The sequence below is a fragment of the Artemia franciscana genome, unplaced genomic scaffold (genome assembly GCF_032884065.1).
Source record: "Artemia franciscana unplaced genomic scaffold, ASM3288406v1 Scaffold_1803, whole genome shotgun sequence".
In the NCBI taxonomy this organism is placed as follows: domain Eukaryota; kingdom Metazoa; phylum Arthropoda; class Branchiopoda; order Anostraca; family Artemiidae; genus Artemia; species Artemia franciscana.
This window is the reverse complement of record NW_027062963.1, coordinates 1-59,590: the sequence shown is the minus strand read 5'-3', so window position 1 is coordinate 59,590 and position 59,590 is coordinate 1. Positions and strand designations below refer to the sequence as shown.

Sequence of the window (59,590 nt, the reverse complement as noted above, 5' to 3'; positions counted from 1 at the left end):
TAAAAAAAACGTTCCGAAAAAGAAGTCATTCAATGAAAAATAAAGAGCTATATTAAACTTGAGACCAGCAGAAATACATTATCTATAACAATTGAAACTCAGAAGGACCAGAAGCTACTATTAAAGAATAAACGAAACCCAAAACGAGTAGAAATTAAATAAACGATTATAGCAAACAAACATTGAACAGGTGCTAATATAAATGAATAAATAAATCTTAAAACGAGTAAAACTTAAATTGGATATTCAAATCAAAGTTAAAACAAAATAAATCACTACAAACAAGAATTTGGCTATTGTCCCCTTTACTAACTATAAAAGTCTAAAGCCTACTGCGTCATTTGTGTTTTATTGAGAACTATATTTGTCCTGAATAGTCCTTGGAAAGAACAAATAAAATTAAACTGAATATTTGATATATAATAATATTAATTGCTGAAAGCTCAGGCGTTCAAGATTTTATTTCACTGTAATTTTGAGTTTTATTTTCAATGCCGTAATGACATGACCAAATATTTATAATATAATTCGTTTTCATTAAAGCGCCAATTACGTAATGGGCTTTAGACTTTTTCAGCTAGGGAAGGAAACAGCAACCAAACTCTTGTTTGTAATGATTTTTGTTTGTTTTAACTTTGATTAGAATTTCAAATTTAAGTTTGCTCGTTTTAAAATGTGTGTATTCATTTATATTAGTATCTGTTGTATGTTTGTTTCCTATGATTGTTTATTTGATTTCTGTTTGTTTTTGGATTTCATTTATTCTGTAATAGTAATTTCTTGCCAATTGAATTTTGATGATTATAGATAATTTATTTATGCTGGTCTTAAGTTTAACATTGCTCTTTACTTCTTTTCGCATTTTTTTAAAAATATTTCTGTTCGTTTTTGATATGATAAACGTTTTCGTTAACATAAAATATGATTTTTTTTTTAAATCAAAGTTTCGATGTGCAACATTTCTATAAAAACTTCCGTGAAAGTAGTTACAACTATCCTTAGAAAGTAGATGCAGTAGCAGTTGCAAGCAGTCGCAGTCATAGTTACAAGTTGTCGCAGTTGGAAGTCGTCACAGTTATAGTCAAAACCTGTCTCATTTTCAGCCGCAATAATAGTAGTAGTAGCAGTGGCCATGAAAGTTTCAAGTTAGTACCTCTACCTGCTCCTAAGATATTGCAGATATGCATTTTTGATAACTTGGATATATATATATATATATATATATATATATATATATATATATATATATATATATATATATATATATATATATATATATATATATATATATATATATATATATATATGTATATATATATATATATATATATATATATATATATATATATATATATATATATGTATATATATATATTATTTAGCTAAACATTCCCTCAACATTACCCAAAGTTTTGCCTCAATATCCTTAGCCTTTTTGAACACCAAAGATCAAACATTCCCTCCTTTCCTAATGATTAATCCTACATGCAAAAAATTGACAAATTGGATAACTTACATTCCTTGGCTTCAGGGTATGTGGGAGCATGATATCTCCAGAGGCTTAGCTATTAGATGTTGTGGATATTTCGAATAAAATGGCTTTTTAAGATCTCTATAAGTGTTTAGAGTAAATTCTAAAAGGTTAAGCGGGGGGAGGAACGTCTGCCCTTCGTTCTTTTTCAACATGGGTCTCAACATGTCTGGGGGGTCTACCCCTTCCCCGCCCCAATAGCTCTTCATCTTTCCCTGAAATTTTATACTTAATACACTCAGCCGTTCCTTGGATATTGAGGATACGTCCTTTGGAACTCAGCACGCACATATTGTGTTTTATTGTGTTTGGCATCCCTCTCCAAAGTTGCGGGATGCCGTCATCCGCATAGGCATAGTTATCGAGCTTTTGACTATTTTGAACAAGATGTCCATTTCAAATTTTGATCGAATATTTTTAGAGGGAGGAATACTAAAAGGCATGAGAGGTCCTCCATCCACTTTTAAACATTCCCCTTAACATACCCTGAAAGTTTCAACTCAATACCTTCAGCAGTTCTTAAAATATTGCAGGTCCTCCTTTTTGATAAACTGGATGCGCATAGTGCCTTTTGATTTAGGATAATATATCCCTCAACACTCACTAAAATTTCATCTTAATACTCTTTTAGGATACACCCAGAATCAAGTTATTTTCCCTTTTATTAATGATAAATCCCATGTAAACAATGGGTAAACTGCATAATTTACTTTACTTAATTAATCTACTTACTTTACTTAATGCTTTAGGCTATGGGAGCATGGCGTCCTGTAAAGTATAGCTATTAGACCTTTTGACTAGTTTGAACAAAATGACAATTCAAAATATTCCATCGGTGTTGAGCAGAGGGGGCACCTAAAAAAGCAAGGAGGAGGGCTGGTTGCCCTAAAATCTTTCCTCAACATCTACTCGACATACCTTGAAATTTTCAACTGAATACCCTCAATTGTTCTTTAGCTATTGCTGCAGCTCCCTTTTCACAACCTGCAAGCAAATAGAGCGTTTTGACTGTTTTCGGTATCCCTCTCAACATTACCTGAAAATTATACGCTTTTAAAGTTATAAGATTTTTCTTGGAGACTGAACATCAAATATACCCTTTTTTCCAGTAAAATCCTTATTTGTTAACAATTGGTAAATTGCACAACTGATAGCCCTTGCCTGGAGGCTGGGGATGGGGGGTTTGTCAACCTTGGAGGCATAATTTGACCTTTGAACTATTTAGAAAAAATGACCTGATAAATTTGTTGTAAAAAGGGCGTGGGGGCCGGGTTTCCCTTCGATCACTTTTGACTCTTAACAAGGGCACTAAAATTTTTGATTTCCAACCAGTTTATATAACCGCTCCTTTCATAAGCACCTTATATGTTAACTATAAGCAACTTGCATAACTTACAGCTGATTCCCTTTGGGGGGGGGGGAAGGGGTATGTTTCAAACCTAAAAACAGAGTTATTTGGCATTTGGACTATTCTGAATAAAGTGGTTATCTCAAAATTTCGTTCGGATGCATTTGGGGAAAAAGCGTGTAGGTGGGGGGGTACTATTTGTTTTCTATCACTTTTGAATTTTTTAAAAAAATATAACTTTCAATTTCCAATAGAACGAGCACCCTCCTAAGTTTATACGATCATCCTTTCCATAAAAACCTTAAAAGTTAATAATGAATAGCTTGCACAGCTTACAGACCTTGCCCCGGGGGCTGGGGAGATTAGCAAACCCAAAACCATAGTTATCTGACCTTTGGATGATTTTGAATAAAACAAACATCTCAAAATTTTGATTGTAAGTATTTGGGGGAAAAGGGCGTGAGGGCTGTTTACCCTCCCATCACCTTTGACTCTTATTAAGGAAACTAGCGAAAGAGCCTCATATAAAGTTTACACGACCACCCCTTCCATAAAGACCATATATAATAACAATGGGCAACTTTTATAATTCACAGTCTTTGCCCTGAGGGTCTTGGGGCGTTTCGTAAGCGCTGGAGGCATAGTTATTTGATCTGTTGACTCTTTTCAATGAATTTGAAATCTCAATATTTTTGATCAGACGAATTTGGTGAAAAGAAAGTATGAGGGAAGGGCTAGTTGCCATCCTATTCCGTTTGTCTCTTAAAAGGGCACTAGGACTTCTGAGTTCCAATCGAATGAGCTCTTTCCGAAGTTTAAACGACCACTCTTAACAATGAAGCCTCATGCCTCTTTACTATAGGCAGGTTAGGTTGCCTCTAATTAAAAACATTTAAAATTCATTAATTCTGAAGTTACAAATCAAAAGTTGTTGGCATGGGAAAGTCTACGAAATACTAGGAAAAAAGGGTGACACACCCATCGGGGATCAGAATGAAATTTATATTATCAAATTCAGTGTGCCCAAGAGCCCTATATCGGAGGTGCTAAATTTATATTTGCAAAGAGAAAATTTTCAAATTTCCACGATGAAGCTTTGTCACGGTTATGTGCTTATTTGTTTGTTATTGTTTTCCTTCTTTTTTTTCTTTTTTTTTCGTTGTGAGACTGTACCTAACCAGCAGTCAAAAAACCTTAAGAGAGGATTCGATCGAATGGAAACTTAAAGATCTTGTACATTTTTTAAGTAACAAAAGGGATGCCACAGCAAGGTGCCGATTTCGGCTATTTTTTTCCCCCAAACCAACGAATTGGTCTGACTAGGTTGAAAGTGTTATCGAACAAAAATTCTGACACGATCAATCGGCTTAGAACAATTAGCCAAAATTTTTATAAATAGATTCACATTTTCACTAGCAGCGTTGCCATGCGGTATCGAATTTTTTCTTAAACACATGTTTATAGTCCACGCAAAATGATTGGGTATGATAGAGCATGTAAACTTTGTTGTGCCGCAGCTACTGGGAGAACGTCACCCCTTTTTTGGAGGGATTTGTGATTGAAGCCTCAAAAATGGTATTGGACGGCCAAATGATAAATTTTTTATGTTGATCCTTCAGAACATCTTTGAGGGAGCATGCTTCTAAAATCATTTCACTAGGAAGCATATATTCCGAATGAGCACATCCATGAATACATAAAAATAATAAAATAGATTCTGAGGGGAATCTCTCTTGTTGCAATTCATAATAAAATAAAAGATCACTTTCATATAATCTCCTGCACAAAGACGAAAGAGTCGAGGGCCATCCTTCAGCAGCAATATCTGTCCAATGCCCCCTCCCCCTTAAAAACACTATGCATAACGGCCTTAAAAATTGTTTTGGTATTTCAGATCCCAGTCTCACGAAAAAGGATTTTAATAATGCATATTTTACAGCTCTGATTTTCATTTTCAAAGCAATGTTATTTGTTTTTTACTACAATCTCCGTGGTTCCATAAACATGTTGAAATACTTCATTTTACATTCAACATTTTGATAAATTCGTTACATCTTCGTTTGAATGCTTCAAGCGAGAAATTTATATTACCTGGTCTTGGAGGCTATTCCAAATGGCGACAGATTATAAGGTGAAGCTCATTTCTAGGTATTCTTGACGGGGGGGCGTACAACGTTCAAGGCATTCATGTTAGGATGCGTTTCTAGTGAATTGCTCTAAAATGCTTTACTCTTTCAGAAATCAGCTTTGGTAACTCCTCTGATGGAAGGGGATGCAGGTATTTGTAAAAGACCTACATGTTTGCCATGTCCAAGCAATCTTGGATCAATTGCAAGAGTTTGGCATGCAGGTTTCCAGGAGTTGCTCTGTAGCCTGCTCGATTTTGAGCTAGTTGGAGAGGGACGATATTGCTTTTTGGAGAATCAACATAAAGAGGGTATGCATATTCCTTGTATGATTTGACGTGAACAGAGACAAGATGGACTCGTTGCGAAGGAGGTGTTTCCATCTTAGCATAGCTTCCTGGGGCTGGTCCAGCCCATGTGAGATCTGAAGAAAAGTAGACTCCAAGAGGGCGTAGTGTATCTAATCTTTTTATTACCACTCCTTTGAAGATTAAATAATAATAAAAACAAGTTTTTTAACTGAAAGTAAGGAGCGACATTGAAACTTAAAACGAACAGAAACTACTCCGTATATGAAAGGGGCTTTTCCTCCTCAACGTCTCGCTCTTTACGCTAAAGTTTGACTCTTTCTCTCAATCCTACTATATAAAACAGTAAGTAACTTTAGCGTAAAGAGCGGGACCTTGAGGAGGGAACAACCCCTTTCATGCACGGAGTAATTTCTGTTCGTTTTAAATTTTAATGTCGCTCCTTACTTTCAGTTAAAAAACTTGTTTTATTTTATTTCTGAAGGCTTTTGAATTAATGTATGTTTGATTTTGGCTCTCCGCAAATGAATAATTAAAACAAAATTTGCGTATTAATTTGTTATTTTGCTAAATGGCTTTCTCTTAGTTATGATCAGACGATTTTGAGCAAAAGGGTGGGAGAGGAGGCGTAGTTGCTCTCCCATTTTTTTGGTTACTTAAAAAGGCAACTAGAATTTTTAATTTTTAACAGACGTTTTTATTAGTAAAAAATATACGTAACTTACAAATTAACTTACGTAAAGAACTTCTATATTCGTATATTTTTATTATGTAAACGGGAGGGTGTTTTATTATGTAAATCAGAGGGTCACAAAAGCTGTAAAATAAATAGTTGAAATTACTAAAAATACTTTAGCGTAAAGAGCGAGGTATTTAGGAAGAGATTGACCCCCCATATGCATGATAATCTCTGTTCGTTTTAAGTTTTAATGCTGGTCCTTACTTTCAGTGGAAAAAAGTTTTTCAAATTTTTTTTCATTGTTTTTTTTAAACAGTGCTAGAAAATCCTACGCCCCCTTCATGGAATTTCTCTTCTCCCATGACAGATTCCTCCAAGGGAAGATCCTCCGAAGTTGCCCTCTCCCAACAACCCCCCTCCCCAACCAAAAAATATCCTGATAAGGTCTGTCCACTTCCAAATAACCATTACCGTATGTAAACGCTGGTCAAAGTTTGTAACTTGCAGCCCCTCCCCCGGGAAGTGTGGGGGATTGGGTCAGCCCCAAAGACATAGTTATTACGGTTTTCGACTATGCCAAGCAAAATGGCTATCTCAAAATTTTGATCCGTTGATTTGGGGGAAAAATGAGCAGGGGAGGGGGCCTAGGTGCCCTCCAATGTTTTTGGTCACTTAAAAAGGGCACTAGAACTTTCAATTTCCGTAAGAATGAGCCCTCTTGCGATATTCTAGGACCACTTGGTCTATACGATCAACCCTGGGAAAAAAACAAATAAAAACGCACCTGTGATCGGTCTTCTGGCACAAAATACTAAGTTCTACATTTTTGTAGATAGGAGCATGAAACTTCTATAGTAGGGTTCTCTGATACGCTGAATTCAATGGTGATATTTTCGTTAAGATCCTATACCTTTTAGGGGGTGTTTCTCCCTATTTTCCAAAACAAGGCAAATTTTCTCAGGCTCGTAACTTTTGATGAGTAAAGATGAAATTTAATAAAACTTATATATTTAAAATCAGCATAAAAAATTAATTCTTTTGATGCATCTATTTGTATCAAAATTCCGTTTTTTAGAGTTTTGTTTACTATTGAGCCGGGTCGCTCCTTACTACAGTTCGTTACCACGAACTGTTTGATAAAGTCAGGACGAGTCTTCATATTTTATGACTTTGAAATGAGAGGCCCTTTGTTTTTGATGCCTTAAAGGTGTTAAGCCACGTATCCGTCCGCGTCTCAATTTTTTCCAAGGCAGCCTGAAGCTTTTTATGGGGGTTTACTAGGATCTTTTTCCTTTGCTATGGAGATCATTGTCGTCTTGTTATCATCAATATGGTGAGATTGTATCGCAAGGTTATCCCCTACGGCCCTAGGTCGCTTACAAACACCAGGAAAATTTGGCAAAAGAATAATTTCCTGAGTTTCCTTCAATAATACTGGGCTTATTTTTGAAATGAAACTGTCTTTTTTCTAAAATGAACTCGTAATGAGAATTTACAAAGGAAGCCAGCAAGCCCGTCAGATAGCCAACTATCAACTTCATAGCTTTATCTTAAATGGAAGGCCCCCTGTGCTATACGCTGTCAAAAGATTTTGAGATGTCAAAGGAGGAAGGCAAATGTCACACCTCTGCAATGGTTGCTCGCTCACTCCTGATACTGCGCAATGTGAACTTCTAACGTAGATCAATTTCTACAGAATAAAGAGGTGTTCCCACAGCCCTTCTCCTTCTGTTCAGAAAGTACATATATGCTACCTTTTTCGTTAGACTCAAAATACTTATATGATAGAAGGAGAGCTTTCACCTTACAGTACTAATACTCCTGGTTTAGTCCAAATATGTTTTTCAAAACGGAGGGAGGCTAGGAGTAAATGTCCATGCTGCTGACCTCACACTAAAAACTGGATAATCTAAGCACAGAAACAATTTTTTTGAGATTTTTGCCACCTCCCTTTTCATACCCATATAGATCCACTGAAAGTCCCCCCCCCCTTAAAGTTGTCAAACAACTTTGGTCCTCAGTTGTATAGATTAGGAGTAAGCGTTTGATTATGTTGATAGAAGAGCTTTAGCAAATACATTAAAGTGATTAGTGCTATATACGAGAATAACATTGCTGTGGTTAAGGTAGGGAAAGAGGTTAGTAGCAGATTTTGTATTAAATCAGGAGTTAAGCAGGGTTGTGTTCTATCCCCTTTTATATGGATCATTTAGATGGACTTTGTCTTAAGGAGCACAGGAAACACAATGGGAGAACACGGAATCAAATGAGGAGGATAAACTCTCCTGTACACAGATTATGCTAATGATTGAAGCATCCTAGATGAAAGTGTGATCAAAATGAATGAGCTTTTAGAGGTTTTGCGAGTTCAGGGTGCTAGAATAGTTTGAAAATTAATGGTAAGAAGACTAAGTCACTAAAGCTAGGAATAAGAGAAGGTGAAATGGCGACATGGGGTAACGAAAAGATTGATCAGGTGGGCAGCTTCACTTACCTTGGTAGTAATATTTGTAAAGACGGTGGGAGCAGTAAAGATATTAAAAGCAGAATAGCCAAGGCCCAGGTGTTTTTTTCACAGTTAAAAAAAGTTTGGAAGAATAGGACGATAAGTCTGCAAACCCAGATTAGAATATTAAGGTACGGTGACGAAAGTGGCCAAATATGGCTCTGAAGCCAGGGCGCTCCGAAAATTTCAGAGAAATTACCACGGATTGTCCTGGGTACCCGGCTGACTGACCATATTTCAAACAGTATGCTGTCGGAAAAATGTGGTTCAACCTCACTTTCTAGCGCAATAATGAAAGAAAGGTTGAGATGGCTAGGGCACGTTCTGCGGAAGGATGGCAGATTGCCGAAGATCATCCTTGTTGGCCAAACGTGTGGGGTAAGACGGAAAGCAATTCTTCCTCGTCTAGGCTGGTGGGGTGTCATAAAGAAAGATTAAAAGGAAATTAGAACTTCCTGGGATGGTATAAAGAGGAAGGCTTTGAATAGATTGAATGGAGGAGGAGCTTGCGAAGCTGTGTTGGCCACAGGCGGCTTGGTGCAGTGGTGAGTTGTTAGTAGTAGTAATAGTAGTAGCATATACCTGCTGATAGAAACATGTTCATGAATTAATGAAGCCTCGATGGGAACTTAACTCGATGGGAACAATTGAGTCTACCTCTGGAACTTTTTTAGATGCATTTCTTGGCAATCAATTACTACAAACCCAGTTAAAACTGGTTTGTCACCGTTCCATCTTTTCGATGCTAATGATGATGCAGTTTCAATTTGATCGGTAGCTTCCCTCCGAAGCTCTTAAGCTATAATCTAGGGTACGTAATACATAAAACATTCGGGAGCAAGTAATAATGGAAAAAACGGTAGGGACTAAGAAATTGTAAAGAAAATTAATCGATTTTTTCTAAGATATCTGGGAGATTGGGTGTCAGCTTTTGGTTTTCTAGTTTTTTTTAAATTTTTAATCAAGCTCTACAAGATATGGCAACATCGCAACATATAATGTTGCTACACAAGGTACTGCTTAATGGATGCTACTATAATGTATTAATGGTTGCTACTATAATGGATGAGATAGTGTGATCTTTTTGGGTATCTTTGGAATCATTTTGGGAAGGTACATAATACAGAAATATTCGGGAGTATGTAATGATGGGAAAAGAAACGGTACGAAATAAGAAATGGTGAAGGAAATTAAATGGTTTTTCTAAGATTTCTGGGAAATTAGGTGTCGGCCTTTAGTTTTCTGAAATTATTTTTTTATTTTTTTTTTTAATAAGCAATACAAGATACGGCAAGATCGCAAAATAGCTCTAAATAGTTTGGCAACACAAACTAGAAACACAATCTAATAATAGATGAGATAGTGTGACCTTTTTGGGTATCGAATCCCTTTAATCAAAGAAAAATTCATCGAATATCCCAAAAACACTTAAAAATATTATTCAATAGCTCATTATGAACCTTACCATTACAGCCCAATCAGGGAATAAAAATCATTCAATTCTTAGCATCGATATGATATAATAGCTAATAGGTGAAGAGACAATAATAAGAGATTAGTAAATACTCTTTCTTTTTATTTTCTTATTTATTGAATTATTTACCTTTACAGAGCCTTTTTCTTCGCCTGCAAGCTCTGCTTCTTCTTCAGCTTTTTCACGCTTTAGTAGCTCAAGCTCTGCTCTATCCTTCGCTTCTTCTTTCTTTTTCTTTTTCTCAATACGTTTCTTGGTTCCTTTTCCAAGTTTGAGCATAGTTTTCTAAGCTAATACAATGCACCTGGAAATAATACAATTCAGAAACAAAATAACAGATGCTTTTAAACTTTTAATATTGTAAATACAAATTAATAATATCAAATACAAATTATTAAAAGCAATCCTATCCAGTTATGAATTGGACATTCAAAACAAATAAGTATGTTGCGTGGACGATTCGTTCTATTTTTAGGGCTTTCTATTGAGGATTGCGCGCTCTTCTCTGGTAAGATGGGTTTAGTGTTGCTTTTAAGGGATTGAACATTAGATAAACAAACTTTGAAGCCCTAAAGTTCCTTATGTTTTTTTATGGCACTTGGTATTAACCAAGTGATATATAGCAATCGCCAATTCTGTCGGTCTGTCTGTCTGTCTTTCTGTCGGTCTGTCTGTCTGTCTGTCGGTCCCGGTTTTGCTACTTTAGGCACTTCCAGGTAAGCTAGGACGATGAAATTTGGCAAGCGTATCAGGGACCGGACCAGATTAAATTAGAAATAGTCGTTTTCCCGATTTGACCATCTGGGGGGGGGGAGTGGGGGGCCGGTTAATTCGGAAAAATAGAAAAAATGAAGTATTTTTAACTTATGAGCGGGTGATTGGATCTTAATGAAATTTGATGTTCGGAATGATATTGTGTCTCAGAGCTCTTATTTTAAATCCCGACCGGGTCTGATGACAATGGGGGGAGTTGGAGGGGGGAAACCTAAAATCTTGGAAAACACTTAGAGTGGAGGGATCGGGATGAAACTTGATGGGAAAAATAAGCGCAAGTCCCAGATACATAATTGACATAATCGGAACTGATTCGCTCTCTTTGGGGTAGTTGGGGGGGGGGAGTAGTTCTTAAAAATTAGAAAAAATAAGGTATTTTCAACTTACGAACGGGTGATTGGATCTCAATGAAATTTGATGTTTAGAAGGATATCGTGTCTTAGACCTCTTATTTTAAATCCCGACCGGATCTGGTGATGGGGGCGGGGAGTTGGGAGGGGGAAACCTAAAACTTGGAAAACACAGAGTGGAGGGATCGGGATGAAACATGGTGGGAAAAATAAACACAAGTCCTAGATAGATGATTGACATAAACGGAACGGATCCGCTCTCTTTGGGGTAGTTGGGGGGCGATATTTCTGAAAAATTAAAAAAAATGAGGTATTTTTAACTTACGAACGGGTGATCGGATCTAAATGAAATTTGATATATAGAAGGATATCATGGCTCAGAGCTCTTATTTTAAACCCGACCGGATCTGGTGACATTTGGGGGGGGGGAGTTTGGAGGGGGAAACCTAAAACTTGGAAAACACTTAGAGTGGAGGGATCGGGATGAAACTTGGTGGGAAAAAAACACGAGTCAGAGATACTTGATTGACATAACCAGAACAGATCCGCTCTCTTTGGGGTATTTGGGGAGGGGGGGGTTAATTCTGAAAAATTAGAAAAAATGAGGTATTTTTAACTTACGAACGGGTGATTGGATCTCCATGAAATTTGATATTTAGAAGGATATCGGATCTCAAAGCTCTTATTTTAAATCCTGACCGGATCTGGTGACATTGGGGGAAGTTTGGGGTGGGGAAACCTAAAATGATGGAAAACGCTTAGATTGGAGGGATTGGGATGAAACTTGGTTGGAAAAATAAGCAGAAGTCTTGCATACATGATTTACATAATTGGAACGGATCCGCTCAATTGCGGGGGGGGGGTAATTCTGAAAAATAAGAAAAAATTACGTATTTTAACTTACGAAGGAGTGATCGGATCTTCATGAAACTTCATATTAGAAGGACCTCGTAACTCCGATATCTTATTTTAAATCTCAACCGGATCAAGTGTAATTGGGGGGGGCAGTTAGGGGGACCGGAAATCTTAGAAAATACTTAAAGCGGTGAGATCAGAATGAAACTGGATGGGAAGAATAGAAACCTGTCTAAGATACAAGACTGACATAACTGACCGGATCTGCTCTCTTTGGTGGAATTGGGGGGGGGGGGTAATTTTGAAAATTGAGGTATTTGTAACTTACGAAAGCGTGGACAGATCTTAATGAAATTTGATATTTAGAAGGATCTTGTGCTTTAAAGTTCTAATTTCAAATTCCGACCAGATCCTGTGACATTCGGGGGAGTTGGAGGGGGAAACCACAATTCTTGGAAAACATGAGATTGGGTATTTATATCTTACGAATAGATGATCGGATCGTAATGAAATTTGATTTTTAGAAGGAATTCATGTCTCAGAGCTCTTATCTCAAAACCCGACCAGATCTTTTGACATTGGGGGAGTTGTAGGGGGAAATCTTGGAAAAACACTTGGAGTGGAGGAATCGGGATGAAGCTTGGTGGATAGAATAAACAAATGTCCTTGATACGTGATTGACAGAATCGTACTGGATTCGCTCTCTTTGGGGGAGTTGGGGGGAGGAGCTCAGTGATTTGGCGAGTTCGGTGCTTCTGGACGTGCTAGGGCGATGAAAATTGGTAGGCGTGTCAGGGAGCTGCACAATTTGACTTGATAAAGTCGTTTTCCCCAGATTCGACCATCTGGGGGCAAAAGGGAGAGGAAAAATTAGAAAAAATTAGGTATTTATAACTTACGAGTGGGTGATCGGATCTTAATGAATTTTGATATTTGGAAGGACTTTGTGACTCAGAGCTCTTATTTTAAATCTTGACCGGCATTAAGCCTCTTATTTTCCTTTTTAAATCAATCTATTGATTCATAGAATTTTGTTAGAGCTCATACCATATGATCTCTTGGCTCTTAGCTCTTCTCGCCTCGTCACAAGTGCCATATGAACTCTTAGCTCTTGTTTTTAAACAATATTATGTTGCATTATATCTAAATATAATTTTGATCGATTGGGATTTTTTTATTTACAAAATGCTATTGATTTTAAGTTTGTCAGGATGCAATAGCATCACAATCATCTTATTTGTCATGTTTTGCGTCTATTGATCCCGAAAAACAAAGGCTGGAAAATAGTTTTCTATGAGACTCTAACTGAATATGAGGTACGAGAGTTATCGATCTATGAAACAGTAAAAAGAGACATTGGAACTTAAAACCATAATGTCAGATCAAGTTAACCTGTAAGAGACACAAAGATTTTTACCCTAGAAAACCTAAATACGCGAGTCTTATGAATCTATATGTGACCCTATGGCCATATGATAGTGGTTTTTTTGGCTGGATTTCTGGAAATGACATAGTCTAGGGGTTTACCTATTAATTAGTTTCAAGCTGGGATCGAAGAACGCAATTCTGACAGCAATTTATTTCAGCCATTATCAGAATCAATGTACAAGTAAAGAGAGACCTTTTATTTCTCTCCGGTCTCAGCGTATAAAAGGGACGGTTATAAAAACTTGGAAAGAGGCTCATTTCGATCAGATATTGAAAGTTCTAGCGTGTACCTTCTCAAGGCGAAAGTAATTAGAAGGTAAAAGTCCCTTCTCTCGTATTCTTTTTCATTCCCAAGCACCCCCGGTGCCCCCTTCAATTCTTGAAATACTTACTTCACTCAGATTGAGCGAAAATTCCAGCAACCGTTTCCATCGGCGGGGATATAATCCACGCAGCCCATGGTTAAGGGCTCCAAATTATTTAACTGGCCAGTATTCACAGATAATATTGGTTAAATAGGAGGGATGGTCACACTTTATTAAAACTGGAGTCTTGAAAGGAATTCAAATATGTATCATTGAAATTAAAATCGAGCCCTTAACCCATGAGAAACACCCGACGTGCCTCGAGCACCTCTTCATATCCCGATAGCATTGGATCAAACTTCTGGGATGAACATTTTGCCCAAAATAGTCGAAATACTCGATAAATATGCAATTGGAAATGGTGTTTTTCAGAGGTTTCTACCATTTTTTAACACAGCTAATTAAAGCTGGCATTGCTATCCTAATGTTAAACTCTAGCACAAACAGCTTGGTTTGAAGTGGTGGCAGCCCCCCTTTTTATTTATAGGATAATCCAAAATGTGATATTGAAAATGGAGAAAAATTTAATTTTAAATTTTGGTTCAACTAATAGTAAAGCTTGACATTAGAATTGAGAACGAACACAAATTATTTAATTAAGGGGGCTGCCGTCCGCTAAACCCCTTCCTTTCTAATAAAGTTTCCAATTAGTATTATAGGTACTTTACATAAAGCCAAAGTTAAATTTTTGTAGAAAGAGTGAGGGGTTTATGAGGACGGCATCCCACCTCATGTATAGGGAGAATCTATTTTCGTATTGAGTTTTAACCACACTCTATACGTTAATTTTTCAAAACAAAACCATTTTTAAGTTTAAGCTTAAATTTTTAAGATATTCAAAAAATAAGCAGATTTTAGTGTATTAAGTTTTAAAAGTATACATTAACTTTAAAAAGTGTATTTTAGGTCTAAATTACCCAACTTGCTGCAACAGGTCTCTTGAATCGATATGAGGGGAAAAGGTATAACCTCAAACCTCTATATATTTGGGCCGAACGTCCAATATTCATACTCAGGAGTGGCAGTTTCCCTTTTAATGCAGCAGTATTTCGAGCGCAAAATAAAACACGACGCTTCTCTACTTAATTACACAGAGTCTGGAGCGTGGGGGGTAAACTCCATGAATATATATATATATATATATATATATATATATATATATATATATATATATATATATATATATATATATATATATATATATATATATATAACGTGATAATGGAAAAAGAGGCAATCTTACAAACACAACGGATGGATTATATGAAAAAAAGTTTTATGAAAAGTCAGATAGTTTTATGTGGTAGATCTAATGTAAAATGATCTCTTGTCCACAAATGATATGCTTTGGTTTTCAACAGCAGAAACACTTATTTAGCTCCATTAAGAAAAAATCTTATTTGGAAAGATCCCAATATTGAAAAGTACATACGTTACTAACATATTTAGCGTTTCCGCAAAAACCCGGATAAACAAAAGACCAGACAACCCCATGGAAGTCACAACCCGGGAGAAGACTCTCCAGGGGTTGTAATGCGAAACTCTTTAGAAAATAAACTGCTCTAAGTTTACAGAAAACACCTTTAGATAAATTTAGACCACCTGTGAGCTGTGTCAACACCTGCTAAATTTGGAACAAATAAATTTGCAGTACTTGACAGTCGTCAGGTAAAATACACATATAGATCGATTTAAATAATATACATGTACTTACAAACCACAACCTACTTAAATCACATAGAAAAGTGTAATATTTTACTTTTTGATGATCTGTTTTGTTTTTTAACAAAACGAAATGGTCAAAAATTGTAAAACTTACAATCTTAACTTACGGTTTAGATAAATTTTACAAAAAATGGTTATAAAAAAGTAAGTGAAAATTCACAACCCTTGCGAAATCTGGGTTTTAGTTAGACTTTTCGACATCTTGTATTTGGACATATTGAATAGACATGAAAACCAAACATTATCAGCGGTTACATTGACGAATTGATGTTGGCCACTGTGGAGTAGCTATATAGGTAAGCAACTTAGCAACTACGACTATGAAAAAAAAATGTTTTCTTAATAGTTTGACCCCTCCCTCTTTATTGATGAGTGTTAGATAACAGACTATTTGGGAGGTAGTTGAACTTTGATAATGGAGCTTTCAGGAATAAACTCAACTTTTAAATGACGCCCCAAGAAGGAGTTCTCAAGCTAACACCTATACTCCTTCTCACCCATTTTTAAGGCTTAAAAGGTCGCACTGAAGATGACTATACCTGTCTTGCATGGCACTACCCAAGATTTTTATTTGAGGGAGGTTATTTTTCGAGGAAGGGGGGGGGCTAAAAAAATTTAGGGACAGCATCAAACTTTGTTTATATAGATTTTGCCCATTTTTCTATGAGTTGAATTTTGAGGGGTTCAAACCCACTGCCTCCCTCCATCTGGATACGGCCTTGCTGTCTTGACTTGGAAGAAGAAATTATCCTTTATGGTCTGAGTCTACTTCTGTGTGACCTTATGCCTTTAACACATAGTTGCAATATTTGGGTAGGATTTTAAGTCCCATCTGGATTTTATTTTAATTTTAGAAATATGAAACATGTTTTTCAGTCCTTTAAAGCCTTATCAGTAAGAATTATCAGTCAGGCAAAGGTGTAAAGTTAAATACAAATTCTTTGGCCCGAATTTGCGCTCTAGATATTTCTAAAAGTTCTATTCCGATAAAATAAAGTTTGTCCGAGTTTTATCAAATTTAAGAGCCATTTCGAGGAGAAAGTGGGAGGTAGATACATTAAAAGATCTTCCTGGGGGATAGTTTAGGCTTTTGTTTCGTTCCTCAAATTTCAGTTGTCTAAATCAGACGACTGAAGCTGCTTTCTAAGATAGTAAAACTCCAGTGTCTAGAATCCTACCTTGATGAATTCCTACTATGTTGATTAGATTTATCTTTTCTGACAAATTAGTCTTATCTAATTTGTTAGAAAAAGTGTAAATCGCAAAAAATATAATTATTAAAACGTGATGAACAAGATAAAAATAAATTGGAGGAATTTTTAAAAATCAAGCCTATTCTTTGAAAATCAGTATTGAAAGCCAAAACGGAGAGAAGATTAACCTTAAAATTACTTGAATGTACTAACAAATGATAAAAGTCTATTTATTATGAAAGCAACTTAGCAGTCGACTTTGTTGTTTTGCTATCATAAGCATTTGAAAATAAATCAAATTTCTTACCGTTATCCTTAAGGGGTGCATTACTTCCTACCATCAAAGCTGCTACTCAAGTAGAGTTTGTGTTTCTACTAAGAACCGTTGCTACGTGACGTCAAGTTAACGATTAGTGACGATATTTCATTCATTTCTGCGCAAGAAAAGACTTCGGAGATTCCGACTACATTGATTAAGACTTTATTGATTATTTCTCCAAGGCCTTTATTTGAGAAATGGGTGATTCACGCTTTGCCTCTTATAAACTAAAATTGAACTGCCCGAATGATTTGGTTATTAAAGTATTAGGATTCTGGATTCAAGATCAAGGCAATAAGATTGACCTAGTAAAGAGTGATATGTCCCCCATGTTTTTTTTTCTTTGTAGAGGATTACCATATAGAACGAATGGTCAGAGCAAGTAGAGAAAGGCGGATGTGATCTTGATTTTGGAGGTAGTGCCTCTAAGAGCAAAAGCCGACTGGAGGGCAGCCTGCTATCTTTACAATACCCACTACAACCCCGAGTACCCCGAAAGCTCAGCATGAAATTTAAAAGTAGCCATTGAATAAAGTCTGTCCAAAGGCAAAACAAAAGTGACAACAGGGACAACATGAATAATGCAGTCTCAGGGATAAGCGCTACAAATCATGCAAATAGCCCATTCGTCGTTGTTACGCTATAGAGGAAAGGTAGAAATATCGTTTCTTGTTGACAAAAGTTGACTTTGCATGTTTTGAGGGTACAAAATGGAAGCTTGACTTTTGAAACATTCCTCCTCCTCCCTAGTTTTGCACCCCTCCCAATTTGAACTTGTCTCTCCACTTTGGTCACAAAGGGATGATTAAAGGGTTTGAATAGTTAAATTTATTGATTGAATATCGTTTTTGCAGAATGACTCTCCTAAACAAACACACCAAGTACTGACTCCACAAATGGTGTTTAGACTCACCAGAGTCTAAACGCCAATTCAAATTTCAAACGCAAACGTAGATCTTGATGCCACCTTAATGTGCATAGTCACGCACTACCGTATTAGTCATAAAAATTAAAGTAAAGTAGTAAGCTAAAATTAAAGTAAAAATTAAAGTAATTAAAGTAAAATTTAAAGTTAGTCAGTAAAAATTAAAGTAAGTAAAACTTGACGCTACTGGGTTAAGTTATAAATTATTAAAGCACGTGTTTAATCAGCATTTTGATCATGTTTCGGCAAAAGGCCCTAAATTGAGATAAGGCAAAACATACAAGATCATCCCTTTCTAAAGTGAACAATATCATCACAACAAAACGCTGTATCTCTACTTAGGGTGTATTTTTGAGAATATTTTTCTTATTTTTCACCGCTTAACGGGGAAGTTTACAAAGAAAAAATGACCTGACTGGTTCCAACGAGAGAAATTCTCATAATTGATCATTTAGGACTTGATTGAGTGCAGGTGGTCAATATACTGATCAAAGAGAATTAATAAAACATAAGAAAGGTAAAAAGGTAAGAAACGTAGAGAAAGGTATATCTAGTAGAAAATGGAACTATTTTACAGTACAATATTATTACTTTGTGATAATGTACATGACATTATTTCAATACAATATATCTATTCACACTAATATATTATATTTTTCTTTATCAGTATTAGACTCTTAAGGTTTTCGAAGAAATTAGGAACTTTACATATATTTGGGTATTGAACCCTGCCACAGTATCGGTAGGGTTTATAATAAACATCTATATATATAAAAATAAGTTGTCTGTGGATCTGTGGATCTGTGGATCAGGTGACGTCATGTTTCGGCTGACGTCATGAAATTAGTTGCCATCATTTTTGCTTTGAAGGTGACGTCATTCAAGTTATATAAGACATATGTTCGCGTAGAATTCTATTAATGTTTAAGTTTACAATGACTGATGAAGATGCTCAAAGAGTCTATGCCAAAAAACTTGCTGCTGATAGAGAAAGTCAGAAAAGAAAGCGTGCCGAGGAATCAAAAGAACAGCAAGGAAACAGGCTTGAGGCTAAAGAACGCAAAACCGCGCAGTTAGATGAAGATCCACCTGGACAGCGAGAGTCAAAACATATTAAAACTGAAAATGATAGCGATGATGATTGGGTTTGGGATTTTGACTTGGAAAAGGTCATCAATGACTACCAGATTTTAGTTTAAAAAAACAAAGGTTCGGCGATATGTATTTCATAGTGAAGCTGAAAAATAAAGAAGAAAAAGAAAACTGAAAAAAGAAAAAAGAGAAATTACAGACTGGGATACCGGGACACAAATGACGACCGGGACACAGGGAATATAAATGACGACCAGGACACAAGAATATCGTTCAAAGACAAATTTTTAATTGTAAGAAGACCGTTGAAAGAGAAATTTCTAATTGTAAAATGACTGAAAAACCTACAATGGCAACGGTACCACCATCGAAGTAGATAACCAGTGGGTTTACGGCCAACCTACCATCTTCAAAGATACCACGATAGGAAGACTCTACACCGTTCACCCCAATCAACATGAATGCTTCTTTCTACGCCTGCTTTTGGTGAATGTACCCGGTCCGACATCCTTTGAGTATTTGAGAACTGTAAACGGTACTATACATGACACTTACCGTAGTGCATGCCAAGCTCTGAATTTATTGGAGAATGACCAACACTGGGATAACTGCATCAATGACGCGTGCGAAACGTCAACCCCAAGTCAAATTCGTACACTTGCTCTCCATCAGCTCCTACAGAGTTATGGGAAAAATATAAGTCAAAAATGTTCGAAGATATACTCCATCGAAAACAGTTAGAGACGTCAGAAATGACTTTTGATTTTACATCAGAAATTTATAACGACACTTTAGTTATTATAGAAGATTTGTGCGTACGTATGGCAAACAAACCTCTTCAGGATTTGGGAATGCCTTCACCTAACCGTATCGCTGCTGTTTCGACATGTGTAGAATTGGATCGTGAACAAAGTTACAGTACGAGTGATCTATTGTCGTATGTACAAAATAACATTTACAAGTTAACGTCGGAACAAAAAGACATTTATGATACGATAGACTCAATTTCAGGACGTATACAACTACCTGCTGATTTCTGTAGTTTAGTGACGTCCAAAAATGAATTGATTGAAAAAGTATTTCCGAATATTCTAAAAAATTATAAAAATAATAAATGGCTTTTAGTTATTATAGAAGATTTGTGCGTACGTATGGCAAACAAACCTCTTCAGGATTTGGGAATGCCTTCACCTAACCGTATCGCTGCTGTTTCGACATGTGTAGAATTGGATCGTGAACAAAGTTACAGTACGAGTGATCTATTGTCGTATGTACAAAATAACATTTACAAGTTAACGTCGGAACAAAAAGACATTTATGATACGATAGACTCAATTTCAGGACGTATACAACTACCTGCTGATTTCTGTAGTTTAGTGACGTCCAAAAATGAATTGATTGAAAAAGTATTTCCGAATATTCTAAAAAATTATAAAAATAATAAATGGCTAAGTGAAAGAGCGATTCTCGCACCCAAAAATATAGACGTCCACGAAATCAACAATATTGTTTTGACCAAGATTCGAGACCAGGCAGTCCTTTGCAAGTCAGTCGACACAGTTTTGGAACCAAATGAAGCGGTTAATTATCCATCTGAATTTTTAAATTCCATATATCTTTCAGGGTTTCCACCACACGTGCTACAACTAAAAATAGGCGACCCACCAAAGCTTTGCAATGGCACGCGACTTGCCGTAAAAAAAACAATGGAAAGCCTAATAAAGGCGACAATCTTGACAGGGCATTTTGAGGGTAAGGCTGTTCTTATTCCTCGCATTCCCATGATTCCAACGGATCTGCCTTTTCAATTTAAAAGATTGCAATTCCCACTTCGATTAGCATTTGCAATCACCATTAACAAAGCTCAAGGTCAATCATTAGAAAAATGTGGTATAGATCTTAATATTGATTGTTTTTCCCATGGACAATTGTACGTTGCATGTTCGAGGGTCGGTAAACCTGACAATCTATTTATATGCAGCGACAATTGGACAGCGAAGAATGTTGTATATTCGCAAGTTTTACGCAGTTAATTTGTATTGTATCCATCTATCTATCTATCTATATAAAAACGAGTTGTGTGTATGCATGTTTGTTTGTTTGTAAAAAGAACGTTTGCATATGACGTCATTATTAGTGCATACGGCTTTGTATATGCACAGACAATGGGAAAGCCAAGAATGTTGTATATTCGCAATTTTTACGTAGTTTAACTCCTGCAGACGAAATGAATGCTTGCCTGAAAAATTCTAATTTATGGGCACACGTAAAAATATTAAAATTAACTACAAATATGCGTGTCCGATTGCAAAACGATGATTCTGGTCAAACATTTTCAGATCAATTGCTGGCAATTGGAAACGAAAAGCTCCCAGTAGTGGGAAAGCCAAAAATGTTGTATATTCGCAATTTTTACGTAGTTTGAAACACATATATAAATCTATCTATATTCACAGGTGGGACACAGGGACACAACTACAATGGCGCGTAACTAATATGGCGCGTAACGACTTACGCGCGCGGGGGGGCTTGGGGGGGCGCGAAGTGCCCCACCAACTAGGTGTTGGGGTGGCGCGAAGCGCCACCCCAACAGCTAGTTATAATATAAATACTTTCCTTTTTGAAAAAAAATCAGCTTTGACAGTGGGGGACACGACCCATTCCATGTTTAGGTTCTGGTTCCGATTAAAGAATCCTCAAAAAAAGAGCCCTTGACACAAGTAAAAACCAAATATTCCTTTGCTTGTCGTGGAACGTCTTCAAAACATTTTCTAGCTGCCAAAGCAACAAGGCAGGACCCCCACATTTCAAGTGCTGCTCAGATATTCCGCAGCAACCCGGCGTGCGGTTGGTTTTCAGTCTCTTTATAGAAAATGTTGGAATCTTGTAGAGGATCAAGGGGCTGCTTTGCAATTCTCTACTTCTTGTAAAAACAGTTGTATTTCCACTCTTAGAAATTAGAGGTTTTCCCATTAATTGATATTTTTTTTCCAACTCTAAAGAAAAAAATAAATTAGTCTGGTCTACTCATTCAGAAAGTCTCAATGAAGCCATTGTAACTTATTCATCAAAGAATCTGCTCATGTCTGTTGTTAATGCACATTTTACTGCTAAAGAAAAATATTATTGGCTTTCAAAGAGGTTTCTTTGTCATTTTACATCAGCACCAACCAGATTCGCACAAACAAACTGATCTGACGAAAGCGTTGTCTATACCCCCCCCCCCCCATGATTACCTCGAATTGACACCCTTGGTTCAGTGACCACCCTAAGATTTTTCTCTAGGTCCGCCCCTGAATATCTATTTGTTTATTCTCCACTAATAACATAAGTTTTGAAGCATCAACTCGCATTTCCTTTCTCTTTTTTAGCATTAAAGCGGACTAACTGCCTTAGCGTCATCTAGGTACTTACCTAAAAAGGTAGCATGACTGTTGCTCCTGATTCTTATTCCAGTTTTACATCTACGTTGCCGTTCCGACACTCGTAGATTCCTTGCCAAAAAAAGGAGTAATATTTTTTGCAATTAAAGATTGAACTTACTAGGCTGCATGGAAGTTCCATGATGGAACCGATGAAAGATATTGTAAACAAGCATAAATGAAAAAAAGAGGATATCTAACAAATTTACAGGTACAATCATATACTCAAGAAACAATATTTACATATTACATATAGACGCTAAAATAAAACATATTTTTTTGTACAGAAAGTTTTAGTTTATTTTGATGGTAATTAAACAAATGAATTACAATGCATTTTAGTTTTTGGTGATATCTTAATATTTATGACATTTTCAAATGTCCAAAAACAAAACCTAAAACAGGACTTCCAAAATATATTTTCTGTGAAATATAATTATACTAAATTTAATGACATTAGCATTATCACAGATTAATTTGGTCTACGCTAAGATTAATTTTCTTAATTTGAAATAAACTAACAGTTTATATTAGATATCATTATATTTTTCATGTAAATGCATCTTCCATAATCGGGTACATGCTAAGGACGGATAGTAATTACGTGTTTTATTGAAAAGAAAGTACGGAGCTATGGAACTCTTTCTAGCTCCACCGCTTGGACGCAACTTGTGCTGATTTGTTCCTAATTTTTATTCCAACTTTGAAATTTGTTCATTTTTTAAGTCAAATCATTTTCCGATCATATAGTTGGTCTAGATTTTAAAGGGGTTTTTCTTGCATAAAAAAAAATCAAGCGGTTATATTTTTTTGTCCCTTTTTTTCATTTAAATGGAGGCACTTGAAGGATGGGGAGAGGGTACTCACACAAGTTTTTGAAAAAAAGTCTCCCTATTTTCATGCACGAAAGCTTGCTTTTTAAAACATAATTCAGTGTTAAAAGCACTATTTACCTCAAGCCATATGTGATTTTTCCCTTGAAATGAATTTCTATGGACATTTTGTATGGCCCTAAAAGCAAATATAAGTTTTAAAGAGTAACTATTAATGTAGTATTTTGTTGTAGCTTGAAATAACTTTTTGTTTTTTGTGTTAAGGTCTCCTTCAAAAACATCACTACTAACTAAGTTATTAATGTATTTTCGACCAATAATCAAATAGATAAACATAAATATCAGGTTGAAAGTATAACAATACTATGGAATGAAAGCAAAAACTTTTGATTGTTCTCACAAACTTTAGATGTTTTCATTCGTCTGAGTAAATTCTTTATCAGGCTCCTCAATTGTAATAGTCACAATGGGCGCAATTGACAATTTGTGTGGCTCATCTTTTGTCAAAGTTTCATACGACTCTGAAAGAATAGATAAAAATTATACATGAATAGCGACGAAGACCAAACTAACTTTCCATCACAAACAAAAAGAACAATAGAGAATTATTTTCATAAGACAGTGGAATTCAAATTTGAAAGAATATTTAAAATATTTAGGTGGAATATTTTAGCAGTAAAAACTTGTTTTTAATTGTGTTTATTTCTTTTCAATGAGTTGCCTCACTTTTATTTATCAGTCCTGGTTGAACTTCGCTGAAATAAGGATGCTGGGACTGTTTTAAAAATTTTCAGTTTAGTTTTAATAGTAGTGTGTTGTTGTAAGTCTATTTTCTTTCATATATTTATGTTTTGCTGAGGACGGTCCTTGGACATAGGGCCAAAATATGCATTCAAATTAGAATTCCACTGTCTTACGAAAATATTTTCCTATTGTTCTTCTTGTTTTTGATGTTTGAAAAACTATACAATTTTACAATTATAAAATTTTTACAATTATACAAATTACATTTTACAAATTTGTATATTAAATACTAATTATATTATACAATTATAGAAATTATACAATTATACAATTTTGTATTTTGACGAATTTTTCATTCGTCTGAGTAAACCCTTTGGCAGCCTCCTCCACTGTAACAGTAACAATGGGCGCAATTGACAATTTGTGTGGCTCATATTTTGTCAAAATTTCATACGACTGAAGAAATAAATAAAACACAGTCTCGAGCTCTTCCTACAAGATGGTATTTTAATAAAAATACAATCACAACGAAAATATTTTGAACAAAAATTTATTTGCGATTAATATAATATTAAAAGTGGAAACACATTTTCAATTCTTTTGGAGGACTATTTTTTTTTTAACGTACATCTTATTTACTAATGAGAATTACTGATTTTCTTTTATTGTTAAAAGCTACTCCGAGCACGGCGGAATTTTTAGTGCATGGAAAAAAAAATGGTAGTGTAACTGATAGGATGTTTGTTTTGAGCACAGATTTTGGTTGAACCTATTTTCTTTTTACGCTTTGCCTATTTATGATTTCTTTGTAATTTGCCTATTTTCTAATTTTTAAACTTAGGGGATTTTTTAACTTTGTTTCACAACTTTAAATTAAATAGGGTGAATGGGTAGAATTTTCCTTTAAATATATCTAATTCCAACGCTAGGCATTTCGCACATACTTATTCTTCTGGTTTATCCAGCAAAGCAAGACTCGTGGCGTCTAAATCACTTGGTGACATTTTGGTATTTCTTGTAAATTAAAAATAACAAGCTTTATGAGTGGTTACAATACTCAAGGAAAAATCTTCATAATATGAAATATACAGGGTGCATTCTGAAAGTAATGCAGTTATTTTTTTAATTGATTGTTGAACAAATTTTCACAAACACATAAAAATTTCTAAAGTACTGTTCTTGGGCTTCTACATATTTTCCCAGCGACTCCACAATGAAAATATGAGCCCCGGATGGCGTCTTCAAAAAAGTCTTTCAAGGTATTTGTCAAGGCTGATTGGATCTCTTCCATGGATGAAATGGGCTCCTTTCAGGACTACCTTGACACGGGGGAACAAAAGAAGTCTACTGAAGTGATATCAGGACTATAGAGGGACGGGGTAGCGTTGAAACTATATATCTGGCTAGGAAATTGCAGAATCGTGCCGCGTTGTGGCAAGGCACGTTGTCGTGATTGAGTTGACCGGTCTATGAAGATGTCTTTTCTCCTCTTGACCACCCATTTTTGTAGTCTTTCCAACACACCCATATAGTAGACAGTTTCAACTATCTACGTTTGATGACTAAACTCCTTATGAACTTCGCCTTTGCTGTCAAAAAGATAATCGGCATTTATACCACTTTTGATTTGCTCATGCTTGTCTTTCTGGGTATAAGGGATCGGTTGATGTGCCACTTATATCTTTGGCGTTTTGATTCTGGATCGTATTCAAAAGCCAGGGCTCATCCCCAGTGATGAAGTAGTTCATACAGTTAGGCCCGTTTTGAACATGTTACAAAAGAAAAGTTGAAATCTGATGTTATTCTGCTTGATTGTCGATCCTATTTTTTCTGAGAACTGGCCGGTGCGCAGAGGTTCACAATAACTGACGTTTTGCCGCTTTCACAGCTTTAAAGGCGCTAAGTTTATTTTAAATTTTGTCGTCGTATAAACGTCAAAGTTTAAGGAATTTCAGCTTGCAATAGTCATTTTCACGGAGTATCTGCTTTGACCCGTGCAGATTATTCCAGTAACGAAGTATAAGACGGGAATTCTCTAGTGGCGCTGTTTTGAGAGGACAAGGGGGAAGTCCCTCCAATAATCTGGAGAAAAACTTATTATATAGCCCATACCCCTTGATTCTCCAGATATAAACCCTCTTGCCCCAATAAAAATGCTGGGACTATGTCCCTGGAATTCTGAGCTACTTAATATTTATATTTCAAGACCACACTGAAGCACGAGTTACAGAGAACAGTCTAATTTTGAACGATGGTAATTACCATGACGAATCAAATAAAACAGAAAAGAATTTCGGAAGAGCGTTTAAAGAGGTCATAAAAGAAGCCAGATATTTATAACATAACTCTTAGAAGTTACGTAACCCTAGAAAAAATTCTTCTGAGCAGCGTACTAAACTTGCAAGTATCGTCAAAACTTAGGATGAAGTCACAAAAACAAAAGATTCAATGGTGAGAACAATTTTAACGCTAGTTGAGGATAGGTGGGGCAAGGGCCAATTACTAAAAAGTTCTGTTGGAACTATTATGAGTAAAATATACTCGCCAGTGTCTCTCGAATTAAATTTCAAGCGAGAGCAATTTTTGGCACCTATAAGGAATCTTAAAAGATTGATTGAAAATTTAGGAACCCAAGTAGCAAAACTAGAGGTAACAAACTGATGATTATGAAGCACTAAAACAGCTTGGAACTCCTGTTTCTTATGGTTTTTCAATGATTTTCATCCTTTCCTATTTTTCATAAAGTGCTTTTTTTCAAGTTGGTTATAAAAGGGTGACGTTACGTGTGTATAAAAATAAAAAAGAATCATAATGTGGAGTCATTGCGTGGAATGGGTGTGTGGAGTCCCGTTTTGCTTGATTTGAGCTGTAGGTTGGTTAGGTTTAAATGAGCTCTCTCTCTCACACACTCTCTCTCTTTGTCGTTACTTTTTAGCAAATGTTTTAAATATCATGTATTTAGAAGTTTAAGTATTTTTTTTCATGACCCCTCCCTTTAAAGGTCCTATAAACTTTGTTCGAATTAGTGGTTTTGTTTATTGAGTGATTTTTATACCACTTGGCGGTGCTATAATACATGCTGAGCAATGTCTCTTAGTCAAGCACTGACATCCTTAATCCACTACCACAACCTCAGCTGGTAATACCGAATAGAAGAATAAATTGGTGCCGGTAACCTGCAAAACTAACCGGTTTAACAATTCATTCATGCCGTTTTTACTAGTAGCTTTAATAAAATGCCCAGAACTAGAATTGTAAAAGACATCTTGTTGTGATTCATCAATTGAGTCATCTTGTTGTGATTTTATCAGAGACTGAAAACTATTTCGAAATAAATGATTTAGATATTGTTATGTATTTTGTACTCTTATGTTTTATGAGAAACTATGTATATCCCTTAGTTTTTTTCTATTCCATAGTGTTATTACTTATAAACAAAATATACTGTATTTTTATCTTCTTTACATCCCCTTCAACCTACTTTAAGCTACGTGTCAGTAATTGCAGTACAAAGAACATCAAACACATAAAAAGAAGTATTTTTTTTTGTATACAAATAAACAACAGCAGGTTAGAATTACCATAGATTTTACCTTATGCCTGGGAAGTAACTGAAATACGATGTTGCGAACAAACTGTTAGTTGAAATTTCAATTCAATTCGGTAGAATAGCATTGTGTGACCTAATTGCGTTTTAAGGAGAAATAGTTAACTGAGTATTCTAAAATTTAAGAGAAAATTTCAAATTTGGGTATAATATTGACTTTAATAGAAATTGTTCAGCTGAAAGCAACTATTCATATTTAATATTTAAAGCCTGCTTATACTAACGTGAAACTAATAAATAAATTCAAATTCGATTATATAAGTAACACAAAAAATTTTCAATCAAGATTCTGAACAAAAAACTTTAAAAATCCGAATATTTCTTAATCATATCCAAAAACCTCTTTGAACAGAAAAAAAGTTTCCAAATGTGAAGCCAAAATGTTTGGGCTTTATTTAGTTTAGTTCATTTGCTGTCTTGATTGAAAGAGCTTTACCTGTTACGTTCATATTGTTCTTTATTTTTTACTTAACTTATAAATCGGAGGCAGTGGGGTCTGAAGTCTTATTTATATTGATATTTAGTTTAAAAACAGACGTCGATTACAAATGCAAAATAATAAAAACACAAAACTTTTCAAATCTGAATATTTGTATGTAAAATACAAACTGTATGAAAAATATTCAAGCTAATTACCAATCAAAAATAGTCAAATATAGATAGTATCGACGCATCCAAATTCCTATGTAATAAATTTAAAATATTACCAACAGTAGCAACCATAATAATACTCCAGTCAAATGTGAAGCCAAAATATTTGGATTTTATTTAATTAAGTTCATTTGCTGTCTTGATTGACAGCAAATGTTCTGTTCATATTTCGGTTCCGTTCCTGTTCCGTTTATATTTCTTCTATATTTTTATCTTAACTTATAAATCGAAGACAGTGTGGTCTAAAGTTTTATTTGTAATGATAACTTCGATTACAAACGCAAAATAATAAAAATACAAAACATTTCAAAACTTGAATATTTGTATGTAAAATAAAAACTGTATGAAAAACATTCAAGTTAATTACCAATCAAAAACAGTCAAATATAAATAGTATCGACGCATCCAAGCTCCTATATAATAAATTTAAAATATTACCAGCAGTAGTAACCATGATAATTCCCCAGCCAATTGACCAGCACCATCCAACTAAACAAAATAGGACTGTCACCAGTTGTGAGATCCCAACAGCGAGGGAAATAAAGAATGCTTGGAGCCGGTGATCATTTGTTGGCTCGAGAGTAAATCGAGGAGCCCCACAGCACAGATTAGAAAATCCTGCACTTATTGTACCTGAAAAATACTCAATAACAAGTACGGTCTAATGCCAGTATGTCTTGGAAAGAAATTTTTTTAAAGATCATAAGAGATTCTCATCTCTTAGGGCTAAGGAACATGAAATTATATGACATATTCCTACTAATATTAACAACTATTTGAAGCGCCATGCCGCCTGAGGCTGATAAAGCTGGGCTAACTCCTCTACTCGCCCTTTGTTTCGGAGAAATCACTCTTTATTCCCTTACATGTAGTTCCATTTTCAAAAAATTCTTTCTATGGCTTCTTCCCAGCCCATTCAAGGACACAAAGCTTGATCTTTCGTCCAAGATGATTGAAAAAAATAAGACTTTTAGCAACCTATCATTCTTCGTTTGTTAAAGCTGATATAGCCATCTTATCCTTTTGTTTATTATGGCTAACCATGTAGATTATTTCACTGTAACTCAAGACTGGCATTAATGTACAAGATAGACATTAAAACTTTAAAAAAAAACATAAACTATGTATATTTTTAGAAGATGGTGCCCCCCGAAACCCCGATATACATACTAAAGTTCATCGCCCCTCCCCCCCCCAATACTTCAAAAGCGAATGCTCTACCCCAAAGATAACGGATGAAAATTCTCGCTAACAAAACATTATTTTTCACAGTGCTTGAACAAGGGGCGGGCTTATTGATGCACATATTTTTGAAAGTAAAATCTCTGGTTCAAGCATCTTAAGAGGCAAGCTGCACCCAAAATTACTCTCAGCAAAGCAGTAATAAAACCCGCATGAAGAATGGGAGGTTTGAAGGGACAGACCCCTTATATTTAGAATAATTTTTGTTTGTTTTATGTTTTAATGTTACTTCCCATTTTCAACAAGTAGAAGACTTGATTTTTTATTTCATTTCATGTTGAGTGGTTCATATGTAATTAAATCTTTCTACAAACTTTGTCTTTTCATATATATTAAATGAAAAAAACAAGTTTTTTTTTCAACTGAAAATAAGGAGCGACATTAAAACTTAAACGAACAGAAATTATACCGTATATGAAAGGGGCTGTCCCCTCCTAAACGGCTCGCTAATTATGCTAGAGTTTTTTATTATCTTAAGAGATAGAGCTGTGATAAGGAACAATTCCTCTTCGCTTGAAGTTTTAATGTCGCTCCTTAGTTTCAGCAGAAAAAACTTATTTTTATTTTATTTCTGATCGATTATAAATAATGCAAGGAAATCTGACCCCAACAGCACGGAGAAACCCTCTCACCATGGAAATCTCCTCTATACAATTCAATCCCTGTGAAAATTTACCCCGGACAATTACTCTTAACCAATCCGCACGTCAAATTGAGACGGAAAAGAGAAGGCGGAAAAAAGACGGAAGACAAGTAAAAATAATTTTTTATAAGAATTCTGGCAAATTCAGACAGTTTATAGTTTCCCCTGACAAGTTCACTCCCTGGAAACTCCTCTCCCATGGAAAATTCCCCCTTGTAAAAACCCCAAGCAGAAAATTTGTCCTCCCCCCCCCTCCCTGATATACGCAATAACTTCTGTTCGTTTTAAGTTTAAATGTTCCTCCTTACTTTCAGTTGATTTTTTTTTAACTTAATTTCTGATTGTTATTTTAATAATGCTGGGACATCAAGCGCCCTCTTCATGAAAATTCTCTTCCCCATGAAAAAATTCTCCATGGAAAGATCCTCCCACGAAACGTTGTCCTCCAATTTCTTGTCACTTAAAAAGAGAACCACTCTCTAGGACCACTTGGTCTATACGATCACCCCTGGAAAAAAACAGAAAAACGCACATCCATGATCTTTCTTCTGGCAAAAAATACAAGCCATTTTGCAGATAGGAGCTTGAAACCTCTACAGTAGGGTTCTCTGATACGCTGAAACTGATAGTGTGATTTTGATTAGGGATATATTATTTTAAGGGGTGTGTCAACCTTTTTTCGAAAATAAGGCAAATTTTCTCAAATTCGTTACTTTTGATGGGTAGGGCTAAATTTGATGGAACTAATATATTTAAAATCAGCATTAAAATCTAATTCTTTTGAATCATCTATTTGTATCAAAATTCAATTTTTTAGGGTTTCGGTAATTATAGAGCCGGGTCGCTCCTTACTTACAGTTCGTTACCACGAACTGTTTAATAACAGATCTCAGGAGCTTAATGTTATTCTGGTCAAGAGTATTTAAGGCTTTTCAAGGGACATTTTAGGGAAGTAGCCCTAAATTTTGTAGATCATTAACTTAAAAAAGGAAAAGTTTATCCGTCAATTACGTTGGAATGGAGAGAATGCTTTACCTAGTTAGGATTAAGATTGAACATAATGCTTATGAATTCTGTTTGTTTGACCTAGAGATTTTACCTTGAAAATGAACGAATTGTTCAAACGCCATATTTTAGATCCAGGAACAAATTGATAAAATTTACGATAAGGGAAGGAACGTTGTGACATTTTGAATTGAATAATAATAGCAGGTGCGGTCCTTCATGGTTTAAGGACTATATGCAGTGGCGGTTCTGGTATCGTTTGTGCCCGGGAAAAAACCTCGATTTTGGCCCCCCCCCCTGGTCTCTCATAAAATTCTCAAACCAAATTTTCACAAAATTTTTGTTTATTGAGGAAGCTATTTTAAATTGTTTATTTGAAATTTTGCACCCATAAAATATCTGCACCCGGGGTAAGTGCTCCGTCCCCTCTGTAAAATTGCCTCTGGTTATATGCCCTCCTCCTGTCTATATTCATCGAAAACTACGGTAAGGAAGCTCCATGGAAGAAACTGGCGGTCATAAAATCAAACAGTTCTTGGTAAAGAATTTTCTAACGAATAGATATATCCCACGCCCCTTTTCCCCCAAAACTGTCTGATCAAAGTTATAAGATAACCATTTTTTAGCATAGTTGAAAGATCCAATAACAGTAGTGACGCGATAAGGCCTTCCACGAGACCCAAAGCCACTACTCTTTTCTTTCTTTATTTATTTAAGATGATGAAGAAGTTTAACTGCGATTCCCCTCTGGGCAAGACGCAGGTGCATTTTACAAATAGAAGAATGTTTTCTAAGAGATGCAGGTGCCTGTTATGTAATAGAGAATGTTTACTTATGTTGAGTGTGACGCAATCTTGCGTGACTTGACAGATTTATTGGGGGCAACGTAATCTTACGTGACTTGGTAGATATATTGGAAATGACGTTATCTTGCGTGACAAGGTAGACTTCAGGGGCCTTATGGGGCATCCCCGCTTGTAATTTGACAAAGCAAACACATGGGTGTTACGTGAAGACGGTGTTTACGTGGGATGTTACGTTATGACAGGACACACGTGGGATGTTATGTAATGACGGCACACACGCGGGTGTTACGTATTGGCGGCTTACATGTGAGATTTTACATAATGGCATTGCACTGGGGGGGTGTTACATAATGACGGTGCACACAAGGGTGTTACATACTACTTTAAGAGATCTTTTCTTCATGATTCCATTTTTCTTCAGGATTTCATTTTCTTTCAAGACGTTTTTCTCAGGGGACCTTTATATTCCAAAGATTTTTGTCCAAACTAGGATTCGAAAGAGATTTCCCCTCAATGGAATAGAACGCTAGAACACTGGACCAAGAAAACCTTTCTAATATTATTACTTGGGTATTACTTTCTACGTGATAGCCCATTTCCTGCCGGATTTCTAGAACGATTAACCGGATCATATATTTCCAACCCTTTCCTCATGAGAGCGCACAAGCATCCCAATGCTATTGATTTTTTATCTATTAAATGCGCCTGCCTCTTACATTCAAAAATGTTTATCTTGATACTACCAAAATCACATTTTGAAAAATGAAACACACAAACGATGAAAAAAGAGACAAATTTTTGTACTCGGTTATTTATGTGTGGTTTGGATAAAATACAACGTTTCTTTGAGCCAATGCTATGCATATTCACGCAACAGTCACAGGGGGGATTGCAACTAGAGGTAAATTTAAACCATATTAGGAGATATTTCTGAGAGGTCTTAATGAAAATGCCTCGTTTTAAATGCTCTGTTAAATAGACCTGTCTATTCCATTCGATTGAGTTAAATCTTGATAATAGTAAAATCACATTTTGAAAAATGAAACGCACACACATTGAAAAAAGAGATACATTTTTGTATTCGGTTATTTCTGAGAGGTTTAAAAAAGCGGCATGTTTCTCGGAGCCAAGACTAGGCATATTCACGCCACCGTGAGTATATGTGGCTCGGCCCAAACTAGAAAGCAACCCCAGAGGGGGAGGGTTGCTATTAGATGTAACTTTAAGCCTTATTCAGAGATATATGAGGGACGTCTTAATGAAAATACCTCGTTTCTTTGACTGAGTGTTAGAATTCAGTCCCCCTTCACCGAAAAGAATTCTTTTAACACCTCCACCTTTACTTTAAGCTATAGAACGTGCTAGTTCAAGGCAATTCCCGTTACCATGGTAAACTATGGATGACACACGGCAACCTCTGGCACCAATCATCATTTTGAAGGCATTTCAGATATTTTCATGATAAAAATAAATTTTAAACCCATTGGATAGTGTTTCCGCAAGCCATCCTCAGCGCATTATTTTAAATCAATTCACACAGCCTTTCCACATTATGACTGGCCCTCTGGCACCATCTGGCAACAATTGTAGAGCAACCACAAAGAGGGAACCACTTTATGTACTAAAAATGACCCGTGTTTTTGTTCGGAAAGCGGAATGTTGCTATTTCATTGTTATATTGTGATGTTCCATGGCAATTCTTAGCTATTGATATCCAGTTACTGACACAGGACACCCTCTGGCAAGCATTATTACACGTATGGCATTTTTTGAGCATTTCCTTCCAAAAATATCCGTTTACACTAGAATCGATCATTTAAACTTAATGAAAAGCCCCCAATTACGTTTCTTCCAATGTCTCCTAGCAATTGAGGACGGTGTGGCACAACCTACCAACCCGATGAAACCCTCTGGCACACATTATCACACCTAAGGTTTTTCAGTATTTTTTACAAAGAATGACCTTATAAGCTGAAAATAACCATTGTTTTTCCTGAACAGCGTAAATTTCGAATTTCATTGTTAGAATGGGATGTTCCATGGCGGTTCGCAGCCTGTGACACTCAATAAATGACACACGGTACCCTCTGACATGCATTATTACACTCTGTGTATGAATCCAAAATGGAATATGTGATATCTCAAGAGAAAACATAGCGAACTATTTTATGAGATGGATTCAAAGCATTCATTTTAACGATGGTTTCACGGGGTGTTATTTCCATACAAATATTTTATTGCATTACATTCTTATGTTTTCATTATTTTTAGGGTTCAATAGCAGCTCCAACGTTTATAATGTTTATTCAAAAGTCAGAGGGGCAAGAAAAGGAAATTTCAGAGACACAGGTACTAATACCGGGCTCATAGGGGGTCTACTAGAGTCTGAGACGAGTTGGAAGGTTTTTTTTACCAGATTCAGAGAGAAATTACCTGAAATTGGGGGGATTTTTTACGGACGTTTTTTAGAGAATGTTTCAAACTTTTTCAAAAAATAGGACAATTAGTTCTTCTTAGAGAATTTTTAGAAATGTTTTCTTAGAGAATGACACTAAAATACTTAAACAGTGTATAAAGTTATTTTTGTGAGAGTAAAACTTGAAAACCCTTAGGTGTGATAATCTGCACCAGAAAGTGTCACGTGGCTGGTAGAATGTGCCAGACTGGCTTTAACTGCCAGAATCAACTGAAAAAACGTTATTAGAGATTCCTCATTAAGTTTAAGCGATCGATTCTAGTGTAGACGGATATTCTTGGAAAAAAATGTATGAAAATGCCATAGTTACTATAATGGTTCCTATAAGGTGCCAGAGGGCCAGTCAAAATAAGGCATGGCGGTGTGAATTGACATGGCGCATCAAGTGGAGGGTGGCTTGCAGGAACGCCATCTAATGGATTAAAAGCATATTTTTAAGAGGAAAATACCTAAGAAATGTCTTACGAATGATGAGGGGTGCCAGAGGCTCCCCTCTATGCATAGTTTGCCACGATGGAGTGTATTTTCTTGGACTACCACGTTAAGGGTGGCTTGCGAAAACACAATCTAATGGATTTAAAGCATATTTATATAATGAAAATATCTGAAAAATGTCTTTGAAATTATGTAGGGTGCAAGAAGGGGCCATGCTTCATACATTTTTTACCACACCGACGTGAATTACCTTGAACAGTCACTTTCTACAGCTTAAAGTTAAGGTGGAAGGAGTGGAAAGAATTTTTTTTGGCAAAGAACTTCGCCAAGAAGAACTTAGACCTTCCAGAAATATCTCTTAGTATGGCTTAAATTTACCTCTAATAATAACCCCCTCCCTCTGGATTTGCTCTCTAGGGTGGGCCTGCCACATAAAGAAATCAAAGAATTGTGGCGTTTTCGTAAAAACCTCTCAGAAATGACCAAATGCAAATATCTGTCTTTCTTTTCATTGTTTGGATGTTTTATTTTTGAAAATATGGTTTTGCTAGTATCAATATTTAAATGAATTGACTGTCATAGGCAGGTGCATCTAATAGAGCAATAGAAAAGATGCATTTTAATTAAGACCTCTCAGAAATATTTCTCATTATTGCTTAAATTTGCCTCTAATAACAAAACTCCCCCTCTGGAATCGCTTGCTACGGTGAGCCAGGCACATATTTTCACGGTGACGTGAATATGCATAGCCTTGGCTCAAAGAAACGTGGTAATTTCATTAAAGTCGCTCAAAAACAACCGAATGCAAAACTTTATCCTTTTACATCGTTTCCGTGTTTCATTTTTCAAAATGTGATTTTGCTAGTATCAAGATTTAAATTAAACAAATGTAAAAAGCAGATGCGTCTAATAGAGAAATAAAACGAGGCATTTTCATTAAGACCTTTCAGATATACCATAGTGTTAATGAGCATAGTATTGGCTCAAAGAAACGTGGCATTTTCATTAAAAACTCTCAAAAAAGTGTCTCTTTTTTAATCGTTTGCGTGTTTCATTTTTCAAAATGGATTTTGCTTGTATCAAGATTTAAATTAATTGAATGCAACAGGCAAATGCATCTAAAAGACTAAAATCAATAGCACTGGGATGCTTGTACGCTCTCATGTGGAAAGGGTGGGAAAAATGCAATCTATTTATTCGTTTTAGAAATCAGGTAGGGACGAATACTAATGTGGATAAAAATCTTTGGAATATAACGGTCCCCTGGAAAAAAAAGTCTTGAAAGAAAAGAAAATCTCGAAGAAAAAAACTTCTTGACAGAAAAATCACCTAGAAAGAAAATGAAATCCTGAAGAAAAAATTTTAAAGCATTTTGTAAACCCCATGTGTGAACCGACACTATGTAACACACCAAGTGTGTGTTGCCATTCTGTAACATTGCACGTGTGCACCACACTTACGCAAAACCCACGTGTGTACCTTAACTACGTAACATTTCACGTGTTTGCTGTCATTACATAGCATCCCACGTATATACTGTCATTACGTAACATCCCACGTATGTCCCCGTTATTACTTAAAACCCAAGTGTGCACCATCATGCTCACTTACAAACAGGGATCCCCAAAGGGGCTCCCTTAAGTCTAGCATGATGAGATTACGTTACTCCCAAAAAATCTGCTGATTCGCGTAAGATTATAACACCCTCAACATAAGTAAGCATTCCCTTTCACGTAACAGATACCTGTATCTCTTAGAAAATATTCCCTATTACGTAACATGCACCCACGTCTAGCCCAGGATCGCCGTTGAGCTTCTTCGTCGGAGAAAAGAGTAGTGGCTATGGGTCTCGTGGAAGGCCTTAGATCGTCACTACTAATAACTATGCCTTTGGACAGGTATGGAAAACTTTTTATAGCTTCCAGTAGCAGAATTCGACATAATTCTGAAAACTGCGGACACTTTAGCAGCACAATTTGTGTTTTGACAGCTTTTCTTTGAGCAAAATATATTTTATATATAAAAATGGTAATTTCAGAAAAAAACTGCCAACAAATTTGAAAACTGCCAAGTAGCATTGCTACTATGTTACCTCACACTTTTTGCACTGTGGCCTTTGAAGATAACAAGACCCCTCCCCCCCCCCACAGCCCCTAGGGAAAGGTTAAGGTTTGCCCCTTGTTTAGGCATAGTATTTGTTTATTGCGAACTATGCATATATTTTTTGGGGGGGGAGGGGGTGAATTTTATGCATTGGGGAGTTTACACGATGGAAATTTTCATGGAGAAGGAAGTTTCAGGGGTGTAAGCTTTTCAGGGGAAAATTTTCTCTGTGGGATTTACGAGGATTCCTATACGGATTATTTTTATTTGTCTCACTTTCTCTTTGCTAATTCAATTTTACATGAGGAGATGGGGTAATTATCCGGGGTAAATTTTCACCGGGATTGAATTGTCTAGAGAATCTTTCGTGGGAAGGGAGATTTTTCTGTTAAGGATGTGCTGGATTTCCAGACATTATTTAAAAATTTTCAGATTTTAAATAAAAAGAAACAAGTTTTTTTCAACTGAAAGTAAGGAGTAACATTATAATTTAAAATAAATGCAAATTATTACAGATATGACAGGGTTTCTCCTCGTCAACACCTCCTTCTTTACGCTAAAGTTTGAATTTTGTTCCAATTATTTAAGAACGACTCCTGAATCACAAGGGTCGTTGAATTAAAACAGTAAGAAGCTTTTCAGCATGACGAGTGAGTGTTGAAGAGGGGGCAATCCTCGTCATATGTGTAATAATTTCTCTTCGTTTTAAGTTTTATTCTTGCTCCTTACTTTTTTTTGAAAAAAATTATTTTTTTAATTTGATATTGGCAGAGGTCCGGTGTGCCGTTGTGGCAAAATGTAGTGCTAGATCTATCTTTCTCACTCCAATTAGAAACATCGAAACATACAAAAACAATGTTTCTGGAGGCAAACTTCCTGGCACACCCTGAAAACGAGTGCAATATTAAAATAAAGCAGGAATGAAATTGAAAATATAGTTTTCTAGACCAAAGTAAAAGCGTCATTTTGTCCAAAAACGGACAGAGGTAATACAATAAATGAAGTGGGGTAGCTTTTTATTCAGTGCTTCAGGAGAGAAGGCTCCCACACGAGAGTAATATTATAATATTTATGATTATATTTATATGATTTTTGTCACTACACATTTAGAGTAAGAGGATAAAAATTGCGCTAAGCAATAAAACTTTTAGATAAGATTTTTTGAAAAGTAGTCAGCAAATAAGGAACTTTGGATTAACAGCTGGCTATATATACTGCATTCTAAAATGCTTTCAGTAAAAGTTCTTGTCAAACTTTAAAGCTGAGATTGGGGATTTGAGAGAGGCAGATTTCCCCCTCTCTTACGCAGGAAAATTTCAGTTAGTTTCCAGTTTAACGTCACTCTTTCCTTTCATTTGGAAAAACAGCCGTCTTCATTCAACAAAGATCCGATTCTTTTCAATTCATATGCTCTTTGATAACTTATTTAAATATATAATATAGCTCCTAAAAATAACTTCCTAAGATAAATTCCAAAAATTTTATCATCTTCTTCCCTGAAATTCACATCTGTCACAAAATGAAAACAAAATGTTTAAAAGACTATTCTAATAGTATTTCTGTTTCATGAGAATAGATGGCACAAACAACATCGGGAACTAGAAAATAGTGTTAGCTTGTTTTACTTTACCTAGAAGTGGTAACAACTTGCGATCTGCCTACTGCGCTGCCATTTCCCTTGAGCAGTAGCGACAGATGAAGTAAATGTAGCCTTGAAACTTATATACCCTACTGCTGTGTTGACCTCAGGTGGTTTGGTACTAAGATGTGCTGGTAGTAATAGTAGTAATGACTCTTTAAGCCAGAATTAAATTATTTAATTTACTTATTTAAGCAAAAATTCGCTCTATTTCTCTTAGAAGTGTTTCATTTATCGTAGCTCCAGGTTTATATGGAAATTCTTTTTTAAGTAACTTTTACTCTATTAGTTTGAACTCCCATTTGAACACTATACTTGTATAACTGAAAAGCTTATTCAGAAGTAAGCATCAAAACAATATTGATGTTACTCATTTTGTGAATATTTTAAAGAGACTTAAGAAGCAAATATTTAAGAAGTACTGTGTGATATAGAGAAATATGCCATCCAAATAAGTATGACTGGGCTTCGAATTAATGAAACAATAAAAATGTTGAATTTTATTTGTGAACACCAACACCCAACTGAAGGGAGTGAAAAATTTAAGCAATTTAACGATGGAAGATTAATAAAATAATTTGGATCCTAGATTATTAATTGTTTAATTAGCTTTAGATGCAATGTGTAAGTTAAAACGTAGTTATAACGTAAATAGCTCACAATAATGTGTCTATTTTTAGTTGTTTACTTTTTTGTTCATCTTTTTCTTCTTATATTCACGACTGCTTTTAATATCGTCAAGAAGACCCTTTTCCACAAATGGAAGCTATTATCATTATTATGCTCACAAAAGTCATTGTTATGTTAAAAGAAATCAGTTTCGATTAATGCAATAGTTATTGCCATTATATTGCTTATAATGATCATTCCAATTCCTTGTCTTCTTTAAAGAGGTTTTTATCGAGATGGAAATTTAACAACTATTAAAGAAGAAATCCCACAATAATGAATAGTTCAGTTAAATATTCTCCCTTCCGCAAAATTCATGCTTGTACTTATTTGTAAATATTTAACAAGGGAATAAAGAAAATACCACAGGATTTTCATTTTTTTACTACCATATATAAATTTTCATCAAGTAAAATAATTTTCTTACGGCTTTGCACATTTTGTTTATTACTATTGTGTATTACTTATTTTTTCTTTGTTATAATTACAACACTCTGACCTTCTGCAGGGGGGACGGGGAAGATCACCCCCATTAATAACCCCAATCCACAGAAAGAAGAGAATTTTCATTGCTTTAAGTAGGAATTTTTTTTGTGCAGTCAGTTCATCACAGGCTCCTTTCTTAGGTGCGTGTTAGAACCTATCATCCCCCCCCCCCTCAAAAAATAAAAGAACAAGTGAATAGAATACAGAAAACTTATAAATGCACACATATACAGGAGTTAAAGTTTGCAAAATACTAGCAACCTTTTAAAGCTTAAGATAAGTTAAAATGGCTTCGAAAGGTTTGCCGAATCTCTCAAATCAACTGGATCTTTTAAAAGGATTTAAGCACATAAATAATAAATTAAAAGTCAACAAAAAACGACTTAATCGCATTCATGAATATATCATAAAGGTAAGTACGTTTTATAGACTCTCATCCTGCCTGGAAAAGTAAAAATACATAAAAAGCACCCAACCCACCCGTCAAATATTTCCACATGCAACTATGGTAAAACTTTCATTCTGTCCTATGCTTATAAAATAAACAATTAGAGTGTTTAACGATGAAACGGTAGAATTTGAAAAACCTTAATTCATACTTTGGAGTCTGAAATTAGCCTTAAAATCCTCGAACTAAAAATCAATTAAAAGAGTTTAATTGTAAAAGGGTCAAAGGCCAATTAAAGGTTACCTGAAACTATTAAAATTTGAGGTCAGAAATTTGAGTTGGTCAAAAATAAAGGTACCTGACCTGTCCCGGGAACAACTACATTCATTATCAAGAATATTCTTGCAAGAAACTTTGGAAGAATTGGAACTGCCGCCTGAATTGTTGACTCACGCTCAATGAGGGGTGCAGGAACTTTGTGAAGACGGCGGAATGCACCTTGCTTCTTTACCCTTTTTACGATTATTCGCTGCAGATCTCTAGCAGTTTTCGGGCGGTTACGTTTAAATTTGGTAAAATCAATTGTATCAGAATCATCGAGATCTGAATCACTTTCTGATCTACAAAAATGAGAAAAAAGGTTAAGTTTTGGCACAAATAATCAAACAACCATTTACAATTATTTCTAAAACTGCAAGGATATCCACAAACAAACTCTACGTAAGAAAAAAAAATTCAAATTAATTTGGTTCTTCAACATTACTTTGTAACACATACAAAACTATCTATTATAAAATGTGTGGCAGACTCTTTCTAAGTATTTCTTGAATATAGGGTCAATAGTAGTAAAGGGTTATCAGTTTATCACATGTAATATTGTTACAAGAAATCAAGTCATTTTGAAGAATATTTTCATACTTGATTATTAACATATATATATATATATATATATATATATATATATATATATATATATATATATATATATATATATATATATATATATATATATATATATATATATATATATATTCAAGTTCCATTTATTTCCATAAAATGACAATAACAAAACAATATCCCCAAGGGCTCAATGGCGCGCTATTTTGGAAACGATATAGAATAAATAAAGAATGATAAAAGTTGGTATAAATATACTAAACAACATCTGAATATAAATCTATAAGGAAAGGAAATCAACTCACCAGCAGTGCCCACGAAACAACGACCCTAACATCGCCCAACAATAAAATACAATTTATAATTCTCAGCGTCATCGAGGATCCAACGCCAATAAAACAACAACCGGAAAAAAACATCAAACCGTGAAACTTCTAATAAGAAACCTTTAATAAGAAACTTTTCATCTGTCTCTTAAAGGAGCCAAGTGTTCGTGACTGCCGGATCTCAGCAGGAATCAAGCTCCAAGCACGCCACACAGTCACGGCCCGACCGAAGTCTGACCAAGCCGAGGGAGTAGCTGGAATCATCAAATCCAGTTTCGAACTGTATACAAATTTACTTCCCTTACTAGCTTGAGCAGTCCCGGAAAACAACATCGGAGATCTTCCTTGAAGTATTGAGATGCAAACGAAGATGGAGGTCAACAGGAGTGTGTGTAGCCGACTGTAGAATTCTTGCCGCTTTCTCGTGAAGATGGTGAACGGGAGCAAGTACTGAAGGAAATGTGGACTTCCACACAGACAAACAGTAGCATATATAAGGCTAAATAAGAGAGAAGTATAAAAGACGGATAGGAAAAGGAAAGGAACGCTTTAATTTTCGGATGATTCCAAGTCTACGGGAAATTTTCACTCTTAATATCTGAACATGCCACTCAAACGATAAATTTTCTTCCAAAAGAACTCCCAGGAATCTCAAATATTGATCCGGGAATTGACTTATGGAGCCACTTGGTGTAGGAGGCTTAGTAATTGTGGGGCAGCTCACACCTTTACGAGAAAAAATAAGAAGGTACGACTTTTTTGCATTTAAAGCTAGTTGATTCATGTCAAACCAAATAGGTGTCTTCTCAGTCATTTCTGAAAGCCTTAGAATAAAGGATGATTCATCCGGAGCTGAAGCACCTAAATTAGTGTCATCTGCAAATACTATCAATTCTTCTCGACTGTCAGATGTTAACACCAAGGTAGTCTGAGAGTAAGATTTATGACACAATCCACAGCAAACATTGTTAACTGTGGTGTGGAAAATTCGGTTGAGAGCATTTACATAGATGAGGAAGAGGGTTAGCCAAAGAATAGAACCTTGGGGTACTCCATATTCAATTGGAACTTTTTTGTCTGTAACTTCCGTGGCGACATATCTGTCAGTTAGGTATGACGAGAACCAAGACAATGCTTCCCTACGCACACCAAGATGAGAAAGTTTATCATAGAGGATCTTGTGTGTTAGGCTGTCAAAGGCTCTCTTTACATCAAGAAAAATGGCTGTAGGAATAAGATTAGAATCTAAGATCATCGTGCAAACTGAAGAAGTCTATTACAAGCATGTTCTGCAGAATACTTAGCGCAAAACCCAAACTGATGCTAATGGAAAAAAGATTTAGCTTCAAGAAATCTCACCAGACGTTTGAGCATTGCCCTTTCAAGAATCTTAGAAAACACTGACAAAAGAGAGATCGGCCTGTAAGTCTCATGATCCTCACGACAATCTCCTTTAAAGAGAGCCATAACAGGCGCCAATTTAGGACGTGGGTGAAATACTCCTAGTTGAAATGACCTATTAATCAAATGGCAAATTGGGGTGACGATCGATGGAAAGATTTGTTTATATAGAAATTTGGTCAAAACCTGCTGAAGGATTCTTCTGAAGAAAGAAAAAACAATATTTCTAATTTCCTGCACCACAACCTTCTCAAGAACCATTGATTTCAAACACGAGGTACCTAAGAACTGCTTCCAAGACTGTGACACAGAGGAATAAAAAACGCTATTAGCAGTTTTTTCCCTATCTCTGCAAAGAATTTGTTCATATCGTATTTGGCCTTTTTCTGTGACAAGTTGATCGTCTACAATGAGAGACTAAGGAAGACCTTCTGGTTTCATAAATGGCCGACTAACTTCCTTAATCACGTCCCACGTCTTTTTTATATTTTTACCGCAATCAACAAATCTTTTTGTAAAATATACTGTTTTAGCTCTGCGAATAATTGATTTCAACATATTACGGCACAACTTAAATGCTTCTAACTTAGCATTATTCGGTCTTTTTACGTCCTCTTTCCAAAGGTTCTGCTTCCTTTTTATTGACTTTAGGACTCCCGATGTTAACCAGGGAGCTACAGGTGTTGATCTTTTTGATCTAGGATTTTTTAAAGAAGCCTTTAGACAATAAGACGTGAATGTTTCCTTAACAATGTCATAAAACCGGCCAAATATTTCGTTATAATTGCACAAACTAATATTTTCTGGTAAAAAAAAAGTCCCATGAAGATATACGAAGATATTCTTTCAATCTATCCAGCTCCACTGGTAAGCAAGAGAATCTCGGTTTATCCTGGGGGACTAATCTTTGTGAATTTTGGAAGATTTGAAACTGGGCTGAAACTAGCAAATGGTCGGGAGTACTAGAAAGCAGTACTTCATTCTTAATAGAGTGTAGTGATGAAAAAATATTGTCGATTAGTGTTGCTGACTGGTTTGAAATCCTTGTCAGTATGTTTTAACAAGGAGCCAATCCGTACGAAATTAGTAAAGACAAGAGATTAGAAGCCTACCTAGATGACGATTCCATACATTTTCTTCATACATTTTCAGCACAAACTTTCCTAAGAACGTCTTCTAATCTTTCAAGAAATTCAGTCGTAGATCCGCTTGGATATATATATATATAAATACATATATATATATATACATATATATATATATATATATATATATATATATATATATATATATATGTATATATATATATACCGCTTACATTCTCTTTATGGAAAGTTTACCTTTATAATACCGCTTACAAGAAGACCAGTCAAGTTTGCAGTTAAAAACTAAAATTTACTTGACTTTTCTTCAGATATGTGCTTCAGAAAAGTAGCAACAAAAGCAATAGAAAGAATTGAGAGAATACTTCAAGAAAATTCAGCAGAAGAAAATTTATTTGCCTTACCTTTGAACTTCAACTTTAGTTTCCTCTTCTTTTGCATTTTCTTTTTCATTTTCCTGTTCAACTTTTAGTGTTTCTTGTACGTCGACCACATCATTATGTTTTGACTTTCTATCACTAATAATTTGCTGGAAAAAACAATTATGACTTTCTTGTTTCCCTTTTGTCAAGATATACGAGTAAGAACGCCAATGAAGGTGATTAATAAGCCTTATGAGCGTTGACCACTGGTGATTAAAGGAAACTTTCTATTTAGAATTATGGAAAAACGTGCTAACTGGTTTAAGCTCTAGTCACGGAAACAAATACAAAAATGAAACACTTGTGATAAACGATCTGACTGCGGCAACATTCTACGGGTCAACATATTTTTTATCATATTAAGTTCAAATATAAATCATATTTACAAATTAGATTTCACAAAATATAAGCGTCATGAATTTGTGTTTTTAGCCATAATCATCCTTTTTAACCATAATCGACCTTGTGCCTTGAAAACATAGTAACTTTTTGTAAAAAAAAAAAAAAAAAACAGCAAAGAGAGGTAAAATCAATGAAAAGACATCAAACGAGACTGGGGCTAGTAGAGAGAAAAGATGAAAGACTAAACGAACGCAGATATTTCCTGTATGTAAACTAGGCGTCCTAAGGACAAGATAAAAGAGAGAAAAAACACTAAACTAAAAACAAATAAAATCACCACCAATATTAATAAATACAATTGTCGCAACCGATCCACATAGGGAAAAAAAAGCTATTAGAGTTACTTCAATGAGAACATCAAAGCAACTGAGGAAAAATTATAAAAATTTAAACTAATTTATCTATTCTGTTACGAAATAATCCTCTTGTTAGCTGATATTGAAGTAACTCTTTTTGGTCCAGTATGTAATCTAGTCCCCTGATGATTATGTAAAATCTTGATTCCCTTATTAAATATTGGTTCATTTTTCACAAGAAACTCATAAATTGGGTCAATATCTAAATTTCCCGTATCCCTGTTTATTGAAAGATTAGCAAACCATATGTTTTTTAATTTCTATAGCCTCCCTCGTTCGCTGAGAAAAACCACTATCATTAGAAGTAGCTGTGGCCTCATCAAATTGTACAAAATGTTCAAGATGAAGGACCATATGTTTAGCCAAAGCCGAAGCAAAAGTTTCAGGAGGCTTTCTTAATTGTAGGGTTTTTTTCTATTGAGTTACGACGCTCAATAAATCTTTTAGGAAATTATTGGTGAGTTCTACCAATATAAAATTGTGGAGTAATACGTAACTTGTTTTCCAGAGACTCCAATTCCTTTCTAATCGACTTTACATATTTATCCGTTGGATCAAAATCTAGTTTTTTGTAAGTAATGGTATCAGAAATAATTGTATTCATTTTACGATCATAATCCTCAGTATATTTACAATAGTGTTTACACTATTATACCTTTCATATTTACAATAGTGTTACCTTTGTCTAATCTAGTGACAGTAAGGATTTTGTCCTTTTTCAAATCAGAAAGTATTTAATCTCATTTTTTTATATCATTTTCACTTTTTCCCATGTTAAAAGTATCTAGTTTCCTTACAATCTCGGCTCTAAGTTTCTGAAGAGCCTCAACTTTATCAATGGAAGCCATAATTCCTGACTCCACCTTAGAAATTAACTATTAGGTTCCAAAAACAAATAATTTTATATCAATCAATTCAATGTGTATTATTAAAATTCCCACTTCAAATTGGATAAAAAAAATTAAAATGAAATAAAACTTATGCTTTTACTCAGAATAACGAAAACGATGTTATAATAAGCTCACATAAGCTGTTTCTTCAAGCAATAGTATTGATGGGACTTATACAGTGCTGGGCAGAATTCATTATCGATATTTATAGGTCGATATATCAGACGAATTATCGATATCAAATATCGGAACGTAATTATCAATACCGTAAAATATATTTGGAAGTGTTGTACCTATTCTAGAAGGTTGGAAATCACGTGAGGCATTCTGCCGTATTGCCTTAGCTGACGAAGAGTTTTGCCTGTCCTAGATAAGTAACAATAATGTTAGTGCAAAAAACAAAAACTTTTTTTCTAAGCCAGATGCTCTAAGGCTTTATAGTCTACAAGACATCGAAGAAGCAGCAACAACTGCACTTGCACTTTTCAGTACGGCTGACCACCTACTCACAGACGTTCAAATACTGAGTGGACGGCTGACCACCTACTCACAGACGTTCAAATGCTGAGTGGACTATTATTCCAGCAACAGGCTGGTCTCTTGAAGCGATATGAGGGGAACCGGTATAATCTCAAACCTACATTCATTTTGAGGAATATATTTGGACCGAGTGTCAGTTTCCTAAGAGTGGCAGTTTCCTTTTTAAGGCAGCAATATTTTGAGTTCAAAATAAAACACAACGCTTCTCTACTTAATAAAATGAAAAAAAAAGTCTTTTAACTAAAAGTAAGTAGCAACATTAAAACTCAAAACAAGCAGAAACTACTCCGTATATTAAAGGGGCTGTCCCCTTCTCAACACTCCGCTCTTTACGCTACAGTTTTTTATTGTTTTTAAAAGTAGAGTTGTGAGAAAAAGTCAAATTTCAGCGTAGAGACCGGGGCGTTGAGGAGCAGACATCCCTTTTCATATACGGAATAATTTCTGTTCATTTGAAGTTGTAACGTTGCTCCTTACCTTCAGTTAATAGAAACGTGTTTTTTTTTATTATTTATTACAGGATAAATCGAAGCATTACCAGAGATTTTGTAGCATTACAGTGTTCATCATTACTGCTGATGATGAGCACTGTATATGTGTTCGAAATATCCAGTTAAATTTTATATCTGTTCACTGTCAATAAAAAGGTTTCATCCCTATTTTGAACTGTTTTACTTTCGTCATGGAAAGGCAGTGTGTTTTCGAAGTTATCCAATACCTCAGTCTTTACGCTAAAGCTGTTTTAGTAATTTCAACTATTTATTCTACGGCCTTTGTGATTCAGGGGACAAAATTTAAGCTTTAGTGTAAAGAGCGAGGTACTGACGAGTGGGTGAACCCTTTCATATACATATTAAAAACGTACGAATATGGAAGTTTGTTACGTAAGCTAATTCGTAAGTTACATATATCTTTTACTAATGAAAACGTTCGTAAAAAACTAGAAGTTCTAGTTGCCTTTTTAAGTACCCAAAAAATTGGAGGCCAACTGGGCCTCCTCACCCTTCTTTTTTCTCAAAATCATTCGATCAAAACTATGGGAAAGCCATTTAGCCAAATAAATAAATATGCAAATTTCGCTTTAATTATTCATCTGCGGAGAGCCGAAATCAAAACATGGATTAACTAAAAACGTTCAGAAATTAAATAAAAAACACAAGTTTTTTAACTGAAAGTAAGGAGCAACATTAAAACTTAAAACGAACAGAAATTACCCCGTATATGAAAGGGGCTGTTCCCTCTTCAACGCCCTGCTCTTTACGCTAAAGTTTTTACTGTTTTAAGAATTAGAGTTGAGAGAAAGAGTCAAACTTTAGCGCAAAGAGCAGGGCGTTGAAGAGGGAACAGCCCCTTTTTTTGCCGTAGTAGAAAACGTGTTTTTTGCCGTAGCAATAAACAGCAAATTTGCAGTCTCCGGTAAATCACCTATTTTAATGTTCGCAGGATTCATGCCTAGTAACTGAAAGATTATAAAGTGAAAGAAACTTATCTTTTCGTGAGGGCCGAGACTCACTAATGTATCCAAGTGAACAATCAGTCCAAACTGTGCGAGGTCGGTCCAACTGCTAATCATTCTCTACACTAAACAGCATAATTAACGCGCAGGCAAATTATATCCAATTTTCTCTACACACCATACTTGGCTATCGTATCTAATTTTCTCAATTCAAAACGCCAAAAATCTGATTGTGTGATAAATTCAAGTATCAGATTTCATAATTTCTGTAGTCACTGAATTAATTCATGGCTAAGGAATCAAGTTCAAACAATTCAAAAGTTCAAACAGGTGTAATCCCTTTGAGAGCTAGTTCAATACTGCAGCGTATCAGTATACTGCAGGCATCTTCTTTGAATTAAATTCATTTTTTCGGTAATCTCCGTTATAACGTTTTTTTTATGATATTATGAGAAATAGAATTATTCAGATCGAAATAAAGATTTTTAATTTTATGAATGGCTTAAGAATATTAAATGGAAACTTCAGGGCATGATGAGGGGGATGTACAACTGACGAAAAGGCAATATGCGCATACTTCCTTATATGAAATTACTCCGTATATGAAAGAGGCTTTTCCTCTTCAACGCCCCGCTCTTTACGCTAAAGTTTGACTCTTTCTCTTAACTCTACCTCTTAAACCAGTAAAAACTTTAGCGTAAAGAGCAGGGCGTTGAAGAGGAAACAGCCCCTTTCATATACCGGGTAATTTCTGTTCGTTTTAAGTTTTAATGTTGCTCCTTACTTTCAGTTAAAAATAAATTGTTTTTTTTATTCAATCATACATAGAAGCAGTTCTGCATTTATGGTTACTATGTGCATCCAAAAAGTAGGGAATATGATATTATCAGCGCTTATTAGGCATTTCAATGACAAATAAGAGAATTGAATTTTCAATTAAAATACTGGAAACAAAAATTAAAACAATTAAATGATTCCTTGAGCAGATCACCAACCAGACTCCATGACCAAACTATGACCGATTTGACCTATCTAACTATAGGACGAATATCATTATAAAAAGCACCAAGTCTTATTTTCTTTTTCAATGATTTCTTTCAAACAGTTCGTGGTAACGAACTGTAGTAAGGAGCGACCCGGCTCAATAGTAACCGAAACTCTAAAAAATGAAATTATAATACCAATAGTTACATCAAAAGAATCATATTTTTTATGCTGATTTTAAATATATAAGTTTCGCCAAAGTTATTCTTACCTACCAAAATTTAGGAGCCTGAAAAAATTTGCCTCATTTTAGAAAATAGGGAAAAACATCCCCTAAAAGTCATACAATCTTAACGAAAATCACACCATCAGATTCAGCATGTCAGAGAACCTTATGTAGAAGTTTCAAGCTCCTATCTGCAAAATGTGGAATTTCCCATTTTTTGCCAGAAGACAAATCACGGATGCGTGTTTATTTGTTTTTCTGTTTGTTTTTTGTTTTGTTTTTTTTTCCCCAGGGGTGATCGTATCGACCCAGTGGTCCTAGTACTTCGCGACAGGGCTCATTCTAACGGAAATTAAAAGGTCTAGTGCCCTTTTTAAGTGACCAAAAAGGGTGCCTAGGCCCCCTCCCACACTCTTTTTCCCCAAAGTCATCAGATCAAAATTCTGAGATAGCCATTTTATTCACCATAGTCGAAAACCTAATAACTATGTCTTTGGGGACGACTTACTCCACCGCAGTCCCCGTGGGAGGGGTTGCAAGTTACAAACTTTGACCTATGTTTACATATAGTAATTGTTACTGGGAAGTGTACGGACGTTTTCAGGGGGATTTTTTTTCGTTTGGGAGGGAGAGTTGAGGTGGGGGGGACGTGGAAGGATCTTTCCATGGAAAAACTTTTCAATTGGGAAGAGACTTTCAATGATTTATTTAAAAAAACAATGAAAAAATAAATATGAAAAGTTTTTTTCTACTGAAAGTGAGGAACAGCATTAAAACTTAAAACAAGCAGACATTATTACACATTAAAGGTGTGTACTTCCTCGTAATACCTCGCTCTTTACGCTAAAGTATTTTTAGTAATTTCAACTATTTTATTCTTCGGCCTTTGTGATTCAAGGGTCATTCTTAAGGAATTTGGACAGAATTTAGGCTTTTGTGTAAAGAGCGAGGTATCAACGAGGGGTGAACCCCCTCATACACGCAATAAAAACATATGAATATAGAAGTTCGTTACATAAGTTAATTCGTGAATTACGTATATTTTTTACTAATGAAAATGTTCGTAAAAAATTAAAAGTTCTAGTTGCCTTTTTAAGTAATCAAAAAATTGGAGGGCAACTAGGCTTTCTCCCTCGCTCCTTTTTTCTCAAAATCTTCCGATTAAAATTATGAGAAAGCCATTTAGCCAAAAAAAAAATAATATGCAATTTCGTTTTAATTATTTAAGTGCGGAGAGCCAAGATCAAAACATACATTAATTCAAAAACGTCCAGAAATTAAATAAAAAAAACAAGTTTTTTTAAATGAAAGTAAGGAGCGACATTAAAACTTAAAACGAACAGAAATTACTCCGTATATGAAAAGGGCTTTTCCTCCTCAACGCTCCGCTCTTTAAGCTAAAGTTTTTTACTGTTAAAAGAATTAGAGTTAAGAGAAAGAGTCAAACTTTAGCGTATAGAGCGGGGCGTTGAGGAGGAGAAGCCATTTTCATATACGGAGTAATTTCTGTTCGTTTTAAGTTTTAATGTCGCTCCTTACTTTCATTTAAAAAAAACTTGTTTTTTTATTTAATTTTATTTAAGAAATAATATTCACTGTATATCTCCTCTCTTATTCCTAAATGATTCCGTTTCTGCACTATTTGCAGATTTAGAGGATGCATTCATTTCCACTTTTAAAAGTCTTAAAACAAGAAAATTTAATCCTGAACTAGTAGATCTTAGGAATTAAAAGCAGCTTAGATACCAGGGGAAACATTGACCTGAGCAAAAGAGTCGAAACAGGTAGCATAGAACATTTTCCCATTAAATAAGCTCACTGTTTTACTTGACGGTGAGATTTCAAAGGCAGTATATTTTGTATATTTGTAAAAATACTAATGTGGATCATATTAAGAAGCGTAATAGACCCTTATTTTTCTCGCTTTCCTTGTGTTAAAAACGAGCATCGATTAGTATGAAAAAAACCTCTGCTCAAAGTAAAGAGCAAATTTTACACTTTAAACGGGCAAAAGTTTTAAAGCTACTTAATAAATTACAGTTTTTTGCGAAATTACCAGGACACCCCCCCCCCCTTTCCCCCATTAACGACGCCACTGGCTCTAAAGAAGATCAATCATCTAAAGTAGCGGAAAGGTCATAGTATTAAATCTCAAAAACACATATTTTATGCTTGTCATACGAAATAAGACTATCCCTGGCATACATATGTGCTCAAAGGAAACCTTCAGCCCCTATTCCAGCACAAACTTAAGGCCTTTGCAATTTTCCTGACAGACTCCTTTTTTTGATACTCTCTGCTTGTGTTCAGATTCGAATAGTAAAAATACTACCCCCCCTTCTCCGGACAAGCCTCTCTCGTGATATAACTTACTACCTAGGTGTACAGCCTGCTACTTCTGTTCCTTCCAATAGAAATTTTACCCTGGTTGGAAGATCTGTGAAGGGTGAAAACAACTTTCTAGCAAAAAATAACATGCTGCTATTTCTGAATTCTAAAAATTAAAATATATATTTTTATTTGCTTCTCGTCTTTTTTTTCTCAGGTTCAGCCTAAATAATTATTATTTGGGTGGGCTCAGTTATTTGATTTTATGTTGCTCTAAATTATTTTTGGAAATTGTCAAACTTTGGGAACTTTTTGGCCAAAATAAAGACAATGTCAGAAAATTTCTCAACATATTGGTTTTGAGAAATTTGATAGATAAAAAATCTAAAATAAAAACTTTGATATAATGACACAAGCGAAAGTTCATATATGGCTATTTTTGCATCGTTTAGATCACTATTTGGACTATCTTTTTTATTTGAATTGTTTAAGGACTGTAAATAGGAGGGTGGGAGGAAGAAGGAGAGGAGAGCTTAGGCAATAACAACCTTCAATAGCTGCTAATGTTGAAAACTTTTCCGCAATACCTATGGGTGAAAAACGAACACTGGACTATCAAACAGTTCGTGGTAACGAACTATAGTAAGGAGCGACCCGGCTCAATAGTAACCAAAACTCTAAAAAATTGAATTTTGATATCAATAGCTACATCAAAAGAACCGCATTTTAATGTTGATTTTAAATATATAAGTTTCATCAAGTTTAGTCTTACCCATCAAAAGTTACGAGCCTGAGAAAATTTGCCTTATTTAGGAAAATAGGGGGAAACATCCCCTAAAAGTCGTAGGATCTTAACGAAAATGACACCATCAGATTCAGCGTATCAGAGAACCCTACTGTAGAAGTTTCAAGCTCCTATCTACAAAAATGTGGAATTTTGTATTTTTTGCCAGAAGACAAATCACGGGTGCGTGTTTATTTGTTTGTTTTTTTGTTTTTTTTGTTTTTTTTCCCAGGGGTCATCGTATCGACCAAGTGGTCCTAGAATGTCGCAAGAGGGCTCATTCTAACGGAAATGAAAAGTTCTAGTGCCCTTTTTAAGTGACCAAAAAAATTGGAGGGCATCTAGGCCCCCTCCTACGCTCATTTTATTCCCAAAGTCAACGGATCAAAATTTTGAGATAGCCATTTTGTTCAGCATAGTCGAAAACCATAATAACTATGTCTTTGGGGGTGACTTACTCCCCCACAATCCCTGGGGGAGGGGGTGCAAGTTACAAACTTTGACCAGTGTTTACATATAGTAATGGTTATTGGGAAGTGTACAGACGTTTTCAGGGGGATTTTATTTTGTTTGGGGGTGGGGCTGAGGGGAGGGGACTTTGTTGGAGGATCTTTCCCTGGAGGAAAGATCTTTCCTTGGCCTCCTTCTCCACCCTTTATTTCTCAAAATCGTCTGATCAAAACTAAGAGAAAGCCATTTAGCCAAAAAAAGAATTAATATACAAATTTCATTTTAATAATTTATGTGCGGAGAGCCAAAACCAAACATGCATTAATTCAAAAACGTTCAGAAATTAAATAAAAAAAAAACTAATTTTTTTAGCTGAAAGTAAGGAGCGACATTAAAACTTAAAACGAACAGATATTACTCCGTATATGAAATGGGTTGTCCCCTCCGCAACCCCTCGCTCTTTACGCTAAAGTTTGACTTTTTGCCACAATTCTACTTTTTAAAACAATTAAAAGCTTTAGCGTAAAGAGCGAGGGATTGCGGAGGGGACAACCCATTTCATATACGGAGTAATGTCTGTTCGTTTTAAGTTTTAATGTCGATCCTTACTTTCAGCTAAAAAAATTAGTTTTTTTTTATTTAATATGTATGAAAGCTCGACTATTGTCTTGAAGCAAACGGAAAAAAGGAAAAAATAGGCCTTATTAAGTTTGTGCAGACACATAGGGATTATATTGGGTTTCCTTATAATCAACTTTATAAGCAAGCCAATATCCTTTCGCGATAATTCTTCATATCACCAAGGGGTCTGATTACATCTTATGGGTTGTATTCGGTAGTTTGCTTCTGACTTGTATTCTAGCAGCCTAGTAGTTCTGAATGATAGAAAATACCAACACATAATTTTCGGATAACTTTTTTCTTATATGGTCTAACATTCATCTCAGTTCGCCAGTTTAAGCACCTTGTATTACTATTAATGGAAAATCGTATTTTCACTAACTTTTTATTGTGTTTTTGTTTCGGTGTTTACTTTTCCATCTTTTTTTAGTTTCTTTCGACTGCTTCATATTAAAAAAAAGATAGTACCATGTAACATTGATCAAAACTTCAGTTAAGCATTTATACAGGACTTCTAGAAATTTTTCTTCAGATTAATTTTATCTGATCCCCATTTTCTATATTTTCCATTAATTACGTTTATGATCAGTTACCTTTACATTTTGCTGATATTTCAATCTACAAATTTCATATTTTTCATAACTACCATTTACCACACAATATGGCATTCAGATTTTTCGCTTGAAAGTAGTCTGACGTCAAGAGCAGGGTTCAGCATTCGACATAATGGCCCAAAATTTTAGAGCTCCAATCCAATTACCATAAATATCTGCGATGACTAACATCAATTCTAATGTCGACTAATTAAATACCTTACGCAAATAGGTTAGTGCTTATTAATTACCATCGGTGGATAGCCAAGGCTCAGCGTGTTTTTTCATAATTAAAAATTTGGAAGAATAGGAATATAAGTCTTTAAACCCAGATTAGAATATTGGAAGGTGTAATGAAGAAAGTGGTCAAATACGGATATGAAGCAAGGGCGCTCTGAAAAATGGATGGAGATTTACTATATGGTTTCCAGAGAAATTGCCTACGGATTGTTTTGGGTACCCGGCTAACTGATCGTATTTCAAATAGTAGCCTGTACGAAAAGTGTGGCTCAATCCCGCTTTCTAGGACTATAATGAAAGAAAGGTTGAGATGGCTAGGGCATGTTCTGTAGATGAAGGATGACAGATTATCACAGATTGTCCTTTTAGACCAACCATCTAGGGCTAAATGGAAAGCAAGGCGTCCTCGTCTGGGTGGGAAGATGTCATAAAGAAATATTTAAAGGAAATGGGAACTTCTTGGGGGGGGGTGTAAAGACGGAGGCTTTAAATACATTGGAATGGAAGAGGAGCGTGCGTAGCTGTGTTGGCCTCAGGCGGTTTGGTGCTGCGGTGAGTTGTTAGTAGTAATAGTAGTAGTAGTTTGCTAAGCTGGTCTCATACGAAGGATCAGCATAATAATATAGACCAAGATGATCTAAATAGGATTAGAAATAGATTGCTGTCCTGATCCTCCCTTTGAATTTAGCTCAATAGGCGGTTTTTGGCAATTGGTTCAGAAGTTTAAAGATTTCAGATACGACCTCTAGGCATAACAGCGACGATATATTAATTGTAAATACAAATGTTTAACAACTAATCGACTCTTGATAGGTATGCTATTAACTTTGCTTTAAATTTTAGCAATGATTTTCCCCGTAATTCATGGTAATAAGCTGAAATTAAACAGTGACAAGAGAGAAGGAAAAAAAAAACAGTTTTTAAAGTTTTGCCAGTAGTAAAAGAAACCCTAAGAAAATGGAATTTTGATGACATTGTGTCAAAACGTAAGTGAGAACAATCTGCAAGTATTGAGCGACTAGTGTTAATAGTAATCGTAACCATTAAAGATAAAAACTTTTATGACAATATATATACAGAAAATTGAAACTTCATGGCGATTTCAGAAATGTAAAAAATTCATTAAGTTCGAAGTTACACATCAAAAGCTATGAGACTGAGAAAATGTGCCCTAAAGTTGAAAGTGACCGTGGTTGAAGCTGCGTCATTAGGTTAGGCAAACAGCCAGAGAACCATAGAACCATATTTCAGAGAACAATATTTTCTAAAAACTGTATTTTAGACGTCCAAAGCCCTTATCCTAAAAAATAAAGATTTTTTTCGAGAAGAATAGTCACAAATGTATATTTATTTGTTTTTTTCTTTGTTTTCAAATAGTTCGTGGTAACGAACTGTAGTAAGGAGCGATCCGCCTCAATAGTAACCAAAACTCTAAAAACGGAATTTTGATACCAATAGGTACATCAAAAGAATCATATTTTTATGCAGATTTTAAATATATAAGTTTCATCAAGTTTAGTCTTACCCATCAAAATTTAAGAGCCTGGGAAAATTTGCCTTTTTTAGAAAATGGGGGAAACATCCCTTAAAAGCTATAGAATCTTAACGAAAATCACACCATCAGATTCAGCGTATCAGTTAATCCCCCACAGTCCTAGGGGGAGGGGCTGCAAGATACAAACTTTGACCATTGTTTACATAAGTAATGGTTATTGGGAAGTGTACAGACGTTTTCAGGAGGACTTTTTCGAGTTGGGGGGAGGGGGTGGGGTCAGGGATAGGGGGTTACTTGATAGGATCTTTCCATGGAGGAATTCATCATTAGAGAAGAGAATTTCCGTGAAGGGGGCACAGGATTTTCTAGCATTATTAAAAAAAAAATTGAGAAAATAGACAATAAAAAGTTTTTTCAACTGGAGGTAAGGAACAGCATCAAAACTTGGAACGAACAGAAATTATTTCTTATATAAGGGTGTTCGTCTCCTCCTCAATACCTTGCTCTCAATACCTCGCTCTTCACGCTAAAGTATTCCTAGTAATTTCAACTATTTATTCTGCGGCCTTTGTGATTCAGGGATCATTCTTAAAGAATTGGAACAAAATTCATGCTTTAGTGCAAAGAGCAAGGTATTGACGAGGGGGCGAACCCCCTCATATACGTAATAAAAATATACAAATATAGAAGTTCGTTACGTAAGTTAATTTTTAAGTCAAGTATATTTATTACTAATAAAAACGTTCGTAAAAAGTTCAAAAGATCTAGTTGGCTTTTTGAGTATCCAAAAACGGAACATCAACCAGGTCTCCTTTCCCACCCCCTTTTTTTATCTAAATCGTCCGATCAAAACTATGAGAAAGCCATTTAGCCAAAAAAAATATACAAATTTCGTCTTAATTATTCATGTGCGGTGATCCAAAATCAAAACATGCATTAATTCGAAAACATTCAGAAAGTAAATAAAAAAACAAGTTTTTTCAACTGCAAGTAAGTAGCGACATTAAAACTTAAAATGAACAGAAATTATCCCGTATATGACAGAAGCTGTCCCCTCCTCAGCGCCCCGCTCTCTATACTAAAGTTTGACTCTTTCTCACAACTCTACTTTTTAAAACAATAAAAAAACTTTTTTTTAATTTTTGCAGGATTTATCTTATTCAATCAGTGTTTCTTGAATATGAAAATTTACTATTTCAAACGGAAATTAGAAACTTCTAGTGACCTGTTTAAGTATCGAAAGAGATCGTGCCACTGTTAAGTGGCATTTTTCTGTCATTTTGTAGTACAAAAGGATAGTTATTGCCCGAAGAGGGCCGAAATGCTATCAATCGAAATTCTGATATAGGCTAATCAGCTAATCATTTTTTCCGTCTTAGAGGGCATAATACAGCGTAATGGTGCATTCATTCTTAAGAATACACGTAGCCCACATAAAATAAATGGTTAATATAGACAGTTATATTTATACTCCTGCTAACAGAGTGCATTCATTTGCAGCCTCATGCAAAGGTTTGCAATGGTGTAAAATCATGCATCAGCTGTTATGGAGGAGGGCCATTGGATCCTCTTTTCAAAAACTTCATTTTTGAATTTTTTTCAATTATACCCAAAAAACGACATATCCTGTACACACACTTGTTCCAATACAACAGTATTTTCTTTCTTTATGTTTTTGGTCTCCTAAGGAACAAGGTATGTATCAAGTCTATCCTTCTTTTGCGAACCCCCGTTGCTTTAGTTGACCAATACTTCATTCCTCGCAACAGGGACTGAGACAAAGTTACTGTCTTTATGACTACGAGGAACCCAAAGGCTGCCTTGTATCCTCGAAACAAACATTACTTTAAAGTTGAATGCAAATAAAAATTACCGCTTTTAAAATAGAATTATTTGGAACGCAGTTCCCGCAAGACGGTTTCTTTAAAAACATTTTTTAATATAAATTTCGGATACTAGGCCATGGATAGCTCTTTACTAGGTTGTAGGTACTGCTTTAACTTTAATGATTATGTTCCAGCGTCAGATTAAGAATGCACTTAAATCAAATCCACCTCTGTGTACTTTCCTGACAGTATTGATAGGAATAATTTCGTAGCATGATCTGCCAACTCTTACAGGTACAGTTTGAGTAAACTATGTTTTATTCTGTTTACTATTCCAATATTCTCAAGAATCGGGAATGTCGTATAACCTAGACTTTCATAAACGTAATTTTTTTTTCTAGATAACGATTTTTCTAAAAAAAAAAAAAAAAAAAAAAAATCACAAACAGCCTGCAAGTAAGTAAATAAGTAGTAAACAAGTAAAAAAAAATGAGTAAAAATTACCTGTGGTAAAGTAACTTTTTGTTGGGCTCGTCGAGATTCAGTCGTCGTTTTGTAAAGTCGATCATAGACACTGACTCTTGGTTTGGCTTCTTTTTCATTCTCAACATGGAGTCCAGGAAGTGACAGATATAACTTATGATCTACGTTAAATGACCTTTCCTTTTTAACTGGTTTCTTCTTGGGTTTCTCAACTTTCTTAGGATTTTCTTCTATTCTCTTCCTTACTTTTGGCTTCGAATTTGCATAAAGTCGGTCATACACAGAAGACAACTTCTTTGGCTCTTCAATTACAGGTTCGGGTTTTTGACTGGAATCGGTCTGAAATGTGGTCAATTAGAGCAAGCAACATTTTATTAAAAACAACCAATTCTTCGAACATACTCCGGGAGACTCATTTACTTAAGATAAAATTCGATAGGACTGACTAAGTTGGGTCTGAGAAACTGACGTTGTAAGAAATAGTTCTAGGTAGTATAAATAAAGAGAGTAAGGTATTGAGATAAAGAGAGAGAGGGTAAAGAGGGAGGGAGGAACTTGTCTGTTAAAGGGAACGCGCTCAAGAATTATTCTGTGAAAAGATCTAACAGAAATCACGTTTCTCTTCCTGGATCGGTTATGACTTGCTTATTGGAGTGAGAAAACTACGTTGTAAGTATATTTTTATTGAATATTTAATATATAGAGGTGGTTAGGGGTTAGGTTAGAATAGGTGTAGTATTTAATACAATGCGTTCTGTGCGACATGCTTTCCATAATTCTTTGTCGTAGTTTCTGTAATTTTGTTTCTAAAGTATTATATTACCATCATGTTTTGGTATATTTCATTAGGATTAACCTTGCTTCGCTTAGTGAATGCGTTCCGTTTAACATACAGACATGTGGAGAGATAATGCAGTCGAGAGGAGAGAGGGAAGATAGATACAGAAAAAAGAAAGAGCCAAGGGTTTCCAATCATTTATCTCAACATATATCAGGTTTATCCATCTATCAGTCTATCTGTTTGTATTTCTTCAGGGGCGTACCTACATCATTTTATTGGGGGGGGGGGGGGTCTGAGGCGCCATTTGGGCCAAATCTTGGGGTGGACATGGGGCATTTGACAGAACTTGAGACTTTTATTAAGAATCTAACCTACTTTCAAAGTTTACAATGATTAATAGCAATTTGTTTGCACATTAATAACACATGTTTGGCTTAAAATATACATTTTTGTTTAGCGCTGGCGTTGCGTGAAATGCGACTAATTTCAGTCATAATTCTTAGCATATTTATTTAAATTTTTCTGGAGCTTGCTAAAAGAAATACTTAGAAAAGTGAAAATAGCAAGAAGTCAGTGTGGTATTATACATAAAGGCAGTTTTATATTTATAAGTTGGTATCTGAATCCGAAACGTAAGGAATAGGACGTTATGAGCGCTGATTAGGCATTTCAATGATAAATAAGAGAATCGGAGTTTCAATTAAATATTGGAAATAACAATTATAATTCCAAGAGTGGCTCCCCCTCTACCGAATTCCATGACCAAATTAGATCTGAGTTGACCTATCTATAACACGAATATAATTATAAAAAGCACTACCTCTTATTTTTTTTACATT

The 59,590-nt window shown here is 35.3% G+C and overlaps 1 protein-coding gene across 1 annotated transcript; it reads right to left on the bottom strand.

Annotated features, from left to right (window-relative positions):
* Positions 1-23,549: 23,549 nt before the first annotated feature.
* LOC136042700 (uncharacterized) lies at positions 23,550-58,309 on the bottom strand (the record flags this gene model as incomplete). The annotated part of the gene is made up of 5 exons (XM_065727663.1): positions 23,550-23,774; positions 28,694-28,888; positions 40,511-40,767; positions 44,279-44,403; positions 57,992-58,309. Coding segments are annotated over 5 exons (1,011 nt in total), but the record flags the coding sequence as incomplete, so codon positions are not given.
* Positions 58,310-59,590: the final 1,281 nt, after the last annotated feature.